Genomic DNA, 70,457 nt, shown 5'->3' with positions numbered 1-70,457 from the left:
TCGCATACCCAGCTCCTGGATCGTGATATCCTCGCCGATGTTGTTCAGCAGGTGGGACATGAAGCAGCCGTCGTCCAGCGCCTCGTGGCCAACCTGAGGTCAGTCAGGAGCCGGTCGATGTCCCGTGGTGGCCGAAGACGGTCACGGCACGCAACGGAAGGCCGCGGTGACGAGGCCGTCCGTTTGTGTAGCCCCTAGACGGTGTTTCTGCCGCCCACGCGACGGCGTTTGTCGTCCGCAGACAGCGTTTGTGTCACCCACAGATGACGTTTGTGTCGCCCATAGACAGCGTTTGTGTCACCCACAGATGACGTTTGTGTCGCCCATAGACAGCGTTTGTGTCACCCACAGATGACGTTTGTGTCGCCCATAGACAGCGTTTGTGTCACCCACAGATGACGTTTGTGTCGCCCATAGACAGCGTTTGTGTCACCCACAGATGACGTTTGTGTCGCCCATAGACAGCGTTTGTGTCACCCACAGATGACGTTTGTGTCGCCCATAGACAGCGTTTGTGTCACCCACAGATGACGTTTGTGTCGCCCATAGACAGCGTTTGCGTCGCCCACAGATGTTTGTGTCGTCCAGACAGCGTTTGTGTCACCCACAGATGACGTTTGTGTCGCCCATAGACAGCGTTTGCGTCGTCCACAGATGATGTTTGTGTCGTCCGCAGACAGCGTTTGTGTCACCCACAGATGACGTTTGTGTCGCCCATAGACAGCGTTTGCGTCGTCCACAGATGATGTTTGTGTCGTCCGCAGACAGCGTTTGTGTCACCCACAGATGACGTTTGTGTCGCCCATAGACAGCGTTTGCGTCGCCCACATACGATGTTTGTGTCGTCCACAGATGGCGTTTGTGTCGCCCACAGACGGCTTTTGTGCCACAGATCGCGTTTGTGTGGCCCACAGACAGCGTTTGTGTGTAAACGAGCTAACAAGACATGAGCACCGTGGATACCAAAACCCACCCATCACGCTATTAACAGCTCGATGTTCTCGTTTGCACAGGAACGGCAAACAAACCAACAAACAGGCGAATGAATACGCGAGCACACGGCCACACACGCACGCACAGGAACGTACCAGCAATCGAATAGCTGTTCCCCGATACTTCTCTATATGTCAGATATGAGGGACACACATTCCCAGACCCATGCTCTGGACATTTGACACGAAAGTACCGAGCGACGAAAGCACAGGCGCCCACATGCACGCGCACAGCTTGTCAGCCAGGCAGCCGCCCAGCCGACCCGGCAACACTGACGTGCGACCACGCTCCACACATGATCGGGGCTTGGCGCGACACCGGGCATGACGCAACGCACGCTCGCAAACGGCGCACATCTGCACGTGCTGCTGGCCTCACCTGAGTGGAGTACAGTCGCATCACGTTCCTGGTGGGCTGGAGCCGCTCCTGGCGGCGGCGGGGCGGCAGCACCACCTCGGGCGGACCCGGGCTGCGACACGTGTCGGCGCACATCAAAAGCATCGCCGGGTTCGTCCGCTGCAGCCGGCACTCCAGGGTGTACAGGCACAGACATCTGCCGGCGATAGGAGAAGGCCAAGTGTGATGTGGCTGCCAGACGGCGGCGGGAGTGGCGGGACGCCAGGCGGAGATGGAGTGGGAGTCAGGCGTCTCACCTAGAGACATCTATTGGCGACCGGCTGAGCTAGACATTCAGACATCTGCCGCTTAACGGCGGAAAGCGAAAAGGGATGCACCCGAGGACTGTTCATGGCACTGTTATGCTGTTGCCAGAATCAACCTCAGCTAGGGGAACAAACTACGCGGGAAGGATGGGAGCGTGTGATGTCATATCGGTGCTGCCGCTGCCCCTGGCGAGTCACATGATCCATTAACAAGTGCAAGAGATGCTTAAACGGAGTGTTCCAGAACTGTCGTGGATTCTGAGCCGAAAAAAGCATCTTGAAAATGAATTGGTGCAGTTCCCAGCACCGCCCTCTTAAGACCTAAGACATAGTTTATAAGATGCATGCCCGCGAAGATGTACATACTATTCCTGCATGCTATTTCATGGCTACCCAGGCATCCATGACGCCATAGTCGGCATTAAAATCTGACATTTAACTGTAAGTCATGCAGTGTTGAAGGTCAATGCAATCATAATGGGTCGATGGAGTCGAATGATATATGTGGCGCTCGTAAACACGATTTTCAGATACGACGGCCGTCAAATGGCCCTCAACCATTGCTGCACAAACTATACAAGATTCTAACATAAATTACGGTTTGTGCTAGATAATACAAGGGGTTATGCATTCCTCCCAGTTATGAAAATAAGACTTGCAACAGAGCAACTTAAAGGAAGTGCTCCACATCTGTATGGAATTTTCAGCTGAAATAGCCACCAGAAAGAGCATTCTGTGCAGCTCACAGCAATGTCCCTCTTACCAGCCCCCTCAACTCGGGCCACAGCCCCCAATTTTTAGGAAGCCAGTAGGCCAAATCTGGGGAATAAACCTGCTTGTTGCCAAGATTCGGGGGCAGGTTGGGTCATTTTTGACTGATCAGCCCCCCCCCCCGCCCCAACTCGGCGGCACACCCGCCGCCCAAAGCCTGCGGCGCTGGGGTCAGGCCCATCTCAGGGGGTCCCCCCACCTAGCCCAAAACGTACCCGCTGGTGCGCACAGAAACGTCAGCACATAGCGCGAAAGTCATCCCCGAACCCGACAACACCATCCCCGCCGCACCACATGCTAACAAACACGTCCCATCGAACACAACAAACACAAACACGTCCCATCGGAAGCCCGGCCCCCGGCTCCGCGCCGCCGCGCTCGCCGCGCCACCTACTGGGCGAGGTCGGGCCCAGCGAGGGCGCCGAGCCGCGGGTGGTCGACCGGCATCAGGTAGTCCTGGCGCTGATGCGTGAAGCCGTGGCCAGCCAGCAGTACCACCAGGTAGGCGCCGGGCGCCGCCAGCCGCGCGAAGTACTCGGCCGTCTCCCAGGCGGCGCTGGTGGTCAGGTTCATGGCCACCAGGGTGCCGAACCCCAGCCGCTCCATCTTGGCACGGAACGACGGCACGTCCTCGTCCACCTGCGGGCCGAAGGTGGCCTCGACTCAGAGACAAGACTTGGGGTCGCAAAGGCACTTAAGGTCGGAGGGAAGACCTACGGCCAGGCAGGAGATTAGGGGTTAGCGTGCAAACTACGAGTTAGAAGTAAGACTTGGCGTCAGATGAGAGACCTGGGACCATGGGAAGACTTGGGGTCAGATGGGATACTTGGGATCATGGGGAGACTTGGTGCCGGATGAGGGACTTGGGATCATAGGGAGACTTGGTGTCGGATGAGAGACTTGGGATCATGGGGAGACTTGGTGTCGGATGAGAGACTTGGGATCATAGGGAGACTTGGGGTCAGGTGGGATACTTGGGATCATGGGGAGACTTGGTGTCAGATGAGAGATTTGGGATCATGGGAAGACTTGGGGTCAGATGGGATACTTGGGATCATGGGGAGACTTGGTGCGGATGAGGGACTTGGGATCATAGGGAGACTTGGGGTCAGGTGGGATACTTGGGATCATGGGGAGACTTGGTGTCAGGTGGGATACTTGGGATCATGGGGAGACTTGGTGTCAGATGAGAGATTGGGATCATGGGGAGACTTGGTGTCAGATGAGGGACTTGGGATCATAGGGAGACTTGGGGTCGATGGGATACTTGGGATCATGGGGAGACTTGGTGTCGGATGAGGGACTTGGGATCATAGGGAGACTTGGGGTCAGGTGGGATACTTGGGATCATCGGTGAGACTTGTGTTCAGAAATGCTTGGGTCTAGATTGGGGATCACAGCTAAGAAGTAAGATCTGGGGTGAGAGAGCAGACTTGAAGTCAAAGGGATGGCCTGGGGCTAGGCAGGAGACTTAGAGTCAAGAACACTCGAGGTCTCAGGAGATACTCGGAGTTAGGGGGCGCACTGGGGGAGGGGGCGGATGACGTCCGATGTAAGAGCTGGACTGGGGTCCGAGCGAGGTGTTGACAAAACACATGAACCCTGACCTGTGGTGATGTTGCGTGAGACCATTCTTCTCACAACAAGGCGCACCTGCGGAGTCATTTCGAACGATCCAAGCCGGGTACAAGCACACCAAAACATATGAACGCCAAGCCCGTTTGCTTCAGACGGCTCCGAGTACGGGGGATACCATTTCGTAGCTCTATGAGATTGCCAACACCAAAGACCGACAACACAGAAACCGTTCCCGCCAGGGCGCGTCGCCCATCGCAGGAGCCCTCCCTGATCAGCAAGAGGCATATTCCAACCACTAGCAATCCGTTCTACGTTGAAGAACGGAGACGCCTGGTCGTGCCAACGCCCACCTTCCTCAGCACTTCCAACTTCTGGTAGTTGGAGTTGCCGATGATGAGGGCCATTTTGGAGTGGGCGGCATGCACCACTCGGAACACGGCCGGCTGCGTCTGGCTCCTGGCAACGGAGTGACGCGGATGAAGCCGTCTGACGCCCCCCTGCCCCACCCCACCCAGGAGGAGGGCACACATCGTGTCTGTGAGAGCAGGGACTCTGACAGCCCGGCATACACACGCGCCAAGCCATGGAGATCGCTGAAGAGAAATACGTGACAATGGTGATGATTTGGGCTGCAGGGCGCGCCGGCCGCCTCTGTCATACGGTACTCTTTAGAGGCGACACATGCGCCTTCAGTCAATCTCCTAGGATGAGCGTGTACGACGAACGCTGGCGACAGCGGTCGTCGTGTTCATCCCTCGGCATTGTTAACGGCTACCGCCAACTGCACCTCGTCAGCAGGTTATCAAGCACAGACATCACCGAGACGTTCACGATCAACTCCGACGGCCTCCACCCATCCCCTCCCCAGCTGACCCGGCGAAGGCCCCGGCCGAGGCGGACACGACCCTGCGCCTGCTGCGCCCCCCTCCCGCCTGCCCGAACTCGCCCGCTCACCTGTTGACGAAGTCCTCGTCCGGCACAAACTCGCAGGTGACGCGACAGATGGCGCGCGCGTCGGCGGCGTCCGGCGTGAGGCGCAGCTCCGAGTGCGCGCCGCCGCGGCCGTCCCGCCTCGTCACCACGTCGGCCGGCGACACCACCTGGTCCCGCTCGTTGCACGTGCGCCGCCAGATCACCTAACGGCACCGGGAGACGGACGTCACGCCATCGGGGTCAGCACGGTCACGGCAGCATCCGGCGCGACATCGGAACAGCGTGCGCCGACATCCGGCTGCTGGGGAACGTGACGTGTGTGTGATGCGGCGAGGTAAAATACCGTTCATTTTCTAGAAATTATGCACTACCCACAACGGGTTTTCATTGAGTACTGCATGTACCTGAATTGAAGTCACAGACGCTGTTAACTCAGCTCCATAAACCTTCACTTATGCACCACAAACCGTACATAAACCATCACGCAACAGAATCAGCACTGCCCTGAGCTCAGCACTCATGGGCCCCGACCGCCCAGCGACAGTCATTCGAACCGTTACCTGCATCGGCCGCCGACAGAAGGCGCTGCTGGTGAGCACCAGCTGGCGCCCGATGACCTGGCAAAACTGGCCGGCGCGCGGGTGCGTCAGCACCACAGGCCGCTGGTCCGTCACCACCACAAATGGCTCCGAGCGTACCTGCGCGCACCAAAACGCGCCACCTCAGCACGAGAAACGCGTCAAAGCGACGGGGGCGGACGTGACACACGGGGCGACACAGGCGGACGGTGTACCACAGAAGGCCGCACAATAAGTGCCAACGCCACGCATGTCGTTGAAAAGCCCCACCGTCACACAGCGCGGGTGGCAAAACGCTCGTCCCAGCACACATGGTTCGGCGGACACGTGACCCGGCAACCAGCATCCCCACCTCCATGGCTGCACCAGCATGTGAGAGCTCATGCTCTGGGGCGAGCAGCCATCCCCCCTCCTGCAGGCTCACATGTTATGACAAAGGACGCATTCTCGAACTCTCATCTCTTCCCACCCAAGGCTCCGCCTTGACAGCACATGTGTCGGCGTTGCCAGCCTGCCTGGGAGCGTAGCGACGCCCGCCAGCCTCGCCGCCGCACGTCAGCCCTGCCCGGCATGCCCACCTCTCCGACGGCGTTGGCTGCCACGCACACGTAGCGTCCGTCCGCGAGCTGCGGGTCCGGCGCCAGCGTGAGACTCTCGTCCTGCTGGCCGGGCAGCAGCGCGCCGTCGCGCTCCCAGCGCAGCGTCGGCGGCGGCCACGCCTCCCAGTGCACGGTCAGTGTCAGCGTCCGCGCGCGGTCGCAGCGCGCCACGATGGCGCCGTCGGCGGCGGTGGCACCGCCGTCCGCGGCTCGGTCGGTCTCGCGCGGCGGCGTCTGCGCCGGCTCCACGGCCACGTCGCCAGCGTCTGCCGCCGCGCCGCCGCCACTGCGCACCTGGCACGAGTACAGGCCGGCGTCGGCGGCCGTGAACGGCTGCACGCTGAGCGAGGCGGACGTCTGGTCCGGCAGCGGCGTGCCGTCGCGCTGCCAAGCGTACGTCGGCGCCGGCCGGCCGTCCGCCTCGCAGCGCAGCAGCAGGCGGCCGCCGAGTGGCGCCCAGACGCGCGCGCCGTTGGTGTCGGCCAGCGGGCGGACGGCGAGCGGCCGCGGCGGCAGCAGCAGCTCGGCAGCTGCCGGCTGGCCCACGTGCAGCAGCAGCTCGGCCATCTCGTCCGGGGACAGCGGCTCGCCGAGCTGGTCCAGCAGCGCGCGGATCAAGTGGTCAGCTGGCGAGGGCCGGCGCGCGGCCGCCGCCAACTTATCCTCAGTCACAATGTAGTCGTAGTCGTCCTGTAGCTGGGCCAGCGCACGCCACCCGCCCGAGGCGTCGAGCAAGGCCACCAGGTCCGCGTAGCGCGGATGGTGTGTCACAGAGTCCATGGCGCGGGCAGTGACAGGGGCGGGCACACACTGCCGGAGGTCACAGGCAGGGTCTGAAAATGCATTTGTCATGGTATGAAATTGGTGCTTCAATGAAGATGGTGCTGCTAATGTTGCAGCCAAGGTAATGCCACTTGTGTTAGTTACTGGCATGGAGAGCAAACTTACATCCACTTTCAGGACAAATGTGTACTAGCCTTATGTTCTCAATGTGTTTGCTTTAAAACAACCTGGTAAGTCATTTGGACAACAATGTCTTGTGATGTTGGCACACTAAATATGTTTAATTGAAAGGAGTTACAACGGATCAAACTGCAACCAACTTTTATAAGTAGTGAGGAGTTGAACAGCACAATGAAAGCTTTCTGACAACACTGCCTTGCTGTTGATGAATCTAGTACCTGTGCCACACACACATTTGCATACAACATAACTGTGCCTTTTTATGTACATTTAAAGCATTTCTTTTCTTTTCTTGCCACTGCATTACTTACACAGCAATGCACCAGTGAGAGAAAGGATTGGGCTGGGTGAATTTACAACTAACAGAGGAAAATGACATGTCCAATAACAATTACATGGTGAGTATGATGTACTCACCTTCTAATGTTTAAAAGCTACATGTTGGCTACCTTTACCAAACTAGTTTCAAAGAAGGGGTTCATTTTGGCCAATGTCAGCAATAGAAATCAATTCATTTGTACCCATTAGAATTTCATCAATTCTCTTCATCATATCATAACATAATATACCATCCAATGTTATATATATATATATATATATATATATATATATATATATATATATATATAAGGAATGAAAACCTCTCTGTACCTCAGTAATGCACCTGTAATGAAAAATATTATTTTGACTTGCATGGTGGCATTAACCACAAAACACAGTGCATAACCATGGTGAAACAATTCCACAGATCAGAGCCAGGATAATATTTCACATACAAAGCTACAGGTCAGGGTGTACTTTCCTACCTCATGTTACAAAAGAGCATTGTACATCAATCATTGTTTTTAAGGCAGAACATATCATAATTAACCATAAAACAGGTCATCTATACTCCTACCTTGGAATTTAACTAATCATGATACTGAACATCTGACTGCCGCAAACACACAGCAGCCGCGACACCGGCGCCATTACTGCACGCAGTCACAACATCACTGTGCATCAAGCAGCATCAAGAACCATAAAAATGTAGGGGGCCAAGGTAACAAGAATCTATGAAATTTGATTCTTGATGCCAGCAGGATGATGGGCTGCAGGGGGATTGGGTGGGGAATGTAAAGCAAAATGAGAACATGGCTAAATAAAAGCTCACTGTACAGCACCTATATATGGCATGGAACATGGATGCCAATGGGATGCTGGGTTGAAGGGGATATAGGGTGGGGAGGATAGGTTAGGTTAGGTTAGGTTAGGTTAGGTTAGGTTAGGTTAGGTTAGGTTAGGTTAGGTTAGGTTAGGTTAGGCTAGGCTAGGTTAGGTTAGATAGGTTAGGTTAGGTTCTGGTCTATTCTCGGTTAGGTTAGGTTAGGTTAGGTTAGGTTAGGTTAGGTTAGGTCAGGTTAGGTTAGGTTAGGTTAGGTTAGGTTCGGTTAAGTTTGTTCAGGTTAGCCTAGCTTAGCTAAGCTTAGGTTCTGGTCTATTCTCGCCTTTCTGGTCTGTCTGTTTCTTAAACTTACCTACACGCGATACTGGCGTTGGACAACGCGAAGCAAGTCTGCCCGCAGCCGCGTATCTTGTTTCCTCCACAGGAACTCATCGAGATAACCCGGGTCCTGACAAACAGAAATGTCGTCATCACGCACCAATAGCGTGGCAGTCACGATGGGGGTCGAGGTTGCCGCGTGTGTTCGGCGCTCGGGAGCTCGCCATTGTAATGATAAAAAATTCGAAGGCAAGAGCATGAATCTACCTGTTTTGTGATTATTTACGATATATCCTGGCTTAAACATGACGAATGGCGTACAATGATTTTTCTTAGGTTAGGAAGTGAACGTGCTTTGACCACTGCGCTTAATGTTGCTATTACTTTATATTCACCTGGCACACAATTTATTCGTAATGGTCGATAACAATCTTTAGGTGAATTCCCCTATTACATATGGAAGCTGCTTACGGTTTCAAAAAAGGCGCAGCTAAGCCAAAATATTGTTGATGCGCGCTATGGCCCGTGAGGGACGGGTCTGGTCGGGTCGTTGGATGGTGGTAACGTAAAGGAACTCAGCGAAAATTACGGGGCCGGTCAATTTAGGCCGGAACCACATTTATCCTCTCTAAAAATGGATGCCTATTTTATCGTCGCTATAGTGTTTCTTCTGTGCTTCGCCCTGTATTTTACAGACACTCTGCTCAAGGTAAGCCTACTTGTTAATCATGAAATTATGGCAAAATTGCGGAGAATTTATGAAAATATGGATGTGTTGCAGTGATGAACAACAGGTCACGTTATGCTGTAACTTGTGGGAGCTAAACATTGGTGCGTTACTTTTATATTCTAGGAGGGACCAGAGCCTCCTCCCATGTTGACCTGGAGTGCTCTGAATGCTCTGCCAGGCCCCCTTAATGCATGTGAGCAAAAAAGGGAATGCAGACCTCTTGGAAGGATGTCAACACTGCTCTGGCTAGCATGACTTACCACTAATAGTCTGTGACATTCTAGGAGATAACTCACTCTTTCTTGTTGTTCTTTAAACATTTCACATCAGGACTATTTACATGGCTTATTAGTTACAGAAAGCATTGCTATTGGTGCCAAATTACCACTGCAGTTGCCATGTCTGAAAACTCCAACAGAATACAAGAAAGTGATTGTCTGAGCTGCTGGCATACACACACTAGGCAGGACTTAACTGTTTCTCTGGTAATACTATCATCATCATAAATTATCATTATCACTATCACATTGGCCTGAAATGGGAAGTCATTCCTCAGCATCAAAATAATTTGGGAACTGACCAAGTAGTTTTGTACATTGACATCAAGGATGCAAATCAATGTGGCAGAGGTCTAGGAGAAGTCAGAATTTGGAGGCCAGTTATGTCAGGTTTCAGGGTTTGATTCCTTAACTCATTTTAGACAGTGACACCCTAGGGTAAGTACATGGTGTGGAATTTACAGCTGTTTTGTTGGTGAGAGCATGACTGCCAAAGGTAGGATGTAGAGTTTTTTGTATGGATGGTAAATAGTACATGATTTTTGGTAAAGCCCACACTGGGAAACTATGTTATGATATCATTTGGTTAGGGAACAGCTGAGTTTACTTCCAGTTGAGCTGTGCTTCAAATTCAGGATCAAAAGCAGCCCTATTATGTGAAAGTGCAGATATGTAAAGCTGCATTACTTCAGTGGAGTGCCATCATCTTCTTGTGTGTGGGCAATCCTGGACCACCACATTGTGTGGTGATATTCCCACTAGCAAATGTTGTTTTTTTTCCTTCACTGCGGCAGGTTATGTAGCATCTGTCCAAACACCCTAATGAGGTAGTGGTGTGAACACTGTCAACACCACCACACATTGCATGATGCATTCCTGTTTCTCTGAGCTCGCTCTCCCACCTCCAGTCATGCCTGCACCTGCCGTACATCAACCTGCTGGAGTCATCTGGCATCTCCATCAAGCCGCTGCAGATCAAGTGGTCGACGCGCATGCTGAACCGCTCCTTCCAGCGCTGGGGCAGTGCGCCGGGCCGGCTGACCCGGCTGTGGTTTGCCTGTGGCGTCTGGATCACGTGCGCGCTGCTGCTGCCATCCATGCTGCTGCTCATCTACACTATCTACAGGCTGCTGTGGCCCGCCGCCCCGGCTGCCGGCGCCGGCGCCGCCGCCGCCGCTGCCGCCACGCGTCCTGCTTTCATCCTTGAGCCCGTGGTGAGCAGGGGGCTGGGATGGGGGAGCAGCAGCCAACCGTTGCAGGCCGCGTTGTGAGTACAGATCGCTGTGTGTGTTCAGATGATGAGACAGGAGGCAAGCATTGACGAGGAACAACTATTGTATCGTTTTGCAATGTTTTTTTTTGGGGGGGGGGGCTTCTGCATATAAGTGTATGAAACTTGTGCGGGGTATCGATGTACCGTTCTTCCCAATGTAATGAGGAAACAGCGTAAGGGCAAAAACAAACGGTAGCGGACAGCGCGATCATGGAGATGCCCTGCTGAGTCGCAGCTGTCATTTGGCTCATGTGTTTTTGTTTTGTTTTGCTTTTTTGTTTCACGCGAGGTGTGCGACGCCCACTCATTTTCCTCGCCGATTTCCTCGCCAAGCTAGAGATCTGGACATCCCGTACTACGTTTGCTGCGCAGACCGTATCACTCAGCTTGCCATGTGCCGTTTGTCACGTTGCATGTACGTTTTACGTCTCTCATACGTATGGGTGATTTACGACTGTGTGGGGTCGGCTCGGGTGATTCAAAAGTGGGAGATTTACGCGTAACATCGCAAACGGGATCGCGTGCTGAGCGAGCAGTAACCACCACTGACCGGATATTTGTAGCGTCAACGGCCTGGACAGTCGTGGACTTTGGCAGGTCCAAATCTTTGTAGCCAGTGATCAGGCCGCCACGCAATTCTCAGGAATTCCCCACGCCTTGTTAAAGCTGTGTCGTTATATGTATATTATGCGAGGCATCCAAATGCGGACGGTTCGATGAGGTGGCACATTCCTACGTTGCATTACGTTGCAGCCAGTTGCGCTGCGATATCACCCTAGCGTTATCTACCCGTTCGATTTACATGAAAAACGGGAAACTGCGTGTCACAAGCATGCTCGGGAATGCGGGCTAGGGACGGCCGCGTGGATTTCTGCGAGCAAACCCCGTAGCGACATGAGGTTAACTTAGATGAACTCAAATTCTGATTACCATAAGCTGGATATGCGCGCCAACCGCGATCCGCTTGTTTTAAGAGCGTTTTAATGACTGATGTCAGCTCTGGGCAGCCAGGGGCAGGTGGAGACATGAAATCAGGTATGTGGTGCAGGCTGCTATGAGAGCCGCCTACGAATCTTTGAGCGATGTCAACATTGTTCGACCGCGTGCACCAGGAGTAGAGCGAGAGGAAGTTCTTGCCACCTTTCTGAAACCGGCCTCAAATGCAACGTTGTGTGGCTTGAACCGAGACAAATCGGGTCAGGCTAACTGTATAGTCGCATGGCCGGTTTATTTTGAACAATATCCATCCACCTAGTTGGTTGTGTATTGTACCGTATTGTTTTACTTCCGTATGGTCATCCATAATGGAGTGTGACTCTAAAAACCCCGTGCTAAAAGTGCAGGAGGCAAGAACATGCAGGCAAAAAGACAAAACATATAACACACACACACACACACGCACACGCGCACACGCACACACGCACGCACACACGCACGCACGCACGCACGCACACACGCGCGCACGCACACACACACACATACGCACGCACGCACCACGCACACGCACACGCACACGCACACGCACACGCACACGCACACGCACACGCACACGCACACGCACACGCACACGCACACGCACACGCACACACACACACACACACACACACACACACACACACACACACACACACACACACACACACACACACACACACACACACACACACACACACACACACACACACACACACACACACACACACACACACGCCAATTCACCGGCTACCAATAGCATCAGCGCTCAAATATGCGCGCCTTCACCGCGCGTACAAAACCCTATTGTGTTAGTTAGCTGGTAAGTGATGTCGGCTGGCGGTACATTGAGGGTAATATCATCGCAGGGCCGGTTTATTGGGTACCAATATCCATCAAAAAAATTGTTCATCCAACTAGTTTATTGTGACTAATATCAATCCAAAACCTTGACGTTTCGTTTTAATGCTCTTTTCACAGTTACCGAAAATGAGTGTTTTCAAGCCCAACCACGTCAAGTAAAATTACCCGACCATGGTGAACGCGAGGTCAATATTAGCGCCCGCTGCCGCCGGTGTCACGGCCCGCTGCATGGCGTCACTTCCCGGCGACGTCCGTGACGAACAGACGCGGCAGCGTGGCGCGTGTGCCGAGTCGTCTCGTGTTCCTGTCAAACGTGAACCGGAAGGCGATGTGGGGTCACGGATAGATCCGCCCGCGTTTGTCTCGAGGGCACTTCGTGGTCAATACACGCCCCCGGAATTGCGACCAGCACCGATGTGGTGCTGACGTGCGTCGCCAGCGACCGTCCTGCCCGTCCTGCTCACTCAGCCAGGCGAGACGACCAGCCTACAAAACAGGCGCGTTGTGATGTGTGGAGCTGAGCGTCTTCTCCTTCCCAGTTGCCGGGAGTGAACCTGCCGGCCGACGACGTGCCGTACTACCTCGTCACCCTGCTGGTGTGCAGCGTCTGTCACGAGATCGGGCATGCGGTGGCCGCCGTCAGGTGAGACGCCGGCCGTGGCGGCGCGCCACGGCGGCACGACCCCGCGGTGGCGCGGCCGGCGCGCCCGCTCCCCAGGCTGACCCGCCGTTTGGCGCGCCGGCTGCCTGGCTTGAAGGCAGCATATCCTCGCGCCTGTGCTGCCGGTCGTACGGCTAAAACTCAGCTTGCTGCTGGGGAGACGGACCAGTGTGTCCAGAAGTCGCGGGCCCGCCTCCTGTGCGAGGAAACTTGCGGAGGGACAGCTGCCGGGATAGCGGCAAAAGACGTGCGGTGCGAAATTGTGTTGCTTGCTCCATCGATGTTCGGTCAAAATGATTTGATTTATTTCAAACGTAAATCATGATCCCACGAAATGAAGACGTATTTGACTGAAGAAAAATCCTTCCATGAGGTGGGGGACGGCAAGGATAGGAGGGGCAAGGCACGAGAGCCGGCCAAATTTCCTTAGATTGCCTCCCACGACTGCCGGCACAAAGTAAATAATTTTACCCGACATCTCCGCTATCGACGAGCATATTGTTTGTCCTATCCTCTTGCCCTCTCCGCCCCAAAGGGTGTCAGCTGGGTTTGCCCATTGTCTTTTCAGTGTCCCGCGGGTCATTACTGTCTCGGCAATGATGTGCTTGTAAACCGCGAATATCAGTATGTTCGCGACGTCTTGCTCTCCAATGATCAGGAATCTGGATGGACATGTCTGAACGGTGCCAAAGCGATGAGGTCAGCTGCAGTTTCCTGTCATGTAAATCGTCACAGGCGGATAGAACCCATTGACAGTAGCGTATTAGAGGGAGCTGACACAGAGGGCACCTCAGATTCCCCGTATCAAATTTTTGCGTATATTATTATGCCTGTGAAAGTGTGTCAACAAAACGTAGGTATGCCAGTAAAAATAGATACAATTAGTGTTCAGGGATTAAGGCATGATGGTAGATCTGAGGTAGGCAGATAACGCAGATTTATAATATACGACGTATTTGACGCCAAAAAATTTTCGCACACCTGTGACGCCGTAATTTTTGCCACTAATTTGTTCACGTCCGCCCCTCCCCGCCCTCTCCCTCCCTCCCCGCTGCAAAACCCTGTAGACGCTCCTCGCCATGGCTGTCCGGGCGGTCCGATTGTGGAGGTCGATCGAGATGTTGGCTTTGCATGCCGTCTTTGATACCCTTCACATTCTTGTGACGTGAGATGTCCGTTCGAGCGTCATCGTTGAACGTCGAATGGTTCGCGCAGCCGCATCACGCGTGACAAGTCGACCCACTGGAACTGCGCTTCCGTCTGAGGAATGCACCACCATAGCGCCGGCAGAAGTTTGTGGCTCCATGTCACGCTCGGCAGTCCGTTGCCGTGGAGGACAACAGCAAAACAAGCCCTCCCCCCAGCAGCCCAACGTGCAGAGTGGTCTAGGCCGAGCCGGCGAGCACGGGTGTCCAGCACCGTCCAGCACAACTCGAGATCGGAGCGAACATCGTCGTCATGAAGCTGCTGACGCTCCTGCTGCCCGGCCTGGCGGCCGGCCTGACGGCCGACTGGTTCACCCGCAACACGCAGCGCTTTATCGGCAACGCGACCGCGACGCTATGGGCCGCCAGCCAAGGCCGGTGCGCGCGATACTGCGGCGAGCTGGAGCCCGCCTACTGCGACGGCTTCCGGTTCGGACCGGACGGCCGGTGCGACCTGCTAGTGATGACGCAGCACTGCCTGAAGACGGCGCCGTCGACGGACGCCGCCGAAGTCAGCTACGAGCGGCGGGCCATCTCCCGACGCTCGACCGACTGTCTGCCCGGCTGGATCCCGTTCAACGGTAGCTGCTACTTGAGGATCGCTGACGCCATGAACAAAAACGACGCTATAGCAGCCTGCAAGTCAAGCGACCCGTGCGCGCTGCCCGTGTCCATCAACGACGACGTGGAGCTGGCGTTCTTGCTGCATCACTCCAGCCGCCCACACATCGCCGAGTGGGTTTCGCCGAAGCTTCGGGCCCTCGGCTGGCGCAATGCCGACAAGAGCCTTTTCATCCCCGAAATTACCATCCGCTCGACGGGTGGCATCGCCATGAGCCTGTCCGAAAACCACAACACGGACGAACTCATCCAGCGGCCAGATGAGGACGCCACGCTGGGAGTCGTTTGTGAGGCGCCGATGCCGGCCGGTCTGCTGCGCGGCTGTCCGGACGGTTGGCTGCAAACGGACGTCCACTGCTACGGCTTGGTGAAGCAGCCGATGACCTTCCATGCTGCCGACGAGCACTGCGGCCAGCTGGCCGAAGGGGCGCGACTGGGCCATACGCACGACGACGCCATGGCCCAAATCCTGATGGCTTTCCTCCAGAAGAACGGCAGGCACACCCTGTTCTGGTTTGGGATCCACGACGAGCCGCGTGATGGAACGTGGGAGACGCTGGACGGGTCCGCGTGGAGTTACCCCTGGTTGCCCCTGGGTCAACCGTCAGCAGACGCCACAGAAAACTGTGGTTTGGTGGTAGCCTATAAATATTTGATGAGCGCAAGTTGCAATGACAATCATGCTTCCATCTGCCGGGTGGACAGGATCGTCGTCTAGCACGCTTCACGCGTGAATGCGCGCTCGTCGCTGGCAGCAGGCGCTCCCATCCTCTGCTGACGGCAGCGGGCTCCGTGGGCTGAAGGCCAAATCACCGGGCTGCCACTCGCCTGGTCCAGATGCAGAAAGGGCGCCACGCCTAGGCGCGTGACTTTCACGCGCGTGCTGGTCAAATACCACTACTGGCAAGTGGCCAGCAGTGGTGAACTAACAGGACGCGATGAACCGCCAGAGAAGCGCGGGCGTAAGCGGAGAGTTGATCCCTATTTGCTTTTGACGCACGCCGCAAGTTGAGCCTTGAGCTCTGCCAGGACTGAGAGACGCTTTGGCCCGCTTCGCACCACGTGAGGGCTTCGAGGTGGACCCCGCACCGCGTGACGACCGCGCGACACGTTGCCCGGGACTGCAGGCGCGACTTCAGCGGGATTACGTCCGGATCGCACCATGCTTGGCAACATGTGGCGAACGTAACGACTCAACGTTTGCGGCGTCATTTATGTTCTTATCGCCTGCGCTTGAACGCGCCAAAATTTTGCGTGCTTGCAAGGATGTGGCTGCGCTAAAATTGGCGAGGCTTTGGCCATTCAACCCAAATCTGAAGTCAACACATGTGCTTTATCATGGTGGCTTGTACCGCCCCATCCGACCAGTGTCCACCTTTTGTTCTGTCTTCGCCCTGTGTTCCGTTTGTTAAGTGTGTGCATATCACATGTCAGCTGTCGTAGTTTGTGTGCCGTTCCTATGGTGCAGGGGAGAGTTGTTTTAAGTGAAAGCCTCTTTGGAAAAGGTCGTAAAACACGTTATTTATAACTGTATTAACTTGCGTAATGTCTTTGCCTTGAGAAATGGGCACTTAGCATGTCATAAAGGTAAGGCTTCTGTCCTGTTTTAACATAAACCAATTGTCGTGCGGCGTTGGACTTGTTTATTGTTCCTCTCGTAATGTTAAACTCGTATCTCAGCTTTCTGCTCAGCCGATTGCCCTGCATATTTCCTGCAATATCTACTTGTGCAAAATACATAGCATCAGTCAACCTTGTGGATGCGTATCGATTCCTGACGACAGGGTCGATGTTTCGCATAATACGTCGATGGGAACGGGGTTCGTTTGCGTGAGCTATTGAAAATGACTGGAGCTTTCCCAAAAATGCTCCAAGAAACGGCTTTCTCTTTGCACTTTCTTCCAAAGGGTGGGGATAAAGCCCGCAATTGGAAGGGGGAGGAGGGCGATACTAAGCCTCAATGACAAATCAACACAAAATATTTACCAGTCGATGCGCGATAGTCAGTATACTATTTGCGACACTTGGTGACCTTGGATAAGGTCGGAGTTCGCCAAAAACATCCCAAACCACCAAAATTGGGTGTAGACAACTCCTCGACACCAGCTAAGATTACCACGGTCTGCAGGGAACAGGTTCCCCAACATGACGTACCGGTTGAAGTTTTATTTTTGATCACTCCCATCGGCTTGGAATGTGGGGTTGTCCGCAACTATGCTTGGTGGTTTTCGGTGTTTCAGGTAATCATTGACCTGACCCAGGGCCACCATGTTCGGGACAGGATAGAATACCGACTATGGCGCACACAATAATGAATATATAGTAGTAAGCTGCCTCAAAGGTCCGAAATATGGGGTTTTCTGTCCACTGCTGTTCCGTTTGTTGCATTTTTGGTGACCTTTGACCCGACTCAAGGGCAAGGTTGTCTGGAAAAGATACGTTATCGACCCAGTTACTCCGGATGGTGAAGGTTGGGAATCGATCGGTCCCATAGGCTCTCGGAGCATGGGACTGTCGCAAGGGAGTAGTTTCACGAAATGAAATGGGGGGGGGGGGGGGGGAAGTGTTGGCCGACGGTGAAAAATTACTGAACGTACCCATAAAATGTGTCAAAAGCGGGTTTCCCCGGATGTCGCACACTTTATTCTCAGAGTTCCTCAGAGCGCCAGGTGACTTTATCAGAGTCCCGGAGTATCAGTCTTCTCATTCCCTTTAAGGGGAGTGTTCCACATTTGTATGAGGGTTTGAACTGAAAAAAGCAATCTTGATCAGTCAGTGCAGTTCACAGCCCTTCCCTTCTTAAGAGACCTTTAAACGCTCCAGGTTTTTTAGCTAGACGTCCGCGAAGATGTGCAGACAATTTCGGCGAATGCGACGATCAGTCAACAAAAATATAATTGTCGAGTTGTTCATATCTGATTCTCGTGAGCACGATTTCCAAATGCAATGGCCGTCAATGGGCTCTCCATTAATTTTGTGTAAGGTGCGATGACGCTATCAAACAATGACGTATTGAGCAGCATATGAACTCAACAGAGAGCCTGTGTTGTTTAGAGCAGCCTTTTTCACCTGAAAGCATACCAATAGTTTAACGTGAGCTTGGTTCACCATGTCCAATGCTTGCTTCAATATCTTCAAACGTGGAACAGCCCTTTTAACTGAGTATAAAACTCCATTCCTTGAGCCCTGTCATCTTAAGCAAATACAGTCATCCAAAATTTGAAGAAATATAGACAGTAAACAGGGTAAAAATAATTCGAATGCATGAGGGCTGCTGTGGAATTCTGCTGCCATTCTCCTACACAATCTTGAAATAAGATCCCCCACCCCGCAAAAAAATCTGGAAGCCAGGTAATGCTGTCGGTTTCCCCAAATGGGAAACTAAGGTAGTCCAAAACGACAGACAAAGAATGATGCGCATTTGAGGCACCCCAGGTAAATCGACTCGGGGCTGAGACTTAACCAGTTCTGCGGCATTGTTCCTCTGCGCGAAGCAGCTGATGAATTACAGGCCTTTGTGGGCTGTTACTTAGAGTGTACCAGAGGATACCACCGCAGGGATGTCACTTTTTGAAATCGGTTGGGGCAGCGGGCCTCAGTCATTAACCTTGACTAAGCCTACCTGCAAAACCAAATTTCTTTCCGGATTTCAGACGCTTAAAGTTGCGTTCCTGAAGTCAATGATTACAAATAGATGGTTGTACGTGTCAAGCATACGCAGATTGGCAGCCTTGGAGGCAAGAAAGCACAAAAATGAATAATTCCGTGCGAAAAGTCGGTTCTATGCGTGATAGACATCAAACGATCACTGTGGTTTTGTGGCGCAGCGAAATACGGCAGTGTTTCAACATATTCCGCTGCGCTGTTTGGAAGTATAAGCAAATCACGAGTGGATTGCGACGCGGCAAGTCGCCTGCGTCGCATTGTGCCTCAAAGCCTGCCCAGCCAATAAACTCTCATCGTTCTGCACTGAGCGTGTATGAAACAAGATTGGCGACGAGGATATTAACTTTGATTTGTTATTTTCACGCTGAATTGCCCGCCATAAGTTTTAAATCCGTCTGAAAAGGGATGGCATTGCCGACGCCGGAATGGCCGCAGTTTGATATGACGCACCCAGATCAATGGCGTAAATGGCTCCGTCGACTGTAAAACGTGTCTGGCGATGGGAGTAGAAGATCCTGCCCGGAAAAAAGCCTACTTGCTGCATGTTGCTGGTCCTGCAGTGTTTGATGTGCAAGAAACGCCGCCACAGCCCCCGCCTGTCGCGGGAGAGGCCGCAGATGTCTACAGAAAGATGTGCACGCAGCCCGGGTCATATTTTGTTCCGCAGAAAACATAGACGAGTGTGATGTGCTCCGCCAAACGATGCAAATCGAAGGTGAGTCCACTGACTCATTTGTGGCTCGCCTCATGCACCTCGCCAGTACTTGTAATTTCACCGATTCTGCCCGGGAAATCTGCCAGCAGATGATCCTGAGAGTCAGAGATCCCAGGGTGAGGGAAAAGGCCCTGCAACAGAAAATGACACTCGAGGAATTGCGCTCATTGGCAAGAGGCTTGGAGCAAGCCAGAGTCCAAGCCCGTGCCATTGAAGCACGCCATTCAAACAGATTTGCTGCGCCACAGGCAAATGTCCAGGCACAAAACGTAGTGCAAAAACAAAAGTCCGCCCCAAACGTGGTGCAAAAGAAAATGCACCAAAGCAACCAGCCCAGTCACAGCGTCTCGAACACAGAAAGATGCACATGATGTAACAGCCCGAAACATGGCCAGTGGCAGTGCCCCTTTAAAAAGCAGGACTGCTTTCACTGTGGAAAACGGGGTCACACCCAAACGGCATGCCGCAAACAAAGGTCAGCATGGTGTTACCAGAGTAAAACAGATGGACCAAGCACACAATCTGCAAGCTCAGCATGAAAGCCCACCTGAGGAGTGCCTCCTGAGGATCAACAAGTCTACACAGGAGACAACAGCAGGCGAAAACCGTCCAATCGAGACAACAGTGCAGTGGGTGGAAAGCCAGTGCAGGGGAAGTCGATACTGGTGCAGCAGTGTCAGTGATGCCGTAACAGCTCTTCTGCAAGCTGTGGCCAAACAGGAAATTGGAGGAATGCAGACAGCGACTGAAAACCTACACAGGTGAGCCCACCTCTGTATTAGGGAAGTCAAGGGGATTGTGCAAGAAAAGGATACATGAGTCCAGCTACCACCCGATCGTAGTGCGTGGATCCAGCCAGCCCCTACTGGGAAGAAATCGTCTCTCCAAGGTGAAACTCAGCTGGCATGCAATCTTCTAGGTGAAGGCCTCACTGGAGGAAACAGCACAAGAGATGCTGAAAAAGTTCCCAAATCTGAAGAAGCCCGAGTTGGGGAAGGCCAACACTGAAGCCCACCTGGAGATAAATCCGAACGTCAAACCGGTGTTCTGCAAACGGCGATCGTTGCCCCTGGCTCTGCACCCACTGGTGGAAGAGGGGCTGGATCGTCAAATCGAAGCCGGAATCCTGAAGCAGATCTGGTGGCCTGGGATGGACTCAGACATTGCCGAGCTCACCCAAGTCTGTGACGCATGTCAGCTACACCAGAAAGCAGCGCCTACAGTGCCTTCTCAACCATGGAGGTACCCAGACGCTCCGTGGGACAGAGTACATGTTGACTACGCTGGCCCTGTAGAAGGCAAGATGCTTCTGATTGTGGTGGATGCGTATAGCAAATGGCCAGACGTCTGGATAACCAACGACGTCAGCACAAGAACGACCGTATACCACCTACGGATTACCTTTGCCATGCGTGGGATCCCCGCAGTGATCGTGAGCGACAACGCTGGCTGCTTCACCAGTAAGGAGTTTAGCGACTTTACAAGCGCCAACGGCATTCGCCATGTCTTCACCCCTCCGCTTCACCCTGCGTCTAATGGTCAAGCGGAAAACATAGTGAAGCTTGTGAAAACCGGAATCAAGAAGCAACGCCCCGCTCCTCTGCTCGCGAAGCTCCAGAGGTGGTTGTTCCAGTACAGGAATACGCCACCTACAGCAGCAGGGAAAGCCCCAGCAGAGATGCTGTTCAAACGCGCTCCAAGAACGCACCTGACGCAGCTCCATCCGTCGGAGGAGAGGCAGTACCGCAGCAGCACAGCGAGTGGTTCTGTCAACAGATTATTCCGTACGGGAGACACAGTCTTCATCACAGAAGTGACTGGTTCGGCCTATAAGTGGCTCCCAGGAACCGGGCTAGATGTCTGCGGACCGTCTTGCCAGGTTCTGTTGCAAGATGGCCGTCAGTTCCGTTGTCACTTCGATCACATCCGTCCCCGTAATAAATCTGGAGAGAATGGACTGCTCGAAACAGAGAAGCACTTCGCACCTGGTAGCCTAACTTCACAGCCGTTCGTGGCTGCGCCCAGGAACGTGACGACACCACAGCCGACTGACAGCAAGCCAGCGACGTTCGCTCCGTCCGCGGAAGCTGTCAACCAGCCAGCGACGTCCGCTTCATCCGCGGAAGCTGAAACCAGCCTCCCGCAGCCCAGTGGCTCGCGAACGACGGAAACAGCCGATCTGGTTCCGCCGCCTGCTCGTCCGGTACGCAACTAGCGCCCGCCAGAGCGCCTGGACTTATAATATGTACCGTTATGCTAGTTTTTGCCAAGAAGGGAGGAGTTGTGGTATTGTGGCGCAGCGAATTACGGCAGTGTTTCAACATGTTCCGATGCGCCGTTCGGAAATAAAGCCAACTCACGAGTGGATTGCGACGCGCCAAGCCACGTGTATCGCATTGCGCCTGAAAGCCTGCCCAGCCAATGAACTCCCATCGTTCTGCACTGAGCGTATGTGCAACAATCACGAAATCCATCAACTCACTCTGAACGATTTCTATTCTTATCACGAATTTTCGGCCGCCGAGCCCGCATTTCCAGTGGATGGATGGTTAGCGTGCTGGTCTCACGCAAAAGGTTTGCCATCAGGGATCTCGTGTGGCGTATGCCTTCCTTTGAGCACCTCTCACCTCTGTTCGTCTACAAAGAACCCTCACGCGTTTTGGCTCCAATCTCGCAGCACGTAGATCACCGAATCGCGGTCGCTCCACCTGTTCGTCGGCGTGGGCACGTGCGCACTCGCCCCCCCCCCCCTCCCCCCCCCCCCCGCCTCCTGCCGCGCAGCGCCCACTCGCGGCACCCACCGTTTGCCTCGTCCCAACAGGGAGCACGTGCGTGTGTTCGGCTCGGGTCTGCTGTTGGTGCTGATCGTGCCGGCGGCCTTCGTGGACGTCTGTTCGGAGTCGCTGGCTGCGCTGCCACCCGGCCGCCGATTGCGGGTCCTCTGCGCCGGCGTCTGGCACAACGTCGTGCTCTGCGCGGTCGCTGCGCTCGTGCTGGCTGCCGCGCCGCTGGCGCTCGCGCCGCTTTACTTCGTCAACGACGGCATCATCGTCTACCATGTGGAACCGGTGAGGGAAGTGCTATTACTCCTGGCTACTCCTGGCGTTGTTGTCGGCGCAGTTTGGTGTGGATCATAATCCTTTCGGTCAGGGATTACCATTCCGTTACTATGGAATAACGGAGCGTGGAAAGTGGTGGAGGCTTCATTGCGTCTGTGATTCGTCTATCACTGAGACTTGACCCACACAGCTTCCCCCCCCCCCCCCCTCCATCTCTGCGGGGGTCGATGCGGGCGTTCGGGCGGCTCCCACCCAGTGGCGTAGCCAGGACTCTACCCAGGAGGGGGTAAATGGGAACAAAGAGGCAACTTTGAGCCAGGGGACGCCGTTTTTTGGGCCTTTGGGAGCTTTTAGGGTCAAAATCTCATTTTGATGCGTGTGAGGATCCATTTTTGATATTAAGAAGCACGGCCAGCGTTAATAACAGCCCAAAAATACTGGGAGCCGTGTCCCAGGGAGTCCGCCACCTCCTGCGGACGGTCCCAAAGCCCCCGTCCCCCCTCCTTAAAACCCACGCTTATGCTCATGCGGGAACGGGGGGAGGGCACTTAAGCTTATTCATGGCCGCTGAATGCAGATTGCCCTTGATTAGCCAGGCGTGGCGAAGATTCAGTATCAAACGAGGAAATGGTTTCTCTCGGTGTACCAAGACCAGGACGTACTTGGGTCGGGGGCACGGGGGCATCACGAGATTTAGAAGCGCGTTTTTCGTAGGTTGTTGCCCAATGAAAGAAGAAAACGTTCAGTTCTGTGTTGTAATCCCCACTTTACCCTAGCAAAAAGCCAACATAGTGCCGCGATGTCGGCTCAGCCTCATGGATGAGATGTTTCAGAAGATTGACATCGCCCGGACCTTACCGCAACTCTTCCAGGCTACCACCACACATTCCATTGAAACTTCATTCTCTCGAAGTCAGGACTTTGCACCGGACGCCGGTAACGCGGCCACAGAACATGGCACGCCTAGGCGGTGAAGGCATTGCCCGGCAGCAGCACAAAAACACACCCCAACATTCCGTGAAAAATTAACACAACGTGCAGCAGTAGCACGGCATCCGCCGCCGCGGGCGATGCTTTGCAAACTGTCACGACACACGCCCATTACCTGATCTACACAAGGCGTTCACGAAAGCATCCATCGCCTAAACCTGCGTCATAGCTAGCTTTGCTCAACCATATCCTGGGCGGGGTTCCCATTACCTGTATTCCGGGGGAGAGGCCGCATTCTGCCCCCGCCCCCACACACTTAGGTCCCTGGGGTTGGTGGGCCGATTATGAAGAGTTCGCGTTGTTGCACATAGGTCGGGTAGATCTTTATTTGTGCTTCCTGAACGGGGGAAGCGTTGCATCAGGGTGTACTAAAAGCTCAGAACCGTTCAGGTATTTGTAATCCAATTAATAACCGATTTCGACGAAAACGACGCACATCATAGTCTGAGCATTATGAATACTGGAGGTTTCAGAACGTTTAAGGTATGGAAAAACCGTGCGGTGTAGAGGAGGGTGACGGAACACAGGAATTTGGGTTCGCCGGGCGAACTACGTGGAATGGGAGTACTACCACTTCAGCTGGGGAGACTGCATTTGCCGGTGTTACGGTGCATCCTGGACGGAGCTTCCTGTTTCTTTAAGGGGCAGGCGCCATGTTGAGTTCGGCCCTTATTAACACGTCAACGACAATGATAAAGGCATTGGAGAGGAGGCCTGGGGACAATTCTGGACGGCCCCCTTTGGCTATGGGTTCCGGCACCCCGATCGTTTTTACGATGTTCCACCCCGAGGTGTAGAACGGCACAGTATTTGGTAGGCGCACACCTCCGCCGCCGTGCAGCAGCGAAAAAGGCAACTGTTTTCTTGTGACCCTGAGTGTAAGGTCCGAGCGGGTGGTCCAGTGCTGAGTAACCTTGAGCTCTAAACGGGCACAGGATCCGTACCTCCCTGGATTTCAGCCTCAGTGTGTTTGCCAGAAGGGGTCGCCGAAAGGGATTATCCAATTTACTGTCAGCGCCTTACAGGCGTTCACTGACCAGACCTCAGCGTAGAGGGCTCATCATGGCCGATTTTGCGAATGCCATTAATGCCTTAATGCGTGATGCGTGCTAGCTTGAAATCGTTTTAACGCATTATTGGTACCTGATACGTCTCGCGCGATGCTTGTTGTTGCTGGCATATCTAAGTTATGCACGATGCCCGTTTACTTGAAATCACTTGCATGCATGATGTGTGATGCGTGTTGACATGAATTCGTTTGCAGGTGCATGTATTTTTCACGCATTGAAAACATCAGTTGGATACACACGGCATCGTATTTACCGCCGGCAATTACTCCTTGCTTAATCCCCTGAATGTTAGTGACCTGCGAAAACCGCGGCTCGCTTAAAGAATCTTCCAAAAACTGAGTGGGCTCGGCAGGCTGTTTCCAGCGTCTAACTTGTCACCCGTATTCGTTCTGTTTAAAGTATGTAGCCAAAGTATCAATGCATCTATCTCTCCTTTCTCCTGGTTATTTTACGAAGAATAAGGCTATTAGTATTGTCTTTCTTATATGTATCATATTTTTGTTAAATGATCTGAACAGGTTAAAGGGAATGGTCTAAATGTGTGCGGGGGTTGGAACTTAAATAGCCATCTTGAAGGCATTTTGGTGCTGTTCACAACCATGCCCTTCTTACGATGCAAGCTCCTTTAGTTTCTGAGCTACACGCCTGCGAAAATAGGCAAGGTTTATCGGGGAGAGTACGTTAAAGCCACCTTGGTATTCATGACGTCGTAAGAACATCATTCAACTTAAGTCATTTTATAAGCCATGCGGCGATTAATGCCAATACAAATATAATTGTCGAGGCGTTTATGTCTGGAGTTCGTGAGCGCAATGTCCAGATATAACGGCCGTCCATTGGCTCCAAGTCAGTGTTGTGCAGGGTACGACGACGTAATCAAACCGTGACGCATTGAGGAGCATATTTACTTAACAGAAAACTGTGCTGTGCAGAACAGTCTTCTCCGCTTAAAACGTATATCGATAGTTAAACGTGAGCTCATTTCATCATACCTCATGCTTTCTTTTACATCTTCAGACGCGGACATTCCCTTTAAGTAAAAGATGCTGACGTGAAATCCGAAAATTCAGAGACCTGCCCAAAACCGTTCAAGAGCAGGCAGAAAACAACGAGTGGGCGGAATCCGCCCCTGCGCAGTGCAGGAACGACAAAGCGCCAGCCTTCCACCACTTCGGTGTTGGCAGGGGTCGCCGCTGCACGGCGCCACCGGTCTGTCGGCGGGAGACCTGGTGACGGGCGTGGACGACTGCGCGGTGACGACCCGTCGTGACTGGCTGTCGTGTCTGGCGCGGCAGGCGGCGGCGCCCCCAGCCGGCTACTGCGTGCCCTCCGACATCACGGCAACCTACGACGAAACCATCGACCACCGTGAGTGATGACGATCGTTGAAGCGTTTCCGCTGTTGGGGACCACGGGCGAGACGGCAAGTCAATATATTTTCCGGTCGTGAGGCCTGACGGGAAAGTAATGGCTGGACGACTGAGCATTCTGAGATCGCGCCGTGGAACAAGCAAACTGCCTTTTGAGTGCGGTTACATGGCGTGCCCAGGTGCACGGTGCTGGTGCAATTGCCCTGCTACGCCGTGCTGACGTGTTGGGTCAGCCGCTGTTAATGAATCAATGTCGCCATCAAACACAAGCCTAGGCAACAACAGCAAGCACACTGCCATGCCACCTTGTGCACAGCCATCGATTTGGCAGCTGCGTAACTTCATGGCACTGCGTATAATCACTGGAAGGTCTCCTGTCTTGCAATGATCACCATATTGCACTGAAGGTCCTCCAGCAATGGGCCCTGGGACCGTCCCTACGCATGCATGTACCGAAATTTTGACACATTTCGTATGCGCCACTAGCAGCAGTCCATGAAATTCACTTCAAAAAGAGCGTCAGCTGCCCAGTCTGTGCAGACCTGCCCGCCACCCGTCGCCGCCCTCACTAACGCTTTCCCCCGTCTGTGCCGTCGACAGCGTTCCAGCGCGAGGAAACAGGCACGATGGAGTGCTGCGCCGCATCCAATGGCAGCTCACACCTCTGCTTCCAGTTCATCGCCGACGAATCTCGCCCGGATCGGGGCGCGCCACCCTTCTCCTGCCTGCCGGCGCGCGCAGTGGTAGACGCGGCGCCCATGCGGTGCGCCACAACCGCCGCCTGCGCCGAGGAGCACTTCTGCTTGCAGCCGGCGCTCGAGAACGGCACGCGCCTGCTCGCGTTGCGGCGCCGCGGCGCGCGCGCCGTGCTTTTCTTGGGCGTGCCGGCGGCGGCGTTCCGCGACACCCGCGTCTCCGGGTACCGGCCGCGCTCGGCACTCTTCTCGGCTTCGCTGCCGCTGCGACTCGAGACGCTGGCGCGCTACGTGCTCTCGTTCTCGGCGGCGCTGGCCGTGCTGAACGCCGTGCCGTGCCGCGCGCTCGACGGCCAGTGGATCTGGGAGGCGCTGCTGGAGGCGGCGCTGGCCGGCCGCGTCGGCCGGCGGTGGCGCGCGCGGTTGGCCTCCGCCGGCACGCTCGCCGGCTCGGCACTGCTGGCGCTCAACGTGGCACTCGGACTCAGAGCTCTGGTGACGGCGCTCTGAGCTGTGATCCGGCCCCCGGCAGCCGGGGGCCGGATCAGCCCCGGCAGCCGGGGCAGGGGGGGGGGGGGGGGGGCGGCTGAGAGCGGGTGCGCAGTGTCGCTCGCCGCCGAGGAAAGGCCGCGACCTGCCGGACGGCGGCTGAGGCCGGGCGTGTCGCCGGCCGCTGAAGGAACACTGCCGCCGTCACCATCTGCCGGGCTTGACATCAAGCTCACCTGGCGCAGCGTTCCGGCCCGGTCCCAAGGTCGCATCTGTGAGACGCCACCAGCCGGCGGCGGCTGCCACCGGGGGTCCTCTCTGCGTGGCGCTGCCCGGCGGCCGAGCGCCCATCCTCCGCCCCTCCAAGGCTCCCGTGTCACGCGCCCCGCGCCGTGTCACGCACGCCGCGCGCGTGCCGTCGACGCCGTGATTCCGAGATCCCGCGTGACGCGCCACAGACAGTGCGGGTGCACCAGCGGGAGTGAATGTTCGCCGCTAGTCATTTGGTGCGCGGGTGAGGCGCGCCGCCGTGCGGACATGACCTGACCTGACCTGACCCTTCGCAGGGGTGATAGGTTTTCGATTACTATAGCAACGTCGGCAGCGACTTGTGGATTGCGCATCAATTTCAGGAAAGGCCGGCCACGCACGCCCCATCTCCACCGCACTCGTGGGCGTTGACAGTCCCAGTGGACTGACCATTTCTCGGCGCCGTGTGGTGTCCACGGGTTCGGTTGTTATTGGAAACCTCCGCTGCGCTGACATTCCAGTGGGTGACACGAAGCAGTGGTTTGGGGCCGATCCTGCTTATGATGGTCCGTTTCCGGCGTGTTTTTTCCAGTCCTCAACGTGCCAGTCCTCTGAGCTCCCTCCAGTGCAGTGTGCTGGTGTACTCCCGCCGCAACCCTCATACCAGAGGCCCTGGCCCAGACCATGCGGTGGTTCGGGCAGGAGATGTGCCACTGTGAAGAAGCGCGGCTATCTGCAAAAGCCATCACCGGCGTATAGATTCATTCATGCGGCTGAGTCACGATTGTTGGAGAAGACAAGCATACATGATGCCTCCCATAGCTTGTTCGTATCGAAATGTCCCATCAGCATTTGCACATGTGGAGATACACGTTCGACTGAAAAACGGCGTTGTCTGACAACAAAACGCATGCGTGATTTGCTACGAAGTACTCACTTTAGCGTAGTACATGACACTTAATGAGCTACTCCTGGGGGTGAGCAGCTCCTATATCTACGTGCCAGTTTTGTCACGATGATGCGAGGTTCATTGTCTTCTGCAGATCACGGAACGTCTTCCTTCCGCGGGTGAGGTGTTGCTTGATTAAAGCCTGCCCAAGTGAGGCACTCCAGTCGTCACGGTGAATTAGCCAGCACCATCTCAGTGGGAGAGAGGGGGTACATGCCAAGCAGAACGAGACAGATGATATGGGAATTAAGCTGTAGACGGAATCACTGCACAAATGCTTGACTTTGACGCTGGTGTGATGAATTACCTCTGCTTTAAAATATCCGACCACGTGGCATGCACACGTCATATCCCAACCAGCGCAGACCAACAACACAAATCCAACAGCTGGTCAGTAGTTGCATCAGGTGACTTCATCTCTATGTGGTTCAACATAACACATTCGTGACGAGTAGGATCAACAGTGCTGTAGTAATGGGGCATGAATGAGAACAATGCGGCACCTTACAAACCTCATCCTCAACAGACCGATGAAGTTCAAACTCCTCCCTGACCCACGTCTTCAATGCACTCCTATCCTTCTCTGGAACTCCTCTCAATGCTCTCAGGATATCTCTGTACATGTGGAGAACCTCCTGCCTCAGCATGAACTGGAAGTAAATCAAACAATATGTTCAGGAAGACATTTGTGCTACATTTCCAAATCAGATATTGCATATCGGAAAAAGACGGATGAGTGGCATCCTCACCACTAAAAGATGGATGAGTGGCATCCTCACCATTAAAAGCTTCCTAAATCGTAAGTGCTGGCCATACCTCAAGGAACTGCTCAAACTTCTGGGGGTCATCGACTGCATTATGACGGGCTTATCTCACTTATATTAATATTCGAAGAGCGCGCGTCTGTCTGCGTTTCGCCTCTTGCCTTTCGTGCGTGCGGTTCAGACGGTGCGTCACGTAACTCGCGCTCGAGTGGGGGTCAAATTGCCCCAGCCCAGGGTTTTTCCGGAACGGTTTCTGAAGGGCGGTGTACCCGCGCCAAATTTTGCATAGCTGTACACAATTGAATAGTCGGTCGTTTGGTATCAGAAATTCAAATCCACCTTGTCAGGTCGCTGACCTATGGCAGGTCCAAGTCAGGCCATGGTTTCAGCAGTCAATTTCTAGGGAATCATTCAATCTGATGCAATAACGGAGTGTTAGACGAAGTCATGCGTCCCTGAGGTGTTTTCTTAGGCACAACAGTTGAATGAGCAAATTACATTGACGTAAGGTCAGGTATGAAGGTCAGACCAAGGTCAAACCAACCTGTTTTATTACTCTAGGACTTGCTGTATGGGATGGTTTCCGGTGATCATTTCGAATTTACTGATAGCAGGAACCGCGTTCTACCTCTTCCATGGACTGTTTAGAGGTCAAGATAGGTCACTGACCTAAAACGACCCAGGTCAACATTTAGTTTTTCGGAACATGCTGCCTAGCGGAATCTTTGTCGCTTATTTAAATGTAAAACTCGGCGGCTCCCGTGATTGTGATTTTGTCACCATGACCTTTAAAACGCTAAGTAAGGTCGCTGACCTTAACTGAGCATGTGACCTTTTGCTTAAAAACAGTTATCTAGGTTCTGGGGCTCTTTGAAGACCAACCTGGAATTTGACCTTGTTTGACCTCATTTGACCCGAAGGTCATGACCTAGGAACCTGAAACTTTGGCTTCAGTGAGTTTACGTACAGGTCAACGCACCCTGTAAATTTGGTGCTCTCTTAGTTCCCGAGATCTCAGGGGGGTCATGTTGACCCCGCTACCCGACCGAAGTGTGTCCAGCCGGCTACCCGAGCGCGTGCTAAGAGTACATTTTTGACACGGCGTACCCGCGCGTGGGCCGACGCGCGGTGGCATGCTTCATGCCGCCGCGATCGACGAGCGGTGCGTGCCGCGTGCCACAAGGTGAAGCATTGTCGCCATTGGTTTTGCATGGGCGGTCTGAACATATGTTCTGCGCCAAAACCGGCGAACCGCCCTAACACGGGATCGGGGCGACAGGACACGCGCGACCGTGGTGCCATTTTGTAGCGAATTGGATGAGGAATCATGCGGTGTCACGTGTCACCAAAAATTTTCGCACGCCTGTGGCGCAGTCATTTTTGTCACTAATTTGTTCACGTCCGCCCCTCCCCGCCCTCTCCCTCCCTCCCCGCTGCAAAATCTTGTAAATGCTCCTCGCCACGGCTGTGCGGGCGGTCCGATTGTGGAGGTCGATCGAGATGTTGGCTTTGCATGCCGTCTTTGATACCCTTCACATTCTTGTGACGTGAGATGTCCGTTCGAGCGTCATCGTTGAACGTCGAATGGTTCGCGCAGCCGCATCACGCGTGACAAGTCGACCCACTGGAACTGCGCTTCCGTCTGAGGAATGCACCACCATAGCGCCGGCAGAAGTTTGTGGCTCCATGTCACGCTCGGCAGTCCGTTGCCGTGGAGGACAACAGCAAAACAAGCCCTCCCCCCAGCAGCCCAACGTGCAGAGTGGTCTAGGCCGAGCCGGCGAGCACGGGTGTCCAGCACCGTCCAGCACAACTCGAGATCGGAGCGAACATCGTCGTCATGAAGCTGCTGACGCTCCTGCTGCCCGGCCTGGCGGCCGGCCTGACGGCCGACTGGTTCACCCGCAACACGCAGCGCTTTATCGGCAACGCGACCGCGACGCTATGGGCCGCCAGCCAAGGCCGGTGCGCGCGATACTGCGGCGAGCTGGAGCCCGCCTACTGCGACGGCTTCCGGTTCGGGCCGGACGGCCGGTGCGACCTGCTGGTGATGACGCAGCACTGCCTGAAGACGGCGCCGTCGACGGACGCCGCCGAAGTCAGCTACGAGCGGCGGGCCATCTCCCGACGCTCGACCGACTGTCTGCCCGGCTGGATCCCGTTCAACGGTAGCTGCTACTTGAGGATCGCTGACGCCATGAACAAAAACGACGCTATAGCAGCCTGCAAGTCAAGCGACCCGTGCGCGCTGCCCGTGTCCATCAACGATGACGTGGAGCTGGCGTTCTTGCTGCATCACTCCAGCCGCCCACACATCGCCGAGTGGGTTTCGCCGAAGCTTCGGGCCCTCGGCTGGCGCAATGCCGACAAGAGCCTTTTCATCCCCGAAATTACCATCCGCTCGACGGGTGGCATCGCCATGAGCCTGTCCGAAAACCACAACACGGACGAACTCATCCAGCGGCCAGATGAGGACGCCACGCTGGGAGTCGTTTGTGAGGCGCCGATGCCGGCCGGTCTGCTGCGCGGCTGTCCGGACGGTTGGCTGCAAACGGACGTCCACTGCTACGGCTTGGTGAAGCAGCCGATGACCTTCCATGCTGCCGACGAGCACTGCGGCCAGCTGGCCGAAGGGGCGCGACTGGGCCATACGCACGACGACGCCATGGCCCAAATCCTGATGGCTTTCCTCCAGAAGAACGGCAGGCACACCCTGTTCTGGTTTGGGATCCACGACGAGCCGCGTGATGGAACGTGGGAGACGCTGGACGGGTCCGCGTGGAGTTACCCCTGGTTGCCGGGTCATCCGTCAGCAGACGCCACAGAAAACTGTGGTTTGGTGCTAGCCTATAAATATTTGATAAGCGCAAGTTGCAATGACAATCATGCTTCCATCTGCCGGGTGGACAGGATCGTCGTCTAGCACGCTTCACGCGTGAATGCGCGCTCGTCGCTGGCAGCAGGCGCTCCCATCCTCTGCTGACGGCAGCGGGCTCCGTGGGCTGAAGGCCAAATCACCGGGCTGCCACTCGCCTGGTCCAGATGCAGAAAGGGCGCCACGCCTAGGCGCGTGACTTTCACGCGCGTGCTGGTCAAATACCACTACTGGCAAGTGGCCAGCAGTGGTGGACTAACAGGACGCGATGAACCGCCAGAGAAGCGCGGGCGTAAGCGGAGAGTTGATCCCTATTTGCTTTTGACGCACGCCGCAAGTTGAGCCTTGACCTCTGCCAGGACTGAGAGACGCTTTGGCCCGCTTCGCACCACGTGAGGGCTTCGAGGTGGACCCCGCACCGCGTGACGACCGCGCGACACGTTGCCCGGGACTGCAGGCGCGACTTCAGCGGGATTACGTCCGGGTCGCACCATGCTTGGCAACATGTGGCGAACGTAACGACTCAACGTTTGCGGCGTCATTTATGTTCTTATCACCTGCGCTTGAACGCGCCAAAATTTTGCGTGCTTGCAAGGATGTGGCTGCGCTAAAATTGGCGAGGCTTTGGCCATTCAACCCAAATCTGAAGTCAACACATGTGCTTTATCATGGTGGCTTGTACCGCCCCATCCGACCAGTGTCCACCTTTTGTTCTGTCTTCGCCCTGTGTTCCGTTTGTTAAGTGTGTACATATCACATGTCAGCTGTCGTAGTTTGTGTGCCGTTCTTATGGTGCAGGGGAGAGTTGTTTTAAGGGAAAGCCTCTTTGCAAAAAGGTCGTAAAACACGTTATTTATCACTGTATTAACTTGCGTAATGTGTTTCACTTAAGAAATGGGCACTTAGCATGTCATAAAGGTAAGGCTTCTGTCCTGTTTTAACATAAACCAATTTTCGTGCAGCGTTGGACTTGTTTATTGTTCATTTCGTAATGTTGAACTCGTATCTCAGCCTTCTGCTCAGCCGATTGCCCTGCATATTTCCTGCAATATCTACTTGTGCAAAATACATGGCATCAGTCAACCTTGCGGATGCGTATCGATTCCTGACGACAGGGTCGATGTTTCGCACGATACTTCCGGGGGAACGGGGTTCGTTTGCGTGAGATATGGAAAATGACTGAAGCTATCCCAAAATGCTCCAAGAAACGGCTTTCTCTTTGCACTTTCTTCCAAAAGGTGGGGGCCAGAGCCCGCAATTGGAAGGGGGAGGAGGGCGATACTAAGCCTTAATGACAAATCAACACAAAATATTCACCAGTCGATGCACGAGTCAGTATACTATTTACGAAACTTGGTGACCTTGGATAACGTCGGAGTTCGTCAAAAACGCCCCAAACCACCAAAATTGGGTGTAGACAACTGGAAACCAGCTAAGATTACCACGTTCTGCAGGGGATAGGTTCTCCAACATTACGTATCACTTGAAGTTTTCTTTTTGATCACTCCCATCGGCTTGGAATGTGGGGTTGTCCGCAACTATGCTTGGTGGTTTTCGGTGTTTCAGGTAATCACTGACCTGACCCAGGGCCACTATGTTCGGGACAGGACAGAATACTGACTATGGCACATACAAAAATGCAGATTTTGTAGTAATCTGTCTCAAAGGTCCGAAATATGGGGTTACCTGTCCACTGCTTTTCCGTTTGTTGCATTTTTGGTGACCTCTGACCCGACCCAAGGGCACGATTGTCTGGAAAAGATACGTCATCGACCCAGTTACTACGGATGGTGAAGGTTGGGAATCGATCGGTCCCATAGCTCTGGGAGCATGGAATTGTGGCAAGGGAGAAGTTTCGCGACAAGAAATGGGAGGGGGGGGGGGGGAGCGTTGGCCGACGGTGAAAAATTACTGAACCTCCTCATAAAATGCGTCAAAAAGCGGGTTCCCCGGATTTCACACACTCTTCTCAGAGTTCCTCAGAGTGCCAGGTGATTTTATCAGAGCCCCGGAGTCCCCGTCTTCTCATTCCGTTTAAGGGGAGTGTTCCACATTTGTATAAGGTTTTGAACTGAATTAGCAATCTTGATCAGTCAGTGGAGTTCACAGCCTTTCCCTTCTTAATAAGCCTTCAAAACCTTTGAAGACTTCCTAGTTTTTTAGCTAGACGCCCGCCAAATGTGCAGACTATTTCGGCGAGAACATTCACTGTGTGCAATTTCAATTTCTCGCGACTTCGAAATGCAACCGATGCCCAGCCACAGCCGCCGAGTATTTCAAGTAAAATAAACTCAGCCATTCTGAAATGGTTGGCATACAGCGCTCATATCGAAAACCCAAGCAATTAAGAGGCTCCGTTGGCCCGGCAATCTAGCCGATGAAACTCCTCATCTGATAAGAAATCTAGTCCCCTCCCGAGTACGTCGCCGGTTGCCAGTTTCACACAACCCATTTACCTATCTACCCGAGCAGCCGTGAGTACAACGATGGAAAGCGAGCGCGTTGGCCCGCCGGTGGTTCGCGGCGGCTTATGCAGCTTTTGTGCATTCATTCATTGCGGGGAGAACAATAGGGACCGGTGGCAGCGGAGAACAATAAGGACCGGTGCGTCATACCCCTCCCGCGCGGGACGCCGAGAACGTGATGAAGCTATACAGATAGAATGAAGAATAGGTTGCAAAGGATTCATGAAAATGTTTGCACACTGCTGCAGAAAAAATTTCACGGGATGCGTTTTTGGAATCGCTGCGGTGTACGTCACAAACATCGCGGCAGCGTCCACTGCCGGCATACAGCAAGTCTTATCCTGAACATGGCGCGAAGAGCGGTTTTCTTGGAACGTGTGCAAAGCGCAACCAAACCCAAACCGTCCTGGGTAATTAGAGAGCAGCGTTTGCAAGTTTAAAATTCAACTACGAGAACAGATGTATGGGTGTAGGTGTACTTTCCTACCTAACGCTAGAAAAAATCATTGCACACTATTCGTCGTGTTTAAGGCGGCACAAATCGTAAATAATCTCAAAACAGGTAGAATCATGCTCCTACCTTCGAATTTCAATAACTTCGATGGCGGGCTCCCGAGCGCCGCGCGCACCGCACCGCCTGGACTCCCCAGCGCCGTTTCTGCGTTGCCGTTGCGTATATACAATATTTCTGCTTACCAAGAACTCTACAAAATGTACGGGACCAAGGTAAACCATTCGTCGTGTTTAAGGCGGAACATATCGTAAATAATTTCAAAACAGATAGAATCATGATCCTACCCTCGAATTTTAATAAATACGATAGAGAGTTCCCGAGCGCCGCGCGCGCCGCACCGCACCGCCTCGACTCCCAAGCGCCGTTCCTGCGTTGTTGCGAAAGCACAATATTTCTGCTTATCAAGAAACATAAAACATGTACGGGACCAAGGTAACATTAATAAAGCAACCAAAATCGTTTCTTATCGAGTTTAGGTACATTTATGAAACACACAGGCCAGAATAGTCCAGAACATATCCTAAACTAGCCTAACCTAACCTAACCTGACCTGACCTGACCTGACCTGACCTGACCTAACTGAGAATAGACCAGAACCTAAGCTAAGCTAAGCTAAGCTAGCCTGACCTGACCTAAGCTAACCTAACCTAACCTAACCTGAGAATAGACCAGAACCTAAGCTTAGCTAAGCTAACCTACCCTAACCTGACCTAACCTAACTAACCTAACCTAACCTAACCTAGCCTAACCTAACCTAACCTAACCTAACCTAACCTAACCTAACCTAACCTAACCTAACCTAAACTAACCTAACCTCCCCACCCTAAAACCCCTTCAACCCAGCATCCCATAGCTAAGCTAAGCTAAGCTAAGCTAAGCTAGCCTGACCTGACCTGACCTAAACTAGCCTAGCCTAACCTAACCTAACCTAACCTAACCTAACCTAACCTAACCTAACCTAACCTAACCTAACCTAACCTAACCTAACCTAACCTGAGCTTAGATATAAGCTCATAGACCTTATGAGCTTAGATATAAGCTAATAGACCAGGACCTAAGCTAAGCTAAGCTAACCTACCCTAACCCAGCTAACCTATCCTAACCTAACCTAACCTAACCTAACCTAACCTAACCTAACCTAACCTAACCTAACCTAACCTAACCTAACCTAACCTAACCTAACCTCCCCACCCTATATCCCCTTCAACCCAGCATCCCATTGGCGTCCATGTTCCATGCCATACATGGGTGTCATATAGTGGGCTTTTATTTAGCTGTCATGTTCTCATTTTGCTTTACATTCCCCCCTGCAACCCATGGTCCCGTTGGCGTCGAGGATCAAATTTCATGGATTCTTGTTACCTTGGCCCGGTACATTTTTATGGTCATTGATGCTGCTTAATGCACAGTAATGTCGTGACCCGCGCAGTAATGGCGCCGGTGTCGCGGGTGCTGTGTGTGCGGCGCTCGGGAGCTCGCCATCGTAATTATAAAAAATTGAAGGTAAGATTATGAATCTACCTGTTTTGTGATTATTTACGATATGTCCTGCCTTAAACACGACGAATGGTTTACTTTGGTCCCGTACATTTTGTAGAGTTCTTGGTAAGCAGAAATATTGTATTTACGCAACTGCAACGCAGAAGCGGCGCTAGGGAGTCCAGGCGGTGCGCTGCGCGCGGCGCTCGGGGCCCGCCATCGAAGTTATTGAAATTCGAAGGTAGGAGCATGATTCTACCTGTTTTGAGATTATTTACGATATGTTCTGCCTTAAACACGACGAATGGTGTACAATGATTTTTTCTAACGTTAGGTAGGAAAGTACACCCTGACCGATGTATGATATCCATGTCTGTAAGCCTCCGGTGACATGACGCGATTTTCGATCAGGACATTTCGAATACGCAACAAGTAAAAAAGGACAAAGGTCTGATAAATACAACGTGAAAAGGCGAGAATCAAGATGAAAAGGAATCAAAGGAATACACGTCTACAGGATACAACAAACCTAAACAGCCAATGAAAGAAACATCAAGAGGCTCTAAGATGAATATTATTTAAAGTCCCCGGATCCCGAGGCAGCCGACTGCACGGAGCCCTTTCCGAAAAGATCCGGGGCACTCCGCGCCCACCACTAGGCCAGGAGGCCTGTTGGTCCTTGTCCACCTTGCAGGCTATTGCGAACAAAAGGGCCATTTTGTTGCAGGCCGAGTCGGGGGCGGTGCAGCAGGGGGGGGGGGGGGGAGGTAGTTGTCCTTCGTGTGTTGGCCGGGGGCCAAAAATCTATATTTGCTTCTCCATTCTGAGACGCCCTTTTTCCCTGAAGTTTTCCAGTTACACATACGTTGTCAAAATTCAGATGGAGGAGACCGTAGTATCGTTAGGGAACATCGCGTGTTCCCGATCCTCACATCTTCACGCGTCTGCCGGGAGTTTTGGACAGTCAACATTTTTAGTCACGTACATGTTAATATATTCTGAAAATTTGGTAAAAGAGGGAACATGGTCCCGGGACGACTGTGGGCGTACGCCACCGAGCTGAAGTAAGTTCTTAACTGGGTACATAGTTGGGTCCCTCTTTGGATCAGAGGCCTGTCTTGTGCTAGGGAGTTCGTGGCTAAGGAGGTCCCTTTGTAAATCAGAAGGACGCTGTTCCGCATTTGGAGGTACCCTTAATAAATCGGGAGGCCCTTGTTCTAGATCAGGAGGTCCCTCCGTGTATCGAGGAACCTCTTGATTCAGAATGACGCTGTTTCATATCAGTAGGTCCTGTGTTGGGAAAACGATCCCATTCACCGGATTGGGGGCCTCTTATTGCTACCAGAGCCTAATCCATACTGGAGGAGAACGTTCCTTGGGTAATGCATGTAACAAGGACATCATGTTCAGACTGCACTTCGATGCACAGGGTTTTCTCCACTCCCAAAGTTGCCTAACCCGACGCAATGCCTGCACCAACCGTGCTAAAACCGCAATTAGTTTGGCTTATATCCCGCAGTAGTGACTGTCGGGCTGGCAAATTCCGTCTATTGCCTGAAAGAATAGCATGTAAGCAATTTGCACTCCTCGTGGCGGCGACGAGCAGCTATGCCGCGTTTTCCGTTTCCTTCAGTCTTACTAAACGCACAGCTGACGGATTAGCCCCGGAATGTTAGTGAGCCCATCCCTCTTCAAGAGACCAGACCGGTGCAGAGCAAACAGCATAACCATGCGGGTCCCTACTTAGAAAAATGTGGCCTCTAGGATATCTACCCACAGAGTTCCTTATAAGCCACGTAACTGCTTTCAAATAAATCTTCGCTCAAAAGGTCTCCAACAGCCTGACTTTTCAGCACCAAATAACAAACAAAACACGCTAAACAGAAATCCGGACACTTTTCAGTTTCTCCTCTTGTCTAAGAACAAATGCCTTCCTAACCAGTAACACCTTAAATCACGAGTAAACACCATTTGTTGAAACTGGACATTGTTCCCATCATCCTCCGTGACACCCACAACAGGCTTTTTGCCCTACCCCAGACCCCACTTCCAACTAGGGAAGTATTCTAGACAGCTCTGGGGAGTACGAATGAACTGTTGTGACGGTCTAAGCCAGACAACCTGATTTTTTCAACCCAAATCCGCGGCGACGCCCGTAAACAGAGTATTTTGATGACAATGGTATTTTGGGATCAAGGGGACAAAGACAGATCATCTAAGTTACAAGCCATCAAAAAGCGAAAAACCATCGCGCGCTAAAGGCATCTCATCGCGCGGAGCGACCTCCCGATCCCAATCAGGGACAACTCTGCGCCTTCCACGCCGCCGCGAATCCGCTTATTGGCTAAGCCCCACTGGCTAAGCGGAGACGGGCCCTTACCTCCCCACATCCCATCCTTCTGGACAAGGGACCGACCAAGGGCTCTTACTGCACTCACAAGCCCTGCGAAAGACAGGGCTATTCGTCGGGACAGGTCAGTTTTGATTTTTCCCTGACACATCCAAGTTTCTTTTTGTTTGATGCACTCAACTTTCGCCCTTTTGACTTTTGGTATTTTAATTAACTTCCTGCCCTCTAACCAGTCGTTCGTCACCACCCCAACGTCGCTCAAGTTACTAGTGATCCACCTCATACGGTCACGTGAAAGCTGACCTGCGCAAAGATTCCCATCGTCACTCATGCGCTCCTGTCCTTGGCACATCACCACAACGTTGCGTTCCCGCTCCGAACGGGTGTTTCGGCGGCCAAGGGTCAGATTGGCCTGGAAGTCTGTAAAGAGTGCTAAAGAATCTGCAGATTGTGCAGGCGGAAAGCATCTACACAATGCAGGAGGTTTTGTATTTATTATATTTTAGTCTATTTATTTGTATCATTATTATATTATTTATATTATTTATTTATTTGTATTATTATTATATTATTTATATTATTTATTTGTATTATTATTATATCATTTATATTATTTATTTATAATTATCATACTAGTTCATATCTTATCTTATTCTTCATACACGTGGCGCCTTCAGCTCCTCCGCGTAGCGCAGAAAGCGCGCGAGCGCTTGCCTAACGTCTACACATCGGCGGACCGGTGGCTTTTATCGTTTCGCGAGACCGGTGGGCAGAGCGTGGCACGTGCAGTAAGGAGCAGTTTTGGCCCATCCGTTTTGCACGGGGGGGGGGGGGGGCGGAATATGTCATGTAGAAATGTTCATGCAGAAATGATGTCATGTTATCAATGAGAAATTAGGGCAATATCGGTGGAGAATCGAACGGGGAATCGCTTGGTGCTCGATGTGTGGTAGCACTTGCCCAGCGCGCACGCGCAAACGCTGAGGAAAAGGAGGGAGCAAGCGAACACCGATCAATTTTCGTCCAAGTTGTACGGGATTCACTGCAGGTTGCAGTGGATCTTGTGTAAAGTGAAAATGCCAGTTCAGTGCACTTGCGAGGAATATTATTCACAAAGATAAGACAGTAAAACTAGCCTCATTCCTCCGAAAAAAACAGGAGTATGAAGATATAGATGCGTTACTATACGCACCATCATCACCATCATCCTTACTATCCGTACGCATCTATATATCTCCATTCTCCTGTTTTTTTTTTCGAAGAATGAGACTATTATTACCGTCTTACCTATACGTCAACACTGTATTAACATGGCCAAGCCATGCTTGCCTGGCAATGTTTAACATTCAGGCAAAATCGATTAGTGATACGTAGTTGGCACAGTTTTGGGCATGTGCGCTCGCATCCCTTGCAACAAACAAAGACTTGAACGTCAGGCGTTGCAGCCTCCATAGGTCGGCCCCGCGGCTGACACTAGACCGTGGAAGGTGGACGAAACAGGCGGACGAAAATGATAACGCATTTGAAAGAATTAGCCTTGAACGCTTTAAGAAATAACATTGCACATGTAGAGATATTCCGGACGTATATTTCATCAATGAAATTCCTAGATTGGTGATAATAGACCAGCTGATAACAGACTGGCCTTTACAGCACCGCGGAATGGTGCTGGAATATGGAGGTGGAACTGGAAGAGTAAAGGCAGACCTCTATTTCTCGTGTTGTTATAACTGCTAATCTGTGCAGAGGACAACCGCGAAGTTGTAAAAAAATGAAAAAGAAAAAAAAGAAAAGAAAAAAGATTCCCCTGGTCTAATCCTTCAACTGTACGAATAAATTTAGAGACATTCAAAAGCAATATTTCACGATAATCGTTTTTATGCCCACGGCGTCCAACGATTGGCGTTACCTGCCGTGGCAAACGAGTTCGGTTTGACGGAAACTGCAACTCAGGCCATCGTTGTCTTTGCTCCTCGAGATTGCAGGTGTGTCTTTGGGGGTTTAGGACGCACTCCGCTGCTGAGGCCATATGGCGTCGCTTGCCTCTCACCCTGGCAGGAAGGGCGGGCACCGCGGGAACCGAACCACGTACCTCTGGTTTCCCATACGCGCAGTGGTAAACATAGACTACACTGTCAGCCCCCGGAGCGAGGGCTCAAAACTTTTGATATCTGTTCCACTAGTCGATTCTGCAACAGAGCGGCGTTCCCAAGCAACCATGGAATGGCGTTGTACATATCTGACCCCCTCATACACCGCTCCGATTCGGGGCCACCTGCCGTCACAGGACCCCTCTCAGGCACTGCGACCCCTGACTGACACCCGAGCCCCTCATTGTGTCAGGGACCCCGATCATTGCAAGTCGCGGATCCCGGTCTTGTTCCTGCTTCGGAAATGAGTCTCAAGGACTCGGACGGGCATGGAGCCGACTGTTCGGTGTTCGTGGTCTCTGGCCGACTTAGACATCCGCATTGACTCAGGGGGCTCCTCAAACGATGCAAAAGGGACCTCTGACTAATATTCCAGGTCACGATCCTACAGGCCGCGATTCCTTGTGACCTGCAGCCAGTCCTTCTGGGCCTTATGCCCTCCAACCCGGCCTTTGATCGCCGGCTTCGGTGGGCCGCCCGGGCCTCTTCAGGCCTCATCGAATACTTTCCTTAGTCGGCTCGGGGCCCTTGCAAGCACAGGACCCTCTGTTAGGCGCTGTGAGGCACTGACAGATGTGCAAGTTCCCGACCAGAACAAACTACTGGCTTCGGCTTTATAGCTAGTTGGAAAGTGGGCCCTCAGGCCCATACCGAAATGGAACCGACTGTGTGGTACGGTGGTGCCAGACCGACAGATACGCCCATATCAACTCAGGGGCTCCCCGATCGGCGCAAATGGTCTTCTGGCTTTTATCTGAAGGCTCGTCCCAGCAAGGCAGGCGCCCCTGAATAAGACTCCGACCAGTCTTTTGCGCCCTCAGATCCTCCAACCGGGCCCTTAGTCGTCGGACCCGGTGGGCCCTATAGGCTCTTCGGGCCTCCTCGAGCACTTCCCCTGGTCTACTCGGGGCGCCTTGCTAGCGCAGGGTTGCCGTTAGGCACTGTCGGGCGCTGACAGACGCTACTGCCCGACCAATATAAAGCGATGGTTTTGCCTGTCCCTGCCTGGGAAATGAACCATCAAGCCCATGCCGCCACAGAGCCGACGTGCGTTAATGGTGGTGTCTGAACGACACATAAGGCCCTTATCGATTCAAGGGGCCTCTGATCAGCGCGTAGGGCCTTCTGGCTGGCATTGGAGCGACCGGCCCTGCGGGCCGGGGCCTCTGAATGCGACCTCTGCCCGGCCTTTCAGGTTCTTTGGGTCCCTAATCATAAGTCCTGAGGGGCCCCCGAAACCTAAGGGGGAGGGGTACGTGCCCCCTGCCCTCTGTCTGCGCTATTGCACGTCGGACCTAACAAGAACTGAAAAGTACAAAAAGGTGGGATACTCCCCTTAAGAAGGGCAGTGTTGTGAACTGCACCACAGAACCTTCAAGATGGCTATTTCAATTCATAATGCTGCACACACATGTGGAGCGTGCCCCCCAGAAGGAGTGTTCAGCCATCTCTCTGGAGGTTGAAGGACTACAACTGAGTGCTGCCACACAAACATTCCCAGACACAAGCAAACAATACCATATTGAAATGCAAATTTATAAACAGAGCAATTGTGTTGTCTACAGCTGCCCTTTCCACTTGAAGCATATGGACAGCTATAAGCAACTTTGTTTCATCATATCTCAAGCTCACTATAATATCCTTGAATGTTTTACATTCCCTTGAAGCAGATCCCAACTGGTGATTATAGTATTATAAATAATAAAATTAAGTTGTTTAAGTAAATCATGCATTGCAAAAATATATCAATGGATTAAAACAATACACTGCATGATCATCAAAACAAAATCCTGGAACTACTGCATCAAGTTTTCAAGGTAACTTCATGGTTGGAACCCATTTTATAACCTAAAACATGAGTGATGCCTTCTTAGGGAGTACCAGATATGCATCCTACCACAAATGGACCCAACATGAAAAGGCAATGCAGAAGTATTGAAGTTAAATTGGCCTTACCCTTTTCAGGCTCATTGCATTGTTGACTGATTTCATTGCTTTTATGCCAAATTACTGAATTTACTTGTTTTCTGGTTCCAGCTCTGTCTTGACCTGCTTGGACAGATGATGCCTGGCATGATGAGCACAGTTCAGTTAAGCAATGCACTCTAACATCAGCATTTTAGCTGTTTGACAAGGTACTGAGCATACAGCTTACCGACAACTCACTATGCACAGGAACATGTCTTTTCACATGCGAGCAGCGCTTTTAAGTGCATCACCTGTATGCCACATGTTGAATCCCGCAAAATCCATTAAACTGTGCCCCAATCCGTGCGCACATACCAAGCGCCCTACTCACTACATACCCACTCCCAGGCCAAGCCCAACCACCAACGCCGCAGTCATTCAAGGCCCTGAACAAAATACTCAGAGTGATATACGGGGCAATAATACAGTGGTACTACCTAGCAGCCTTGGGTACTCCTAAGCTCTGCCTAGCAGGCATCACAACACGCTATACGCGTACCAGAACTGGGGTTAATACCGGACTTCTGGCATCCTATCAACAGCTCGCGGTACCGACCCAGCGGCATGTTTGGTGCGGCTGTGGCTGTTTTGGTGTAAAGGCGTGAATTGGTTGCTGTCGACAGCAATAGTTCACCCGTCGTGCGAAGCCCGAAGGTTTGGCGTGGGGGAGGAGGCGCATGGGGTCCGATGCATTTTCTTAGTAATTCTGAGGATCTTCGAAAAAGGAAAGCGGAGATCATTTTCCGAAGTCCTTCAAATCTTTACAATAGGACACCTGTGCAGTACCAGCTCGCCGTCGCATCACTTACCATTGTTAACCACCCTGCCTCCGAGCTCACCTGCTCCCCAGAGATGCAGTTTTCTATTACCAGTGGTGGTACGCGTCCGAACTCGAGAGGAGACACCCCCCGTCCCTCGAATTTATTTCGCAGAACTACGACCCCATCCCCCAAGAAACAGGCGTCTATGGCGGCAGACCACCCATGGGGCACATGGCAGAGATTCTTTAGAGTTCAAGGTTATCGTTCGTGGTTGCGACATGCGATCTGCCCGGGGCCGGCCAACGATAGACAGCGCACGCGTGATTCAGTCACCATGGCGGACACAGCGCCTGGCATTCGTACCGCCATATTATTATGCAGACAGGTGCGACGTAAGAGCCGGGTTGATGCCTGATACGATCCGGCAGCGCCAAGACAGGAAGACGCATCCATTGTCCCAGATTTCGACCGGCACATTTGTTGACGACCAGCACGGCCCGAACATTGGAAAAAAAAATGGATCGTGCCTGCGTCGCGGCGGCGATCCGTTTACGCCGGTCCTTTTCAGTTAGAACGCCATGCGGGGCGCCTCCACCAGAGAACCCAACTTCTGAGTGCGCATTGTCCCATGGCGTGAGACAGCGCCAACGGGACAGCCGGAGGGGCAGTGGACGGTAGGCTGCGGCAATGTCACCGTGTCATCGCTGCTATGCTGGTCATGAGGGGCACTGCTGACCCAGCGCAGCAGCGACCGCCAGCATCACAACTTACACACCACGCACAGTGCCTGGTCCCACCTCTGGCCGCACTGGGGACGGTCACCGCCGTGGCAGGCTCAAAACGTCAGGCATGAAGCTACGCATCCTCCACCATAGGCTGGTTGGTGCGTTGGGACGGCTGACTGGACGTCCAAGATTCCAACATCCGCGGGCCCCAAAAATAACGTCTTTAATATTGCGCTGTGTGGAGTAGTGAAATATGGGCCGCTTGGGCCTCGAATAGATGTGGGGAACAACGAAATTCAGAACAAAAATGCTGCGACATAAAGCTTACAGCACATTTAAGGCCCAAAGTAGGCTACATTTCGAGTATCTGTTGAATATTCGGTCGCAGGCGAAAGTGGCACGGTGGCACAGCGGTAAATGTCTGAAACTCAGATCAGCGTTGCACCCGCAGGGCACTCTGGACTTGCACGCTACACCACAACAGCAGTGTGTGCTGGCTGATATCCAGCAGTTAAGAACATCACTCGGGGGGGGGGGGGGGGCGTTAGAGGTCACAGAAAGCCCCTGCTCTGAACACCCCTAGACTACGGATCCGACCCGCCACCGAACTCCCGAGGCCACTCACTGTCGCGGAGGTTGGTAGCCTCACGGCGTGACGTACACAACTGACCCTGTACGCCACGCGAGCTCAGCTCCTCGAGGCAAAAAAGGATCAGCATAAAACAATTAAGCAATCCTCCCTCTGGTACCAGTTTCATCAAGTTGACCTAATGAAATTCGGTTCACAGCTCTGTGAAGAGCAGGCCTTCGACACGTGACTACGTTCGGGGCCAACGTTCGGGGCCAACGTGATTACGTTCGCCACCAACGTAGTTCAGTGGGACTGGTCTCAACCGCGCCATTAACGCGCTATAGTTATACGCCGCAGGCGATTCCTAAGCTCAATCCACTCAACAGAGGCTTACAGTCTGCCGACGAGCCGGCGAGCACAATCACCATTGCAGCTGACGTGCCTTAAAACTCAATAAATAACGGCAAGTCGCTGGGCAGCAGACGCCTAGACACTAACGCGTATCGCCTGCTTCAACGAGGACCCGCCGTAGTGCTACCTGCAGTTCCTTTGGACGCGGATCGAACGGCGTAGGCGTGCCACGACGTCAGTCCACGACGGTGCTCAGGCGCGACTCCAGCCCGCGGACGAAAGCCGAGCGTTAAAACCCACGGCAGTGGACAGACTAGATTTATTGAGCAGTCGCATCCGCCGGCTGTCAGCCTGGCGACCTAGGTCGCGCGCCAACCACGGGCGGAGAATGCCGCGAGTCACAGGTCAGTCAGGTAGGGCGGCAATGGCTTTTGACTGGATACTAACGCAACACGCTCCAATGCTCGATCGTTAGACATCAGCGTTCGCCACACCAGTTCTCCCCTCAGCATTCTCCACCCCTGGCGCCGACATGCCACCGCGAGACCGAGGTGTCAGCCCCACCAGGTGGCGCCATCTGCGATACGCGGCCCCCAACGTCGCAGCAGCGTTCCACCCCGGCGCCGACACGACAGGTGCCAACGGCTTATGACACAGCGCCGACCCCCGGGCCCTCACCACAGCCGCGGGGTGCGATACCGACTATTCGGCCGGTGCCGAATCGTTGCGACCGAAGAATGCATCGCGCAGAAGGTTCGCGTCCTGTCACGACGCGCCGACACCCCGACGACAGGCGATGGTGGCGGCACCTCGACGCACCGCGCCACGTGCCGCCAGACTACTCGGCAGACCGCCGCCCAGACGAGACACCGCCGCCGTGAACTGCCAGAACACGGGGAGACAGGCGTGCAGCGTCCGAACCGGACCGCCGCGCCCGGCAACACCACTTCTGACAGCGTGCACCACAGACGGTCAGGACTGACTCGTCCGCGAGATCTTTACCACTCCCACCCCGCGCGCACTGCAAGACGCGGCAGACAGTTCGCTCCGACCGGACGGGACACACCAAGCAGTGTTGACAGGCGCGCAGTCTCCACTTGCGTGACGTCGCAACCATGTCGCCTTCACATCTTCACCCGGCCGCCGGTTGGACTTCGATCTCCGAAACATTTTATTGGCGGCGTCCACATGTTTCATGGCGCGACGGCGTTTCCCCGCCTCTCCGTCATTCGCTGCCGATGGGCCGGCGTCGACAGACGCGTCGTCGTTTGGTCGCCTTGGTCTCGGCATCGGGACGTCCCCCTCGCCTGGTCCGAGCCGGCCGGACCGGGGACCAGCGGTCCCTGGTCCGGTCGGGTTGGACAGGGGACCAATGGTCCAGCAGCGCTCAGCTGCGAGAGGGCTGCCCGCTCCGCCGCCGCCGTCGGGCAGCTCCCGGCTCCCGCCGCCACGTCGACCCTCATGCCCGCCATGCCGCCACCCGCTCCGGGTGGCCTCCGTCGCACACGTCGCCGTCCAGCTCCCCCCACCTACCTGCCAGCCGCGCCGGCTCCCGCCACGCCACGCTCGCCGCGCGGCCGCCAGTCCCGACCGCTGAGCGCGCCCGGCGACAGGCCAGGCTTGTGTTACCGTGCAGTCTCTCTCGGCTGAGCCGACGACGGCGGCGTCCTCGCTCTCACGTGGCGGCCGAGCCGAGACCGGCTGCACATCCAGATTTGTCGGACCGATCGGGCCAGCATGGACGTCTTGCGCCGGCCGCCGCAGCGCGCCGCGTCCGCTCCCAGCCGTGGCGACGCAACATCGCCGCGAACCGGCAGTGAAGTGTTGATACTGCACGAGTCACTGTCCGTCGGGCGTCTCCCGCTGTTCGCCGCTGGCCGCCTCGTCGTCGTCACTCCATGATCGGCCGGTCGTCTCACTCGCCGCGCCCGGGGCTGGGGCGAGGGACGGACGCCGCGGCTCCCGGCGCGGCGCCCGTCCAGCAGCGCGGCCGCTGCGAGAACGGCCGGCCGGCGCGCACCTCAGCCCGCAAGCCAGGCAAGCACCCGACACCAACAGTCAGTGGACGCCGCGGCGGGCGGCGGCCGGCCCGCCGGCCCGGCACCGCCGCCCGCCGCCGCGCCAGGAAAACCAACGGTACATTATGGATACGCCCGTGCGAGCGGCGCCGCGTTTATTAGAAGGTAATGTATATATATGTATATGCCCGAGATAACTAATAGTGATACGCATACCAGAGGAGACAACCAGCGCGCTATGCATGTGGAGACGGGCGGGGGCGGGGGCGGGGTGGGGCGGGGCGGAGGCGGGAGCGGGACGGGCGGCGGCCGCCGGCTCGCCGGCCCAGCCGGGGAGGGGCGGACCGGCCCCTCCAACAGTGCGCGCCACACTGCGAGACGGCGGCCGCCGGCGGGACGGCCGAGGGCGGGGTGTGTCCGGGAGGCCTGGGAGGCGCCGGCCTGGCCGCCGCTCCGGCGTGCCGGCGGGTCTGTTCGCCGGGCTGCTGGCGTCTGCCGTTGTGCGCCAAGTGCGCCTGACCCGCTTGTTGCTGCACGGGAAAATTTCGAAGCCGTGACCGCCACCGCGTACAGGCAGCGCTGGTACCCTGCGATCCTCCTACTACACCGACCCGATACCGGCAGTCGATGGCTTAAATCGAGCAGAAACCTGCATCGACGCGATTTACAACGGCCAACTGCGCAACTACCAGAAATAAATTAAAGCCACTCATTCAAAACGTTAACGATGACCACTAACCGAAACGGCAACGTCACACCACCCTACGGGCCGCGGCCTAAACATCGCTAACTGACTCAGAGCGCCCTCCTGGTTGTGGGATCGTGCAAGCCCGATCACTACGCCAACCGCGGACGAGACCGCCTGCACACCTACAGCCACATGAACCCGGGAGAAAGATGCACCGACGTACCACCAAAGCCAGAAGCGCGGGCTCTGCCCGTCCGTCGCCGGCGTCTCGGCGCCTGACAGCGGCTGGCTCCACAGAGCGGGACTGGCACCGTGACGCGGTTAGAGGCGGCCTTCTCCGCATGCAAACCGGCAGAGCAGCAAGACAGCGAGCCAGAGACCGGTTACGCGCGACCGCAGGGCGCGTGCCGCCATGCGTCCTCGGGGCCGCTCCGGCGGCCGGGGGGCGCCAGCGGCGCGCGCGGGGCGCGACAGCGCGTTTGGCGCCTGCCACATCGCCGCCGGCCCCTGCGGCGACCCGGCAGTGCAGTCTCCGGGCCGGAGCGCTCGCTTTCCCCTGCGGCGGACGGGACACACGCGACCCCCAGGGCAGGGAGGGGCAGGGGGTCGTGACGTCAGTCGGCGAAGTCACTCCCCGGCCGGCGCCGCCAACAGCCCTCCCTCCGACGCCCGGTTCGCGGTGGGGTCTCCGTCAGCTGGACGCTCCGCAGCGGGCGCCCGACGTCTTCCCAGCGGGACCCTCAGCAGACACGGCGAGAGAAGAGACGAGACAGGACAGGACAGGACAGGACAGGACAGGACAGGACGCACGGACGGACGGACGGAAGGTGGGCGAAGCAGGATCGACGGGGCCGCGGCGGGGACAGGGCAGGGCCAGGGCGGGCAGGACCGGGCGGCACGCAGACACACGCACACGCACAGCGACCCGAGGCCAGGTCGGGTCGGGTCGGGCCGGAGCGGCATGCACGGACCCGGCCCTGGTGCCGGGGGCAGCACGACGGTGAGGCGACCCTCCAGACCGCTAGCGACTAGGTCAACCCGGGTCAGATCGGGCTCCGGGCGTCAGCGCCTGGGACTACGGCGCCGGTGCCCGGCAGCCCGCATGCAGACGAAGCAGTGTACAAAGAAGACAGGTATACGAACAAAACGTGTCCGGTTGCTGATGCGCACAAGCTTACCCCATCCGAGCCACAGTACTCACAGTTGGGCAACTTGGCACGCGAAAGCGCGGTCCACTAGCTATCGACAGAGAGAACGGGAAACCGGTCAGCCTTCTGGCGAGGACGTCCTCGGCGGCGGCGGCGACGGCCGTGGCCGCCCGCCCGCCCTCCAGCGACGCTCACATTCTCTCTCTCTCTATCTCTCTCAGTCTCTCTCTCTCTCTCTCTTTCTTCCTCTGTCAGGGGACTAGAAATATCACGTGCCGCCGGCCACGGCCGGGCGGCGGTGCGGCGGGGCGAGCGAGCGGCCGCCGCGGCCGCCGCCGCCGGCTCGCCGGCACGGACAGCGGCGCGAGTATCATCATCGTCGTCGGCGGCGGGGTCGGCGCACTAGCGCGCGCGCTGGCGCGGGCGGCGGCGACGGCGCGGGCTCTACCGGAAGATGAAGCGCGGCACCAGCGACGCGGCGGCGGCGGCGGCGGACGGCGGGAACGGCGCCGGCGCGGCCAGCATGGGCGCCGCCGGCGGCGCCGCGAGGTAGCCGGGTGGCAGCTGCAGTCCCGGCGGCAAAAAGGGCGAGCCGGGCGCCAGCAGGTGCGCTGCAACGACACACGGCCGGTCGAGTCAGGCGACGCGCAGGACGGCCACGCCGACGACAACGGCGGCCACGATGGCGCAGCGGCGGCCGGGCGGGCGGTGCGCACTCACCTGCGCCCGGTCCCCAGACTCACCTGACGCCGCCGGCCGGCGCGCCGGCCGGCTCCCGTTAGTGACAGGGGTGCTATCGAGCGGCCATGCGCTACCGTTCCCCTCCACCGGTCAGTCAGGCGGCGCCGGCGCCGGCCAAGCTCCCGTCCCGCGCCCGTCCGCGCCTCCGCGGACCGCAGGCCAAACGGAGAGAGAGAGAGACAGAGAGAAAGAGAGAGAGAGACGGAGACAGAGACAGAGAGACAGAGAGAAAGAGAGAGGCGGGAGGGCGTGACAGACAGGAGACAGAGAGCGAGACAAACGCCTACAGCATCAGCCAAGCGGTAACCATGACAACCAGCGGCCGGCGGCCGGCCGGGTGACCGGCGGTCGCCGTCGGGTGCGAGCTGCTGTGCACGACCCCGGCCCCGTGGCCGAGCACACTTATCTGCCCCGGAACGTCTCCACGGCGACTCGCCAAGCGCGCGCGCGCCGCCTGAGCATCGAAACGGGCTAGCCCGCGCGCTCACAGCGGTCTGCAAAATATTCGCTGGTTGGCGACTGCTCTGAGGTGCGGGAAAGCGAGGCGCGCCCAACGGCGCGAGCCAAACCACGACGCAAAGGGCTCCCAAACAGCGGAAACGCCCGGTCGGAAATTGGAGAATCTCCCTGCGCGGAGGACCCCGGCAATGTGGAGGAGCTTGCGCGCGTGCGATCCGTTTCAGAAGTGGTGTTGGCGACGTAGTACGGCGGCGGATACATGGGAATCCCAGTGATTTGGGCTTACGGGGGCGTTTGAAACGACGGCCTATTTCTCAGCTATGCGTGAGAAACACTTCGCCTTCAGGCAGATCTCAGAAATGCTTTTCGACGAGGGCCTCGGATGAATCTGTGATTAGTCTTTGAATGTTTCAATTGTGTTGCAGGTCCAAAACAGATGTGATTGAGCAAAAGTGGTTGGCAAGTATATACGGGTGAATCAGGTTTCATCTACAAGAACTTAAAACACAGAAGACATGTGATCGTGACCAAATTTTTGTCACTCTCACTACATATCTCTTCTGGCAATTTGCCGTTTGCCCTTCTTCACTTTTAAAACCACGATCTTGAGGAAGTTTCTTTGCAGGAACGGAAAAACCAGCTGGTAGTGAACTGTTCGGGCAGTCGTTCCGTTTCGAAGAATTTTACCCCGGAAAGCAAATAACTGAAAAACGGCATGCGCACGGAAATAGCACGGAACACAGGCATGGCTGCCCCTACACTCTCCCCCCAATCTAATCATTCATCGTTGTGTAAGGGTGTGCCAAAGGCTGGACTCATTTTGCCCCCCGCCTTCCCCCCCCCCCCCCCTCCCCCTCTGCACCAATCCCACAACCGTTTTCTCGCCAGTCGCCGTCCATTTTAGTGCCAGTCAGTCATAACACAGGGCGACCGGTGCGCCACCGCCCCCCCCCCCCCCCCCACACACACATACACGGAGGCCCTTATCCCACCTCCCGGCTCTCATCGATGAAGCGCACAAAAAACGCCACGTCCATGTACGGCGAGATCAGCGGGCGGTGACCGGGACTCGAACGCAACGGCGACGGAACCACTTCACAGGAGGGGGCGGCGAGACGGACCTCAGCGTCTGCCAGACCCGGAGGGGGGGGGGGGGGGGGTCTGGGGACCGACGGGCGGCCTGCTGAGGATCAAGCACGCACATATGAACGACACACGCACGCACACACCCACGCCGGCACAGGGACAGCACCAGAACGGCAGCGGTCAGACCAGCGGCGAGGTCGAGCTGGCCACGCTCGGCGGCCGTCACTCACCGGCGCCGAAGGGCGGCCGGGCCAGCAGGAACTGCTGCGGCTGCGGCTGCGCCATCAGCTGCGGCATCTGCTGCATGGGCGGCATGGCCAGCGAGTAGCCGGGCCGCAGCAGCTGCGGCATCTGGCGGCGCACGGCGGCGGCCGACCGTCAGACGGTCCGCGTCTCTCTCGGACGGCCCAGGGCGGCTCGGAGACCACGGGTGACCGCATGGCAATCCGTGTAGCTCACTCGTGAACCGACACTAAACAAAACATACGCGACGTACGTCGTCGCGCGCCCTTTTATGGTACAAAGCCGACCGCACGTCCATCCCCCCCCCTTCCACCCCCCTCCCCCTTGCGACCTCGCGCATGATCTGAGTGTCACAATGTGTCGACGGCATTCGCCGGCGTGGCCTCTGGCTAGTGCCGGCGCCGCCCGCGGCCTACCTGCATGGGCATGGGCGAGGCCTGGCTGACGAAGAGACGCGGCTGCCCGGCGGCGCCCATCAACGACGCCAGCGACATGACCGGCTGCGGCGCCATCTGCGCCTGCGCCGCCGCCGCCGCCGCCGCCGCGCGCACCTGCTGCTGGTACTTGGCCAGTTGGCTGCGCCGCTCCTCCTGCAACAGCGGCGCCCGGTCAGCGATCGACCGGCGCCCGCCGGTCGTGCAGCGCACGGGCGGCGGAGGGCCGCCGCACGGACGGACGCGGTCCGCCCGCGGCAGCCGGCGAGGCCGAGACAGCGTCTCCCGCCCGCCACCCGGCAACTCGGCCGGGCGCTAGCTAGACAAGCCGGACGCAGTCTCGGGCCGGGCATTTAGAGAAAAATCCACGTCGGAGTGTCCTGCCACCGAGTGCTGCCAGCCACACCGCCAGTGAGCCGCGAGTGACAGAGCCGGCCAGCCGCTGGCCACACGCCACACGTCCGGACAGTCGGCCCGGCCGAGCATCAGGCAGCACGGAGCCGGGCGGCCGGGACGGCGCGCAGCCGGCAGCCGCTCCGCTACACAACCGGGCAGCCCTGCAACCGACAGCCGGCCAGCCCGAAAGCCTTGCGCGGGACAGCCAGACACCCCTGAAGCCGGAGAGCACAGGCCAGCCGGACCTCACTACTGCCGGGGAGACGCGGCCGGCGCCACATGCAGAGCTGGGAAAGCCGGCCGGCCGGCCCGCTGGCTGGCCGGACCGGGCCGGGCGGGCACTAGACACGCTGGCGCCAATCCGGACGCGGGACACCACACGGCCGGCGGCGGGCGCGCGGGCATGCGTCGCGCCCGCCGCCGGCAGACCACTACGCACACGTGAGCGGCACACGGCAGCCGGTGGCCGAAGCAGCGGGGCGGCGCCGCCACACGCACGGCGGCGCCGCTCAAAGCCGGGCGCGGCCGGCGCGCGCGTGCGGGCCGCGCCGCCGCCCGTTAGTAAGCTACTCAGGCGGCGCGGGGGGCACAGAGAGGGCGCCGCTGGGGCGCCGGCGCCGCGTCCGCGCGCACGCGCGCGCACAGCTCGCTCTGAAAACAGACGGACATTAACGCTGGACGATGTGGTCGTGGCGGGCGGACGGGCGGGCGGACGCGAACGCTGTGGGCGCGTGCGCTCGCTGTCCGTGTCAGACACGGCAGTGCCGGCTCCCGTCCTCGCGGACGTGACTGAGAGGCAGGCGCGGACGGGGTGCGCTCCGCACCAGCAGCACGTGCGCTGGAAGCAGGCCTGTGGCCGCTCAACGCCCCTATCCAAATGGGGGACACTACGCCTGAAGAAGCGCTCATCCGATCCCTCACCCCACCCCCAACCCAAGTGCGGAGCGGACACACGTCCCTTACTCTAGCGGAAGATTACTGTGCTTTTCACCCACCATCCTGACACCCCTTTGTGGGACGGGCACCGCTCGTCACCAACACCAAACCGGCTATCTGCTCCCCCATGTGCAAACGCCACCGACTGATCCCAGACAACGATGCGGAATTTTTAGCCCAGCTACGAGACATCGGAATGCGAAATCGGCGAAGTGAGTTCCTCCCACGCCGGTTGATTGGCGCCCGAAGCTTAAGGGCGCATCGGCAGCGCGCTCAAAAAGCCAGAGCACCCGCCCCGCTGTATGGCAGGGCGTGAGAACTGCCCAGCCCAGATCGGAGACTGTGACGCACCGGGAGAGATTCTGCGGGTCGGCGTCGTCCCCGGCCGCGGTCTGCACAGGAGCTGCCAGGCAGCGACCGGCGGACAGTGTAACCCCGCAGGCAGCCACCCTGCACACTCCGCCCACGATTCAAAACAGACACCTCGCTGTGGGCGGCACCGTGACCAGCGCGCGCCGGCGAGCGAGTCCCAGCGCCGACACCGGCAGACAGCTGCCGTTCCCGGCGGAGCAGCTGGGGCGCCACACACGCTGGTGGTGACCATCCCCACACCACCACACCGGGTGCACCCCAACCCTCATCTCCGCCTCCCCTCGGCACCGGCCGCGTCGCCGTATGGCTCACCTCGGCGGCCAGGGCGGCGGTGGCGTTGGCGGCGGCGGCGGCGTTGGCGGCGTTTGCGGCCGCGGCGGCGGCAGCGGCGGCAGCGGCGGCTGCCACGCCTGGCGAGGCTGCCGGTCGCGGTCGGTACCGCTGGTAGCGCGGCAGCCGCAGTCGGCTCTCCTCCTGCGGCCGGACGGCGGATCACGGTCACGGTCACGGTCACGGTCACGATCACGATCACGGTCACGGTTACGGCCACAGTCACGGCCAGAGCCAGTCGTGGTCAGGTCGAGGTCGTCCCACAGCATGCACATGCTACATGACACGGCTAAGTTAAGGTCAGCGCAGTTCAGGCCGAAGCAGGCAATGACAAGATCAAGTTCCAGTCCCGTTTGACGCCGGGTCAAGGTTAAACCACGGCCAAGGTCATCCCATATGCTGTACAGCGCGCACCGCATGTTAGCACAAGGCCACGCCAGGCCATGCTGCACTGTGAGGTCCGAGTGTGTTCGACTCACCAGCGAAATATCCTCGTCCGGGTGCACAATGCGGCTAGTGGCGCCGGCCGCCTGCTGGATCAGCGCCGGACGCGCGCCGCCTGACGAGCTGGACGTGGTGGCGCCACCCGCCTTGGACGAAGCGGCGCCCGCCTGGCTGCGGACGAGCGGGCGGCGGTGTCAGCCAACGGCGACGAGCGCGCAGCCCGGCCTGGCTGGGACAGCGGGCCGGACGGCGCGCCCCTGCGGCCGGCTAGCATGCAAACTACGGCGATCTACACCCATAGCACCGCGAGAAGGTGGGACACATCGGCCACCCGCGTTAGAAAGCCACGATGCTGCACTTACCGGCGACAGCGCAAGCGCGACATTGAATCAGCCCACAAACTTCAATCGGTACCACCGCGCGTGGACGTCTCCCGCGCTGGCGAAAGTTTCCTGCGATGGGAACCGAACCGCAAACCTACCTGTACGCCGGGAAGGTGGAGCGCGACGCGGCGGTGCTGCTCAGCGGCGTCGGCGACGAGCCCTGTCGACAACGGCTCTGGTCACGCTCAACGCCGTCCGTCGGGCGTAAAGCCGAGCCGCGCCCCCGCGACTCCCGAGACCCCCTCAGAGATCATCACACAAGTCACGCCGTGCTCCCCCGCACGCCGGTCGGCTCCCACTCGCCGCCGGAGCCAGGCGGCGGGCAGCCGGCAGCAGCCCAGGCAGCTGACTTCACAGCGGGAGGGTGGCGACACGCCGCAACTGCAGCTGAACCACAGCACCTCACAGTGTCATCGCAACGGCGCCGAGCCGGCTCCGTCTCTCCTCACTCCTCTCGCGACGACTAGACGTGGGTCCGACGCCGGCCGCGCGGCCACGGACCCTCTCCCGCCCAGCATCCTGCTCCGTGCCACACTCCGCCACCAGTCGCTGCCGCACCCACAGCTGCGACGGCCACCCGGGCCGCACGCCGCCGACGCTAATGTCGACTCGCACGGCACGGCACGGCATGGCACGGAGCCGTCGGCGTGCTGACGACAGCCCGGCCGCCTGCGAGCGGACGCCGACCGAAATAGCCGGGCGCCGGCGCCACCGGGACACGCTTCCGCTACCGCTGGCTGCCGCCGCGCGGAACCCGGTGTCAAGAGCGGCGTCCAGAGGCGCCGCGGTATCGCCGGCGGCTCTCGCGGCCGGCCAGACGGGCGCCGGCGCCACCGAGACACGCTTCCGCTGCCGCTGGCTGCCGCTGCGCGGGACCCGGTGTCAAGAGCGGCGTCCAGGGGCGCCGCGGTACGCCGGCGGCTCTCGCGGCCGGCCAGACGGGCGCCGGCGCGTCACAACTTCGATCGGAGAGCGCGCGGCGCCTCTTCGGATTCGGGCGTCGGCCGACACTCCGCAACCTGGCCCAGCACGACGGCAGCAAAGGACACAGAGCGGGCCACACAGAGGACAGAAGCATGGAAGGCAAGCACTTCACTCCTACCCGAGCAGCGATGTGACGTCGGTGTGGGTGGCCGGGCCCTTGTGAGCGGCAAAGCACCGGGGTTTCTTATCACGGTCGCACTGCGAGCTAATGAAGACGGCTACGGAATAATACGTGAAAGCGACTAAGGGTTGGTACGTAACACAAATATCGTAACGATATGTTTCGAGCGTTGTTAACGTGAAATCTTCCTTCAGGCGGCCAAAATGTAGTGGTAAAAGGCACAGACTGGGTGCTCCAAAAAAACAAACACCAAACGCTGCGCAGGAACCAGACACGCGCATGCATCTCAAACACAAAAGTGCTATCATCCAAGAAACGGACGGTGCAGCGGAAACCAGTCCTCCTAGTGCTGACCAGCCGCCGCCGCATGCATTGTCACAAACGGGCGCGGGCTCAACACGAAAACGAACGGCGTGCGGCGCCTCCACCGACACGGCGGCGGCCGCGCGGCCCAAGAGACCGTCACATCGAGCGTGGGTACCTGGTGCACCGGGCCCCACCCCCACAGGCGGCGGGGCGGAGAGCCGGGCCGGCCGCGACGTCACACACACACGCTACGCTGCCCGCAGCCGCCTGCCAGACAGACACACGGCCGACGGTGACGGCGGGGTCACGCGGCGGGGTCACGCGGCGCGGCGCGGCGCGGCGCGGCCGCGGACGGCAGCCGTCGACGGCACGCGGACGTGCTCAGGGGGAGGGGAGTGTTTGCGTCCTGTGGTGGCCGCTCGCCACGCGGAAGATAGTGGCTGGTTGTGGCGCGAATACGGTTGAAGCCGCATTGTGGTATAGATTGAGTTGTGGGGTCAGGACATTGAAACTGGACATCACAACTTACATAACATTGATAAGAGCCAACTGACGGCCGTCTACCTGGAAATCGTGCTCACGAACGCCCGACATGGCCGACTCGACAACTGTATTTGCTGGGTCTTGATCGCCACATGGCTTATGTAACGGCTGGATTTGAATACGTTGCTGTGACGTCACGGATGCCAGGGCAACCTTGAAAAAGTCTGCACAGCTTGGCAGGCGTCTAACTCAGAAACTGGAGGGGTTGAGGTCTTAAGAAAGGCAGGGCTGTGAACTACGCCGAATAATCTTTGAAATGGCCCTTTCGGTTCAAAATTCCACACAAATGTGGAACACTCCCTTCAGTAGCTCGATTCGAGCTAAAAATGTATCAACCTTGATAAATCAGTAATGTTAATTTCTTCAAACCGGGGGGAGCGGTGTCATTGCCTACCGTCAACGGCTCACGGGAGGGGGGGGGGGAGGGGGGCAGCTCAACCTGTCAGCAATGACTCTAGATAAACATTGCGACGTAGCTGCTGTCAGCACACAATAAAGTCATGATTTCAATACACTCTCCTCGCCTTGTGAGATAATAGCACAAGCCTCCTCACACACCTATGTCACGGGATTTTATCAAAAAGGAGGCCAAGGACAAGTTCAGTATAAAACCATAATGCAACGATATCCTGGACCAAGAACTCCACAATGCTTCTCGTCCTCGTGGACAGCTCCAGTCGCGCCACCGGTCATCAGGCATTCACCAGCTATTTGCACGGGGGCCAACCAACCCACAGGCCCCGAAACATCCAACCCACCCCTCCGTGCAGACCTCCCCAGCCCCGGTCACTAATGCTTCACCGCGCCCTTCCACGAGCGAACGCTCTCCGCCCGGCCAGCGCCAGCAGGCTCCAGCCCGGGGCGTCACCGACCCGTCCCGCCTGACGGCGCGCCGCCTCGCCCGCACCTCCCAGAGCAGAGCACAGCCCACCCCAACTCTGCGCCGCGGCGAGGCGCCTCGGGCGTCGCCAGCCACTGACCTGCGCCGACGGGAAGAGGGGCCGGCCGGCGGTGTGCGTCATGCCCAGCGGCATGCCCGACATCGGGCCGAGCGCGCCCATCGGGCCCATCATGCTGTCGGCGGCGGCGCGAGAGCACAAGGTCACCCCACACACCGAGGCGGCCATAAGCGTAAGTGTAGGCAGATGGCAGTGCAGCCAATGCTGACAGCTGGCAGCTGTTCCGAACACGACACAGGACGGCACAACGCCCGACGAAACAGTGCACCGGGCCTGGGTCATTGGTTTGACAAGCATCACAAACACACCTGCTCGAGCGCCAGACCCGGTCGGACCATGCACGCCCACACGGCAGGTGGCAGATGACAACAGCCGACATAGCCGTACAGTGCCGACAGAGCACCATGAGCTCGCTGCTGTAACACCCGACAGGAGATCCGTCCCGTACACTGACCCGGGCAGCATGTAGGGCGCCATGGGGCCGATCTGCGCCACCTGGCCGAGGCCGGCCGCGCCGGGCAAGCCGGGCAGCGCCGGCAGGCCGGGCAGCGCCGGCAGACCGCCGGCGAACCCGGCCGGGCTGGGCGACACGGGCGTGGACGGCTTGCTGCCCGGCTGCGGCGCGTCCGGGCTGGCCGCCGGCTCGCCTGGCGGCGCGGGCAGCCGGTGAGGGGGCGGCGCCGGGACCTGGTCACGCGACCGGGCACATAGGTGGCGACTGGAGCTGGTGAGGCTCGCAGCAGATGAAGAGCCGAGAGCCGCAAGGTAACAACCCTGCGCACTTGATATTTAAAATGAGCAGAACAGACCACCGCCTGTGCCCACTGATGATCAAAACCACATGTTATTGTACCAGCAGCAGCATTCATCACAGACAGAACTCTGCCAAGTGAGGCCATGATGGTGCTTCAACAACTCTGAATCAACGTGACAGCAAAGCAAACACCGCATTCCATATCATACACACTACTGCAGCTCCTACACCATGCATATGCCAGAAATTACCAAGTCACCGAAGCTATGCAGCCAAAGAGCCAAATGTTAGCACCCAGATCGCGAACATACCATCTGAGTCCGCCTGCCCAGACTTGTTGTTTTGTTCATGGGCCTTGAGGTCATCTTCAGGGATGCCCTCCATGCCATATATCTCGATCTCAATGTTGTTCCGGTTGGGTACAGCATTGGGCACCTTGTCAACCGTCTCCTTGTGCACCTAGGGGGTGGTCGGCGAGGGTAATATAAGCTGCAGTCAGCGCACCTTGCCAAACAGTCAACAAGCTACTAAACACATGCACACAACCATTGCATTAAGTCAGGATGACAAAATGCAAGCATGAAATGTTGCAGGGGAAATAATTACAATCACCAGAAATCTGTGAGCTTTGCTGCAAGCCGTGGTGCATATCACCTACCTGCATACAGTGAATAGACAGGCCTGGACCTGTGTAAAGCTTCTTGTGGCAGATATGGCACTTGAAATGCTTTGCCTTCTGGTGCTGGATCAGAATCTTCTCATCATCAAACTCCCGATTGCAGTACCTGCAATGGCTGGTCAAGGACTTAACAAGCATTTGCACTACAAAGACAGGATCTAACGGCCTAAATGACAATGGGAATGCACCATGCACATGGTGCATGCATGGTTCTGTAGCGAAATCAAGACTTAATGGAAACATGGCACTGAGTAAGGCATATTCTTTCCATTCCTTTCTGTTGGTGATCAGATCAGGTAGGACATTCAAAATTGCAGTTGGGGTACAATAAAGCACATATGTGGATACACAGACACCAGCCAATGTAATGAAATACTTGATGTACTAAAAGCTATCACAATTCCTCAAAATATGTCTTTTGCATCTCTATGAGTTGACAGCCTCATCAAATTCTGAGCTATCAGGTTTATTTTATCCACTGAAATTGCTGCTGGAATGTTGCTGTTTGGACTGACATGTTCAGCAAGCATGTATTTTTGCAGTCTGACCTGAAAAAATACACTTTAAATGAATGAAAGTAATTTAATTCTAATTGGATCAGCAAAATATGAAAAGGCACGACATTCTGAACCACCTTTCATCATGCCCAGTTCTGCAAGTGAAGAGGATTTACAAGGACAATTATGTATAATGTTTGACATGACCTGTACACTTGTGCTTCAGCAAACCATGCCTTATTTTCTCAAGCTATTACATAGTACATGCTACACCCTGCAATGATCAGTGCTGGAACAGATGCCACTCATAATTTTGGTGATGACACTCCAGATCAAGTGCAAAGTGCAGTCAAGATGTTTGTGTCAGTGCTGGGACAGATGCCACTCATAATTTTGGTGATGACACCAGATAAAGCGTGAAGTGCAGTCACAATGTTTGTGGATAACGTTAAGATATACTGCCATGTCCTGAGGCCCCTGACTGACCCTCCTCTGAAGGCTGATGTCAATGCCCAGACCAGGTGGCCACAGAAGTGGCAGCTCCCCTTTCATATCACAAAGTGCAGTCAGGCACATCAGGAACTATAGTCAGACTATCTCAATGGTGGTCATGAGGTGACAGCAGATTATCATGAAGGCCAACCAGATGCTGGCAGTCATGAGGGGTCATTTGCCAATATTGATGCTGACATGCTCACATGGCTGGAGCAGATTCAGTGCCAAACAATGCATCTTGTTCAAGTGAGGCACCAGTCATACCCTGAGAGGCTCAAACTCCTCCAGTTTCCCTCCAAGTAGCTATGGTTGCCATAGGGGGACATGGTTACAGTGCATCAACTGCTTCACAGAGGCATGCCACTGTCAGAGGATGAGTTCCTGACCAGACACAATACAGAGGTGACAAGAGGACACCAATGAAAGCTAAGAAAACCTCCAGCTATGACTATCATCCATCATAACCCATTCAGCAACCCACAACCTTTTCTTGCTACCATAACTGAGAGCTTCATCCCAAGCTCAGCTGACTTATTAAAATACTCAGCCAACTAGCCTACCAGTCTTCAAGTAGCTGTCTTTTCAATCTGGCATAATAACACCTCATACTTCTGTGGCAAAAGAATAAGATGACACAATGCAGCTGGTTTCCATTACTAGCTGACATACTGTGAACTAAAGAAGTACCTGTCTTTAGTCTTACAAACATTGCCTTATGCTGACTGACAATGCGAGGAGACATTAAAGCTGACAAGAGGCTTTCTAATCTGACCCATTCTTGTCATCTAATCTAACTTTTGTAGCTACAGTAAAAATCAGAAGTGTCCGCACAGTACACAGGATATATCCTTCTCTTTCCCTGAAAATGGGCAAAGGCATTCCATCAACATTAGGCATGTGTGGCGAGCCAGAACAACTGCAGACCTATGACCACCAACACTGTGTTCAGTACTTTGCACCTGCCAGGCCATTTTCTGATGGTTGGCACAGAATGGTGCTGGTGGGGAAGGGGGATGAGTCTCACTACAGGTCCAACAAAGATAACAAGGCTCAGCCATCTTCTACCCCTCAGGAATTCATTATAAAGTTACCTATCAACATCAACAGCATTCAAGGCTTCAAAATTACACACCGCAGACCACATCTTTTAAAGGATACCAGCACCAGGGCTTTTGTTGCTTCTTCTTTTTCCGACCCATGCTATTAAATACTCCTGATGACTGGGAGCTTGAGGTCTTCACAAACTACGCTTGGCACCAACTTGGCATGAGCCAACCAACATCTAGTTGCGAGTTTAGTGGGTTATATAAGATCACCCAATCGACAACACCCGTCCATTAACCGTATATCACCAACCACAGACTTCTGAAACCACCAAGGACAAATAAACTCAAGGATTGCCCCAGGGCCTCACTGCCACCCAATGAAAAACGGGATCATGGCGTCGGGCGACAGTGCGCATGCGTAGAGAAAAACTTCCCGGATGCTGAATAGAGAACCCAGTTTTGATTGATCCTCCCACATTCAAAACCCCTTTAATCCAAAAATCAAGCGTAACGATAGGAGATAATTTCAACCAGAACTCATTTTTATCAAAATAAAGTGACAAAGTAAAAAAGCAATTAGAAGTTGATATTATACAAATCTGCTTTTCCAGTTCGTCACTACAATTGTCTCATAAGAGCTGGTGCGCCACTTTGAGGCAAGCGCCTGCAAACTCTCCGTTAATGGCATATATTGAAACGTTGGTAGAGTTAAGCATGACCGCCTGAAAATACACCATGAGCGTGGTGCAAACAATGTCTAACTACCACCTACCACACTACGGTGGGATTACGGACCACGCGCGGGTACGAAGTCATACACGGTCCTATCTGTCAAATAGATCTGTAGAATCATCGCTGGCTCTCAAACTGGGAGATGTCAATTACATGAGGGAATATTCGCAAAAGGGGCTGGGAGAAGGGGCTGAGCAGCTTAAAAATGGCTTAATCTACCCCAGAAAACCATGGGCGCAAGAACAGGGAGGGGGGGGGGGGCAGGGGCCATGGCCACCCACTTTTCAAGGAGGGAGGGGGGCCAGCAGTGTTAACCGCCCCCCCCCCCGCCTACTTTTCAGATTAAGGCTTTGTTTAGGTTGCTTTTGCACCACATTTAAATATACATGCCGATTTACCTAGTTCACCAGCCATCTTCCCCAAGATGCGTCATCTTTTTCGTTGCTTGTTGGTCATCGCTTAGTGTCACAGCCGCAGGCCGGCACCACTCGTCCTATGAAGACTGCAACGCCGGGCGTTCAGGCCGTTGTTGCTATGACTTGCGAGCGCGTATGTTCAAAACCATATAAGTGCCCTTGGTGTTCTACTCAAGGGGCCTCTTGCCCGGAAGGAAATAAGGGGCCTCACTATTGTTCAGTGGAGCTGAGGTCTCATTACTATTGAACAGAATAGGTCAAAATGATTTTTATTTTTAAAAACGAACAAGGCTCTCCCATGTTTGCCTTAGAACGCTCATTTTTCAGAATGTCTTATGAAAAAAGTGCATCAAAAGGTTTGAATATGCCCACCCGCAACCTCGAGAGAAAGGACAGCGATGGTCTGGGTTGCAGCTTCCGTAAAACCGAACGACGTCGGCCACTGCAAGTGCCACCAGACGACGGGCGCCGTGTTAATCTGCCTTCTGGACAGGTTAATAGGTACAGAAACACGAAAAATAGAAAATCTTCCTTCATTCTTCCAGTTCTACCGCCAGATTCCAAGACCACTTCGCGGTGCTTCAAGGGCCAATCTGTTCTTATCATCAGTCTAAAAATCGAACACGTGAAATATCCGCCCAGACAGCCTTGTACATGTAAGATCAGATATTCTGAAGCGTTCAAAGGTACTTCTTTCACAAGCGTCATCATTTTTGTCCACTCGTTGGCCACGGCTCAATACTAGCTGTTGAGCCGACGCTATGCGGCCTACGGAGACTGCAACGCCTGGCGGCGAAGTTTTTGTTGCGAAGATTTGCGAGCACGCATATTAAAAACCGCGTGGCATAAATTGTATCACTAATCGATTTTAATTGAATGTTTAACATATCCAGACAAACATGGCTTGGCGATGTTAATACACATTGTTGACCACTCGATCTACAACAGAAATTTTCACCCTCAAATTTCGATCAAACATATCGACCTACAATCTACCTTAGCGATGTCCTCAATGTCTGTAGAACGCAGGTAAAACATTATGAAAAAGCTTCTGAATTCTATCGGTTTCGAAAGAGTCCATTAAGCCATTGTAAATTAAGGACACCGGTGGCTTATTCCATGTGGTCGTTAAACGCCTGATTTCTGCAGTTTATTGGCCTTAACAGGTTTTCGGGTGGGGGTCAAAATGATTCACCACCCAAAGTTTTCTCCGCAATGGTTTCCGAACGGCGCGGTGGAGCCGCGCTATATTTTGCATAGCTGCAGACAAGTGAATAGCTGATGGTTTGCCACAAAAAAATTAGATGTACTTTGTAAGGTCGCTGACCTATGGCAGGACAAAGTCCGGCCACGTTTTCGGCGAAGTCAAATTCTAGGGAATCGTTCAATCTGATGCAACAATGGAGTGTTAGATGACGCCATACATCTCTGAGATGCTTCCTTGGGCAACACAATTATTGAATGAGCAAATTACGTTGACCTAAGGTCAGATATAAAAGTCAGACCAAGCCCACAACTAACCTGTTACATTACTCTAGGGCTTGCTGCATGGGATAGTTTCCGGTGCTCCTTTCGAATTTATTGATAGCAAGAACCGTATTACACATATTCCATAGACTTCTTAGAGGTCAGAATAGATCCTTGGCCTAAGATGATGTCGGTCAACATTTTGCTTTTAGAAACCTACTGGTTAGCGTAATCTTTCTCGCTTATTCAGATGCAAAACTCAAAGCATTCTTATATGATTTTGGTCACCATGACCTTCAAGAGGTCAAGCAAGGTCAATGACGTTAAATGAGCATGTGATGTTTTGCTTAGAAACAGTGATCTAGGTTCGGGGGCACTGTATAGACCAACCTATAATTTGACCTTGTTCGACCTTATTTGACCCGAAAGTCATGACCAAGGAACCTCAAACTTTGACCTAAGTGGGTTCACACCCTGTGAATTTGGTGTATCTAGCTCTCTTAGTTCCCGAGATCTCAGGGGGTCGAATTGACCCCTCACCCGAGCGAAGGGTATCTAGCCGGCCACCCGGGCGCGTGTAAAAAAATGTAGACGCAATCGATTGCACGGTAGCTTCTGGTTTCTGTTTTGGTTACAACGTAGAAATAACGATGAAACGAAGAAAACTGCAGCCCTTGTTAACAAGTAAACCAAATCTGGGGATGTTTTTGTGGGGGGTCACCATAAATGTTTTTTTGTTAACCCTGTGTTCCTCTTGGCAAGGCTCTGGCTAACCCCTGCCTTCATACAAAAACAGATCAAGTCATATTCGTTGAATGACGGGCAATAAAATGTCCGTTGGGCCAATGCATACCTAAAGTGGGCAGCTTCCCGGCGGCACTTTTCTGGGGTAGTGTGGTGTAAGGGAAGATAATTCGGAAAAAGGTACTGCTGCAGGTGTCCAATACATGCTTTACATCCCAATTAATAGCAATGCTGATTAAGAAAGGTGCAACCAAGCAGCCATACCATCAGATCGCGGTCAGTCGTTTGGAGACAGCAGGGCCAGGGGAGTGGCCACCGACGGCGGACGGGAGCAGAGCTCAGGCAAGGAACATTTGACAGAAGGGCCGTCATTCTATGGCTTGGTTTTCAAAGGAGAATCTGCAGTTTTACGGCTTTCGTCACACGGTTTTTCGCAGTTTCAAGCTACCGAATTTGTTTCCGCCTAAAATGTCGCGACATATCTTATCTCTGGAAAACCAGCCAGCAAAATGAAGGTGCATGCAAAACCTGTTGTAATGTGAGCCATCGATTCACGTTCAAATTTCTCGCCAGCCTATGCTCGGGCCATATTTTGGCCTATACCCTGTGGAGATAGATGCCCACTCAATGACCTAAAATGCCTTCCCGCTCGTGGAATTTCGGCTCCCCAGGAAAGACAATGTTGAAATGGACGAACAATCTTGGCAAGCTGAATAGCCTTATTTTCCGAATGACAAAGATGAACAGGACAAGCAAAAGTGTGCACCAGAGGGAAAGTGCACTAGCGCACCAATGGGTACCAATGCACCAATGTGCACCACTGAAAAACAGCTCCGGATGCATATCTGGAATCAGTCATTACATTTGAATAAAGAGCGATAACCTCCATCTCTACCCCTCCCTCCCCCGTTCATTAGGCTTGTTTTCAGGAAAACATTCCTGAAGTACGCCCTGAGCTTGGCCCCTACTTTTTGAAACGTTCCTAAGCCTATGCAGAAAACACCAACAATTGGAATCGGACCCATTTGGACATGCCCACGTCAGTACCAACTGGGCTGCTCAAGTGAACCCCATGTTGGTTCCAATTTGGCCCCAGGCGGACTGCCCATGTGGGACCCAGTTAGTCGCCCATGATGTGCCCACATGGGCTAGAGTGAGCAGCCCAGATGGCTCTCATGTGGCTATCCATCTTTGACCCACATGGGTCTCAGTTGGACATGCTGGCTGGGCCCACTCCTCAATGGCGCACAATGCCTACCCTCTCGTAGAATTCAAGATCGCCTCCCAAGGAAAATCAATGTTGAAATGAACGAATGATCTTAAGAAGCAGGATACTTATAGTTGTTAAATTGCAACAACAGCAACCGCGCGGCGTTTAATCATTTGCAAAATGCGTTACGTGGATAATGAGCGGAAAATGTCCTCCGTCTCTGCGCCCTCCCTTTCCGACCACCGGGCTTGCTCACCAGAGAAAGTTCATTCAGTATGCCCTGAGCCTGACACCTCACTTTTTGAAACATTCCTACGCCCTCATTGGCAGATTGTAGTTTATACTGTTTGAACCACGGCAGTAGTAGTTTATACTGTTTGCACCACGACCGTAATGTATTTTAAGGTCCTCATGTTTAACAAACACAATATTTCAACATATTCCCGCTCGCAGGGCCGCGTGATTTGTGTGGTAGGTCGTGGGCAAGCCAAATTTTTGGGACGTCTGTGGAGGGTAGGAGGGCCGTTCAATTTTGTGTCCCTTTTACACCACTACAACAGCGTTCACCACTGTTGTGCAGGTCTTGGTGTGGCAGTCATGTGGTAGCAGGTCGGCGGCGCGGCTTCTATGTGGTGGTAAACGGTGGTACGTTTCCGCATGTCTACTAACAACAGTCCAACAATTTAAGTCATTTCAACCATTGGTTCATATAAATGGTCTGGTGCTGGTCAGATTCCTACTCCCATTCTATTTGTGTGTCATTCTATTTTTAGCTTGTTCTCTGTGAATGGTGCACTTTCCTCATCGCAGGTGTGCAGGATGTGTAATCTGGTGGTCCATGAGGCATGTTGTGCATGTTGGATGTTTTCAACCCTGCCCCCCACAAAATGTAAGACATATGCTGGCCAAGAACCTGTTATTATCTGATCATGCTGTTCCAGCATTTTTGAGGCATCAGCCTTATTTGCAACCTCACCTGACTAGAGCATTATGTGTGTATGTGTTCGGGGCAGGGTTCTGTCAGCCCCAACATCTCATTGGCATTTCTGCAGTTGTTATAGGCTAGTTCAGGATGATGCAAATAATAGTATGAAAAACTCAAGTCCTTCTGGTATGACATCTTTGGAGGAGTCCCACAGGGCTTATTTCTTGGTTAATGTGTTTTAATTGATAATATCATTGGCAATTGCCTCAACATTATTTTTAAATGGACAAAGATATTATAAATATGTTCCAGACAATGAAATTCAAACTGATTAAAACCTGCTACAGATGGATTTCAACAAGCTTATTGAATGTTGCGCCAATGAGCAGGTTTAACAAAGTTGTGTTATTTTGCAGATTATCCATCAATTGCTAGTAACCTGGTCTATTACTGCAAGATCTCTGCCCCAAGATGACAGACTATGCGGCAAAGCTGCTCAATGAGCTGATGGGACGAAGCAGGAACCTGATGCCCAATGAACAGGAAAAGAAGCTAACATGGGACTCACCAGAGGTAATGCTGCTCATTACTTCAGTGGGTTTGAGATTTGCAGACCTGGGATTCTCCAGAGATAATGCTGCTCATGACTTCAGTGAGTTTGAGATTTGCAGACCTGGGATTCTCCAGAGATAATGCTGCTCATGACTTCAATGGGTTTTAGATCTGTAGATATGGGATTCTCCAGAGGTAATGCTGCTCATGACTTCAGTGGGTTTGAGGTCTGCAAAGCATTCTTTTAAGTTTGAAAGAGAACTCATTGTGATACATTTACCCATGCTTACGGGTGTATGTCCGAGATAATCATGGGCAAACTGGCAGTTCAAACTGCATTGCACCTGTGTGTGGATGCTATAGCTTAGTGGTGGACTGATACACAGGCCTTGAGAGCAGTGTGGTGTGTTGAAGGCAATTGGGATCTTCAAAGCATAGAAATTGTCATGTGTGTGAGAGTGGCATTTAGTATGCCTGCCTTACTTTATTGTTCATTTGTTATTGTTAAGGTCATTGATAGGCCCATAACTTAATTTGCTGAAGATATTTTGTGTGCTGGTGATGAATGCATTTTGCCCAAAAGCAGTGGTATTTGCTGTGCCAGAACACATACCTCTATGTGCATTGATATGAATGTAACTGAATGATGTGTTGTGATGCCTCCTAAAACATAAGTTCAACATTCCTCAAATGTGAACACTCCCCTCTAACCAGCATGCTGTCAACAGATGTGTCATCTGTTCCTGGCCAAGATCTGTCCACATGAGCTGTTCACCAACACAAAGGCTGACCTGGGTTCATGCGGTGGCATTCACGATGACGATGTGAAGGTGGAGTTTGACAAGCTCCCCAGCTTCAAACGGCAGGCCTACGAGGATGAATTCATCCGCTTCTGTCAGGTCAGGTTTAGGAATGGTGCAGGAGGGAAGGGTGTTTGGGGACTGGTGGTGTGACTCCTCACCCTCTTGTCTCACCCACAGAGCAGAGCTGTGGTGTTCCTTGGTTTGCCACTTCTGTTAAGCTCAGTAAGGTGTGCTTTCGAATCCTGGTTGTGTCATTGGGCGCTGATGCGGCCGGGCCGTCGCGTTCGTGGTCGTTCCATAAAGGGCTCTGGATGTTTCTCACCTTGTTGCATCTTGTTTAAAAAAGACAAAATGTTAGGAACCAACAAACCTTTGTACATTAAACAATGGCATGCATAACTTTAGATATAAATTACGGTGGTCATTGGTAAGATCTGAAATAGAGCATCAGTTAAAAGCAATCAGTTGGAGGAGTAATGCTGATGACGCTTGAGGCGCTGCAAGACCCACAGCAGTCGATGCGCCCCAAAACTAATCATCCAAATCAACCAAATCATCATGTTTGAAACCTTACTTTCATGCTTTGACCAGTTCCTTGCATGGTAATACAGGTCATTTAATGAGTCGAAACCATGGCAAGCCACAAAACATTGCCTAGTTTCCAGACCCAGTAGTTTCTAACTAAACGACTTCTGTACAGTCGATGCTGAATGAAGTGGAGAAGAAAATCAAGAAGCAGCGACAGCGTCTGGAACTGCAACCCAACGACCACAAGTTGTCATCGCTGGTACCTCCGCAGTTCACGCGTCATGAGGACAAAATCGGCATGCTCACCGACAAGATCAACAAACTCGTCTCCGAAGTGGAGGAGCTCGGCTGCAAGGGACAGGTGCGTGACTGGCGCAGCAGGCTGCTGGGGTCCAGCCTACACTCAGTACTCCGTGGTGTAAGACTACCAATCGCTTCGTGTTTGAATCTACTGCCGGTGCTGTAGTAGGGGACCACATCACGCGTTACGAGTTTCATCTCGTACCGCTGTAACCACATCTCGCCAGCAGCTGTCGATTTTACGAATATTAACTTAGTTTTGTTGCTTGCATGGACAGGTTTTCGACAGAAGCACGTGCTAAGCTGCCCCCGCGGTGGAGATGAAAGATGTCAGACCTGTTATGCAACGTCGTTGTGTGGTCACAGCAGGGCAGCTGGGGTCTCGCCCGGAAGTCTCGGCCTGGTGCCGGCCACCATTTCTGTTAAAAAACGACAGTTGATAAATATTCATAAACTTGAATTTTATGATTGTGAAAAGGAACGCGAAATACCTCGTCCCACGTCCTTTTATGGATCGCCAGTGACTGCATTGCCCATATGAGTGCTGTGGTTATGGTGTAAGTGGGATTCGAACCCGTGATCCCCACGTGTACGTGGAAGATGGTAGCCACTTGGCCACTGCCACCCTGTCTTGAATCCGAACCACGTGACTCAACTGGTGCGCTCTTGATCAATGCAACAACATGGGCCCCAGACCGAGAGTCCCCGCGCGCGCCATTCAAAGGAATCCCATTGAGTTGAGCCTTGCCCTGCACTCTATACGGCCATGCTCCGGCGCATTTCAGGTGGAGGAGGCGCAGGGCATCATGAAGCTCACCGACAAGCTCAAGGACGAGCGGGACCAGCTGCGCCGAGCCAACGAGGGCTCGGTCTGGCACCAGGTGCGCCGCCAGCCCGCCCCACCCCGCCGCCGTCCGACCGCCGGGCGGCCGGCGCCGCGGCGTAACCCTGCGCCGCGGCGTGACCCTGCGCCGCGCCGGCGCCAGCGGATGTGCGGCTCACTGTTGGGGCTGGGCCGCTGCTGCCGGCTATGGTTGCGAGCGAGGGAAGGCGTCGGGCAAGACGACAGACACCGCGGTACCGCTAGATGGTGGCTAGTTGGTCTGTCGATCAGTGCTGTTCCCTCCATGTGCCAGCGTGGTATGTGCAGTGGGTTGTACTGACTGGCTGTCGTGAAGGCATCGAGCGCAGCGCCGCAGGCGCCGGCCATCCAGTCAGCACGTGGCTGTCGTGAAGGCGTCGAGCGAAGCGCCGCAGGCGCCGGCAGCGCGCCCCGTCATGTTTGCCGCGGCCCTCGCGCTGAACCCCGCGCTGCCGCCGTAGACGAGC

General features: G+C 54.8%; 4 protein-coding genes and 1 long non-coding RNA gene across 6 annotated transcripts in view; 2 read left to right on the top strand and 3 right to left on the bottom strand.

Moving 5' to 3' along the window:
* LOC119095740 (uncharacterized) overlaps positions 1–5,063 on the bottom strand; it is a 13,856-nt gene extending 8,793 nt beyond the window's left edge. The window contains exons 1-5 of the mRNA XM_037218593.1: positions 4,959–5,063; positions 4,355–4,460; positions 2,821–3,065; positions 1,372–1,546; positions 1–93 (exon numbers count right to left, since the gene is read on the bottom strand). The exon at positions 1–93 is cut by the window's left edge and continues 15 nt beyond it. Coding sequence (XP_037074488.1) covers positions 1–93; positions 1,372–1,546; positions 2,821–3,065; positions 4,355–4,408 — 567 coding nt within the window. The 5' untranslated portion in view covers positions 4,409–4,460; positions 4,959–5,063. The remainder of the gene's footprint in view (positions 94–1,371; positions 1,547–2,820; positions 3,066–4,354; positions 4,461–4,958) is intronic.
* Positions 5,064–9,097: 4,034 nt separating this feature from the next.
* S2P (membrane-bound transcription factor site-2 protease) lies at positions 9,098–27,790 on the top strand. The gene is made up of 7 exons (XM_037218041.1): positions 9,098–9,269; positions 10,477–10,782; positions 13,217–13,320; positions 22,367–22,613; positions 25,849–26,032; positions 26,635–27,113; positions 27,785–27,790. The coding sequence occupies exons 1-7, from the start codon at positions 9,195–9,197 to the stop codon at positions 27,788–27,790; spliced, it is 1,401 nt and encodes a 466-aa protein (XP_037073936.1). The 5' UTR covers positions 9,098–9,194.
* Positions 27,791–28,928: 1,138 nt separating this feature from the next.
* LOC119094861 (uncharacterized) lies at positions 28,929–43,775 on the bottom strand. Of its 2 annotated transcripts, none has more exons than XR_005093823.1 (3): positions 43,419–43,775; positions 42,970–43,081; positions 28,929–29,066 (listed from the first exon to the last, which is right to left on the bottom strand). It is a non-coding gene; the product is annotated as an uncharacterized LOC119094861 (long non-coding RNA). The 2 variants fall into 2 exon arrangements; XR_005093824.1 differs by having other exon boundaries at positions 43,481–43,775.
* Positions 43,776–52,521: 8,746 nt separating this feature from the next.
* LOC119095160 (BUB3-interacting and GLEBS motif-containing protein ZNF207) lies at positions 52,522–61,840 on the bottom strand. The gene is made up of 9 exons (XM_037218040.1): positions 61,564–61,840; positions 59,393–59,519; positions 59,046–59,193; positions 58,435–58,627; positions 58,002–58,095; positions 55,166–55,227; positions 54,720–54,855; positions 54,223–54,384; positions 52,522–52,599 (listed from the first exon to the last, which is right to left on the bottom strand). The coding sequence occupies exons 1-9, from the start codon at positions 61,602–61,604 to the stop codon at positions 52,522–52,524; spliced, it is 1,041 nt and encodes a 346-aa protein (XP_037073935.1). The 5' UTR covers positions 61,605–61,840.
* A 5,576-nt stretch (positions 61,841–67,416) lies between these two features.
* Positions 67,417–70,457, top strand: part of LOC119095159 (luc7-like protein 3) — a 4,361-nt gene continuing 1,320 nt past the window's right edge. Inside the window, exons 1-4 of the mRNA XM_037218039.1 lie at positions 67,417–67,518; positions 68,226–68,396; positions 69,001–69,189; positions 69,914–70,009. Of these exons, the coding sequence (XP_037073934.1) occupies positions 67,417–67,518; positions 68,226–68,396; positions 69,001–69,189; positions 69,914–70,009 (558 nt within the window). The remainder of the gene's footprint in view (positions 67,519–68,225; positions 68,397–69,000; positions 69,190–69,913; positions 70,010–70,457) is intronic.

This window comes from Pollicipes pollicipes, unplaced genomic scaffold (genome assembly GCF_011947565.3).
Source record: "Pollicipes pollicipes isolate AB1234 unplaced genomic scaffold, Ppol_2.1 Scaffold_4219;HRSCAF=4965_pilon_pilon_pilon, whole genome shotgun sequence".
Lineage (NCBI taxonomy): Eukaryota > Metazoa > Arthropoda > Thecostraca > Pollicipedomorpha > Pollicipedidae > Pollicipes > Pollicipes pollicipes.
Note: the sequence above shows the minus strand (reverse complement) of the source record. Positions and strands in the feature narration are given on the sequence as shown.

Bases quoted from the DNA above. Each gene is read 5' to 3' on its own strand.
- S2P (XM_037218041.1), top strand. From the start codon at position 9,195: ATGGATGCCTATTTTATCGTCGCTATAGTGTTTCTTCTGTGCTTCGCC. The intron at 13,321-22,366 runs GTGAGACGCCGG...TCGTCCCAACAG, and splicing joins CATGCGGTGGCCGCCGTCAG to GGAGCACGTGCGTGTGTTCG. The intron at 22,614-25,848 runs GTGAGGGAAGTG...CGGTGTTGGCAG, and splicing joins TCGTCTACCATGTGGAACCG to GGGTCGCCGCTGCACGGCGC.
- LOC119095160 (XM_037218040.1), bottom strand. From the start codon at position 61,604: ATGGGTCGGAAAAAGAAGAAGCAACAAAAGCCCTGGTGCTG. The intron at 58,096-58,434 runs GTCAGTGTACGG...CGCCGCCGACAG, and splicing joins GCGCCCTACATGCTGCCCGG to CATGATGGGCCCGATGGGCG. The intron at 54,856-55,165 runs GTAGGTTTGCGG...GCTCGTCCGCAG, and splicing joins TCCACCTTCCCGGCGTACAG to CCAGGCGGGCGCCGCTTCGT.